Source organism: Coloeus monedula (assembly GCF_965178545.1).
Source record: "Coloeus monedula genome assembly, chromosome: Z".
Lineage (NCBI taxonomy): Eukaryota > Metazoa > Chordata > Aves > Passeriformes > Corvidae > Coloeus > Coloeus monedula.
The window spans coordinates 66947152-67008099 of NC_138822.1; the positions used below are offsets into that span (position 1 = coordinate 66947152).

The 60948-nt window shown below is 40.3% G+C and overlaps 1 protein-coding gene across 7 annotated transcripts; it reads right to left on the reverse strand.

Annotated features, from left to right (window-relative positions):
• Positions 1 to 22702: 22702 nt before the first annotated feature.
• Positions 22703 to 60273, reverse strand: GPBP1 (GC-rich promoter binding protein 1). 7 transcript variants are annotated; one of them, XM_082301960.1, is made up of 14 exons: positions 59621 to 60273; positions 58426 to 59473; positions 57426 to 57493; positions 46249 to 46340; positions 42657 to 42776; positions 37302 to 37425; positions 36596 to 36819; positions 35900 to 35966; positions 33634 to 33818; positions 32530 to 32670; positions 31890 to 32054; positions 28069 to 28253; positions 24671 to 24773; positions 22703 to 23601 (listed from the first exon to the last, which is right to left on the reverse strand). In XM_082301960.1, exons 5-14 carry the CDS (start codon positions 42717 to 42719, stop codon positions 23443 to 23445), a joined length of 1416 nt encoding a protein of 471 aa, XP_082158086.1. In that variant the 5' UTR covers positions 42720 to 42776; positions 46249 to 46340; positions 57426 to 57493; positions 58426 to 59473; positions 59621 to 60273; the 3' UTR covers positions 22703 to 23442. The 7 variants fall into 7 exon arrangements, with proteins under 7 accessions (XP_082158086.1, XP_082158083.1, XP_082158085.1 ...); XM_082301957.1 differs by having other exon boundaries at positions 37302 to 37450; XM_082301959.1 differs by lacking the exon at positions 46249 to 46340.
• Positions 60274 to 60948: the final 675 nt, after the last annotated feature.

Here is a 60948-nt window from a genome sequence, read left to right on the forward strand (position 1 = left end):
TCCAGCTCAGCATTTCCTTGACCTCACAGCCTTAAGGATGCCTTCCTCTTTTGTGAAGCATGAATATATCTGGAATCATGGAGGATGGGTGTACACTAACCAAACATGGGAAGAGAGGAGATGATTTGGAAGACATCAGCACTGTTTTGCAAAGGCATAGCCTCCTCTACAAACCTCTCTGAGTTGTCTGGAGAGATCTCCACAAGTGTGTGGAGGTCTGTGTATGATTGTCAGATAATCTTTCTGCATTTCTAACACTATCAGCAAGGTCATCCACCAAGGATTTCTAGATAGGTGACAGGCAGCCTTCCCCAAGGGTCTACTCTGGGATTTGTGGCATACAACTAGTTTAAATCACCAATGTGGTGATATCGCTGATGTTTATTTTTCAGGGTAGTTGAAAAGGGCATTCTTCAACAATTTCAAGAGAACCTCATGAGACTGAATGACTAGATAATAGCTGAAATTCAGGACACATAATAATAAAGTCAGTCTTAAGGGAGAAAAACAAAATATCTTAATTTCAAATCTAAGATGATGTTTTCCAAGCTGGCCACTACCACTCGGGCAAAATTTTGAGATTATGATAAATAGGTATTTAAATACATCAATTTAGTTCTCAGTAGAAAAGAGCAAACTGAATAACAAGAATTCTTGGAAAAGGAACAGAGACCAAAATCAAGACCATTATGTCCCTGTATAAATCCAGGTTTATCCATAAACTGACTACTGTGTGTAATTCCATTACTATCATCTTCAGCAGCACATAATAGAAGAGAAGGGACACCAAGATGTTCAAAGGCATGGGTTGTTTCCCACTAAGAAACAAAAATTTTGGTTTTTATTGTTTCAGGGTCCTAAGTCTGAAAAAGAAACAACAACAGAGGAAGACCATGATAGAGGTCCACAAAAAGATGACACCCCACAGGGACAGAGGCACTGCATCTGGCAGGCACCTCAGAAAAGGCATTTGGGGCCGGCTGTCCAGGAAGGGCATTGTAGCATCAATCATAAAAGAAGCAATTTGGCCAACCAAGGTCTGCAGAGAGAGATAATGCCTCATTAAATCAAACACTATACTCGGGGAAGAGATGACAAATTTCTGGCTATGCCCATCCTTCAGGTTATTTGGCATCTACCAGACTATACCTCTGGCGAGAAAATGTCTATTTCAAGGCCAGTATTGAAACGTCTTAAACCTTTCTCTTTTTCTAATGATTTGGCTGCTATTTTGTTCACAGAGCACAGCAAACATCAGTTGTTTTACTGTCCTCACGGTGTCCGTGTGCTGGCTGAAGCCCACACAATTTAACTGAGGTGGGAATGGGAGCACACAGGAAGCATCCCCCCACACACCCTTCTCCAGCTCATTGCGTAGGGAGGGAACTGGAGCCTGTGGCTCAACATTACATACCCCTGCAGCACTTACATTAGCATGAACACTAGCCAGTGCAGGAAACCTTAGTCACTTCTGAGTCTTGGTTCCTCACTCAGAGAATGTTTTAATGAAGAATAAAACAATCCAAACAGAAAGACTGCTTCGCACCGTAACAGGAGTGTTTAACAGGGTGAAGATAGCAGGGCAGCTGTACATTCTCTTTTCTTCTTGTTGGCAAGACATACATGTAAGTGATACTATTCAGCAGTGTCTGTGCATCTGCTCATGCCACTGTGTCACAGGCTGATAAGGAAAGAATGCAGGAATCTAGGAAACTACTGTAGCTGAGCTCTCATCTGAGCTGCATGCTATGATGGTATCTTCTCTGATTTAAGGTCCAGAGCATTCAATTCTTATTATACACAATCAGGAAGCAGTCTGCATTTTCCCTCCTCTGTAGTGATTCAGTGGAACAAGAGCTTTTTATCTTACAATGTCTCCTCCTGGACACCTGGAAGAGAAATCTTTAACATAACAGAATGATAGAGTATCTGTTAAATGCAAGGCTACTGAGTACAAGTTATTTGTCCTTGTGCTTATTATTCTATTATTGGAAGTTAAATATGTTTGCCATGCACTGTTACCTCAGTGACCTAAAAAGCACGTCAGTAGAGCTCTACCCACGTTGCTATCACCTGTGATCTCTCTGGAAGTCTCTTTCTGAAACAGCAGCAGCAAGACAAAGAAACAGGAACAACTCAATAGAATTAGTGGAACTGCCAGAATGCACACTGGGGGCAGAGTCATTAAAATGCTGGAGAATTAGTTTCAGTCTGGAAATTATCCGTGACCTAAATGCCTTTTATAGATTACCAATCCTAATGACGTTTTGCCTAATGGCACATCAAAAGCAGTTTTCCATCATTTGTAATTAATTGTTGAAAGCAAACAAACACCCAAATGTCTGATAGCATAGCCTCAATTCTGTAAACCAAGGTAAGTGTTTAATTTTATTCACACAAGTAGCTCTTTTAACTTCATACATACAAAATTCCAGGAAAACAACTACATTCATCTGCACTCGCAAAATCAGAGCCAAGGATCATTGCCAACCTTCTCTCCTCACAAACCAAAACAGGTACTTTCTTTTTGTTCCAGAGCACATCTGGTAGAGATTGGTTAATCTCCTTGTTGTGAGGTCACACGGGGGGAGTGGGAGTTGGGAGGGAATGTGTGGAAAGAAGGAGAGAAACAATAAAGTAAACATTTCACAACAATCTCCAATGAAAGCCAGATGGATTGGGTAAATATGAATTTCAACAGATTTTCCTCAGAGATGCTCTCCTAGGTTGAAAAGAGACACTGTGAGCTGATTGTTTATGGTTTGGATTTGTTGCATCTCAGCAGCTTCATCCTAGATATGTTCCATTTAACAGAAAGAAACAAAACAAAATCCGTTTCTTAACAAAAAGTTACTTCCCAGAGGAATTAGAATGACAGAAGATACAAATTTGTCATATTCTGCCTTAGAACTATTCCTGAAGTTTTATTACTTTTCTTCCTTTCACATGCTCATTTGAAATTTAGTGTTGCTCTGTGAGGTTAAGCAGCTGCTGTACACAATTACAAGGATGACTACCTATCAGTAAGGTGCAGTGGTTTCTGCGCATTTTATACACAAGCAGCTATACGGCATTGGCCCAAGAGATATGAAACTTTAGGCAAGTAAAGAGTGCATGGAAATTAAATATCACATATATATCTGGGATTTAGCAGCTGCATGCCTGGTCAGGGCTTCCCAGAACCACAGCCCAGCAGATGAAAGCATACACACACTGAAGTATTACCTGAACCAGAATCAACCACAGTAAGTTTCTGAGAGCAGATATTTAGTAGCTGCTTGTGAAGAGCTGAGGTATTCTTCAGACCTGCAAGCTTTTAGTCTGGGCTCTTACCACTAATTATGTCAAAACTAGGTCCTTTCAGTAGAACAAATATAAACACAGGCTTATAAAAGAAGCCACAGGCCTATTGCTTTAAATGTTATTAGCGGAGGGGCATAGTTTGGCAGCCTGGGAAAGCATTTCATTAAAATACCCAGTACAACTTGAATGCTGGGCTGCATACAGTTATTGGCCTCTGCTCAGTCGAAACTGCTTTGCTACCAATTCTTATGGCAAAGGAACATTGGCAATAACAAAGTCCTCAGATAGCTCTGAAAGTAGTCTCCTGCCTCTTCAGCTCCAGCTGCAAGTGCACCATGGGATTCTCATGAGTCCTTCTGCCCCTTTCAGGATGAGTTTGTTAGCCAAGCATCAGGGCCAAGTCTTTATCATCTGCCATCTGCCCTGGACCAGAGGCTCCCACATAGTGTTTTCCACCTCCACTCTTTGTTTCCATTCTGTTTCTGTCTTTCACAGACAAAAGAGATAAGGAGATCTTTGCTGTGAAAAGCTGAAGGCAGCCAAGCCCCACAATTTCAGCACAACGAGAATTATAACCCCCAGACCACCACCTGCACAGTGTCCTTCCAGACCACACTCAACTGCAGAAGAAAACTATTATTAAGACTGAAAAGCCGGTATGTGAAATGTACAGAACACCAGAATTTGAGTTACATTCACAGTGTAGTTGGGACACAAATGTTTTTACCTAGCCAAGACAAGTCTGCTGCTTTCATTCTCAGCGTTTTGGTTCTCAGCTTGATTTCAGGCTAAAAGCTGCTGTTCTGAAAATTACTATTGCCTTATTATTTGTTTTGTTTAAATATTTTCAGAACATTTTGTTCTAACTCTCCCCTTTTCATTTTATGAATTTTTTCATAAAAATTAGGGTAGCAGATTGATTTTCACTTTAAAAAGTGAAAACAAAATCAAAAACCCAGATATAAGTTTTGCCTCTAAATGAAAAGAAAAAAGAAAAGGCACAATTGTGGGCAATTTTTGAAGTTTTTACCCAGAACTCTCTGATTGGAAGATGCTGTAAACCACCCCTTTCCCTATGAACACTTTTGCTCAATCAGTATTTCTGGTTCTCCCTGTGGATGACATTATTTACTGCCCACTATTCAAGCCACACTCAGACAACATAATTATGTTGTAACTCTGCCGCTGAACTTTGTCGTTGTGTTCCTCATCCACACTGCCCCTTCCCAGGCTCCACAGGAGTATCCTGGACCTTTCTGCATGACCTTGCCCAGCTGTGACCTCCCCTTTTCTACCACAGTCAACATATTCTTGCCCCAATTACATCTTTAACACTATTTCATAGCCACTGCTTCACTTCTTTCTGCTCAAATACACAAAGGTATTTTTATTTCCCAAGCCAAGCTAACCATCACTCACTGGAAGTCTGCAGAGACAGAGACTGGGATAGAAAAACAGAAACCTGGAGAAGTGCAGCTGTCTCCAGCCACTCAAACCTCTTCCCATCCAACATTCCCTGCCTGTAGCATTCAGGTAGTCATGGGCAAAGCCTTCTGCACACCCTTCAAAACCCCCTTCAAAAACACATATGCCTGTCAGCCTGAGACAGACTCACGACACCCATTATTTCAGCCCATGCAGTTAAAGTCTGTCAAAGTAATAGGAAACTTAGTTGAAGAGAAATAAAAAGTCTTCTAATGGAAAGCGTTAAACAGCCTTAATAAATAATGTGAATTTTTGCTGCTGAAGGAGGGGACAGGCTTTCTACAACATAAGCCTGACTCCCCTTCTTAGAGGGCATTTTCCCATATTTTGCCTCTCTTCCTACATGTGTTTATTGTACTTCTTCCCACTCCTTTAGTCTCTCATGTTCCTTCCCAGGTTTTCAACAAAATCTCATTGAAACAAAGGTCTGACTCACTCTCCTTTTCTGTGGGTGAGAACTCATTGTGCCATCTCAAGAGCAATGGAAGTCATGGTAACTGATGTCAGCTCTTCTATTTATAATTAGTTAATGGTTTTTTGGAATATAAACTAGCATATTTTACCTAAGAAGAATAAAAATTTCCTTCTCGTTTAAAGAGAGGATTAGAAGGAAGCTCTGCCATCTCTGGAGTATAGCAGCACACACAGCACAGCATGACTGGTGACCTGCTGCTAGCTAGGAGACAAGGCTGCTCCAGCATCTTCAAATCTCACTATTATGTTCATTAAAAAGCCTCCTTGGGGGTGATAGATAAGAAAAATACCTACTCTGGGCAATTAGTTATTATCTGATTTAATTAAAGGGCTGTGTGCTGATAACTGCATGGACAATGGAAAACATCCACAGAAGTTGCTCATTCCCACACCTTTTTTCCCACCTTAGAAAGGTATTAGAAGCACAGGTGAACCAAACAGTTCATCATCTCTAAAATGGAAAAGAGGTACTTTGTTCCATGAATTCAGTTAGCAATTGCAAAATAAAAGTGTCCAAAGAAATTTTGAGACCCTGATATATCTACCAAAAATCTGAAACTCAGAAATTAGGCTTGAAAATAATTTGCAGTGTACAGGTGTGAACTAAGGGACATCTAATAGTGACAGAAGTTATTGTGAATTTAAGGGCTCAGATACAGTACATTAAGATGAAAAAGCTAAATCAGCATAAATAGTGTATTACAAGAAAAAATCCTTTAAGTGTAGAGACCCAGCGGGGTGCAAGCTTTAAAGCAATATTAACACTCCACCTTGAGCCCAATATGTACCAGAACCAGGCAAAACAAGAGATGAGTGCAAGTGGCATTTGCAAAACAAGATAACCTTTTAGAAAACAACATTTCCAGTATTTCATTTTCACTACGAAGCCTGAGACCCTGGGGATCAGTGTTTCCTCCATGGAGGGCCAGCCTCCAGGAAAGCAGGACTTCAATCCTGTGTTCAGAAAAGAGGGCGTCACTAGCACTGAGCCCTGCACGTCCCCCACCATCTGCTGCCTGTCCTGCCGAGGTCAGCACGAGGGTCAGGCAGAGGCACTGAGAGGCTTGAGCCAGGCCAGAGCAGGTCATATCATCACCTGGAACCCCGCAACAGACTGTGTCAGGCAACTGACACGAAAGTTGTGGAAAATCAAGGGGTGAATATGAAGTAGTCCTGATCCGTTCCACTGGCTGAGAGCAAGCTCTCACCTGAGCTCTTCACAAACAATTATTACATATAAGAAATCACCATATGCTGTCCTTTTGTTCTCTGCCTTCCCACCACATACTTTTCCTAATGACCCCGACTACACAAATTGCAAAGAGCTCTGGAAAATGAAGCATAAAAAATAGTTAAACTGTCTTTGCTTTGTTTGATTTTAACTACTTTATTGCAAAATATTAAAAAGCCTGACTTTGAGTCCATTAGCTTAAAACAGCAGAAAACAAACAAGTGATGAGTTTTGTCAGGATGAGATGCACACGAAAGACCATTTCCATCAACCATGCAATTTCCAAACAACATGCTATTTGTGTGCATTTGGTATGCTTCCTTCCGGCTCAGTTGGTTTCAGATGCACTGGTGATTTATAAGATGCTACACTGACGGGTCATGCTAACATGAAGGCATCTGGAACAGCTGCAGAGCCATACCAACAGCCTCTTTTCTGAAGAAAAAGAGAAAGTTCACCAGGAAGTGCATGTAAACAGGCTGTCTGAAAGCCAGGGAGACATTTTAAAAGATGGGTCAAGCAACATCTCACACTCACCAGAAGGCAGAATTTCATTTTTCTCAGAAAAAAAATCAAATAGGCTTGGCGTTTTTTTCCCCAAATTAATGAGCTGAATCAGCTCACCAAGGGATCTAGGACACCTGAGCCAATTCAAGGGGCACTAGAGCATGGAGAACCATATAACCAGCAGGCAACTGCTCCAGAAGTAAAATCCTTTCCTGATAGCAGTGATCTGGTAGATGTTCTCTGCCAGTGCCATGAAATTACACCCCCATTTGTATCTTAGACTAGCAGAGATAATTTTGGCCAGTGAATGGATGAAATATAAGGGGCTGTCTTCCAAACAGCAATATCTGGATGATCCAGGAGGATGGTTAATCATGCAGCACCAGAAGTTCCCAGGCAGGAGGATCAGCACAAAGCCAGGATTTTCCTGGGCAGTATTTAATACAGCTAGCTTCACAACAACCTCTACCACAAAGCAGAGCAGCGATAGGCAAAGGGTTTGCTGCTTCTCAGCAAATTGTCATTTCTGTGAAAAAATGGTGAAAAGGCAAAACTAAATAGACAGTAAGTTTTGAAGGTGTCTGCAATCTGCATGACTAGCAGCATCAGATTACAAAACCTTATGGTCCTTTGTAACACACTACTTAAATCAGTGCTGTTTTCTGGTATAAAAGACCTGGACCACAGACAACAGGAATCACAGGGCACACACAACCATAGAATATGCACAACAGGACCTGTCTGGAAAAAATTACACTATGAATTCTCAAATTAACATAACAGAAATAAGGCCCTTTCCCAACCCCAGTGAAATTGTCTTTGTACTTGCACAAAGTGTACTTTCCCTTCCCTAGCTCCACTTTTGCAGAAATTAGGACTCAATGATCAGTCTTTGAGAAGCATCCCATGACAAATCATTAAAATTTTCAAATCCAAAATTATCCTTTTATAGGCATGTGACACTTGACCTTAGCTCTTCATAGTCCAGGTGTTCCTTGCAACTGAACATTTTAAGTCACATAAAAAGCTTTTTGGAACATTATTTTCCTCTTCACAAATGACAAGAGCATCTCTTGCTAGGGGGAGCTTACAGCATACACCTGTTCACTTGAACATGCAAACTTCGAAAAACAATGTGGAAAAAAAGACCTAATTTGAGTGCAAACTCTTTGGATTCATTCTTGTAATCCTGCAGACAGTAAACAAACCTCAGCACAGATCAGGTTTTACAAATAATTCAGTGTGATTCCTAGAATTCAATGTGATTCCTAGAATTCACCTCCATAAATAAGAAAACCCAAATATAGAGAGTTCTTGTGCTCCCACCATTCCAGGAAGGATGACAGAGTTTAAAAAAAAGTTTAAAAAAAACCAAAGTTTTTTGTGGAGATTTGATCATTTTTATAAATGCAGTGGAGAAATGATCCATTTCTGTGCCTCTATTCCCAAGTTTTCCATCAACTGAGCAAGGGACAACTCTACAAGCAGGATTTTCAGCTGTTTACATCCACCCTGTGATACCTTTAGACACCATAGAGCTTTCACTGCGTCTGCTCAAACTGAAGTCCGTAACTAAACAAATAGACGTGCAACCAGGCAGGACTAGGGAAGGACTCACCATCATGTGTCCCTATCTCACATGAGTTGGCCTACTGTGGCCTTCAGTTTTATTTCAGACTCCTGTGTCCAGTTCCTGCTATCCCTTTCAATTCTATGCTTGATTTGGAAATCAGAGTATCTATCTTTTGTAGCTAAGTTTCCTTCAAGGAGGAAAGTAGCAGGGCAAGAAACCAACTCAAATGCAAGCATCCTAAAGGCATTATCTCCGGGATTATCTGATTTCAATTTTAAGAAAACCAAAACAAACATGAGCTATTTTGACTCACAAAGATCATTAATAATCTTTAAACTCTTTGGTTGTCCTGCGGGTTGGGACCCACAACCATATTTCAAACGCCTTTCAATCATCTTGCCCTATATAAACAGAAGTCATACATTACAAGACTGTCCAAAGGGGAGTAAACCAGGAGCAAAAGGCACAGAGACTGCCAGGAGAATTCAGAATACAGAATTCAGTTTCACAGACACTGACATATACTGACATGTCCTTGCACCCTTTTTTATTCCTTAAAGCATCTCCAAATAATTTTATTCCATAGACATCACTGGTCTCTCTCCTCTTTACTTGCCTTCATACGGTGCTACCATTTTGCCATGTATTCATGCTGGCTTTCATACCAAGCAAACTATTTTAAGAACCTCAGACCTTGATATAGTTGCAGGATGCCCAGAGCATAAAATTTAGTGCCCCTTTCTAAATCCCAGTAATGCTAGACCCAAACGTGATGTATTTCAAAAATACCATAAAGTCAACAAAGCACAAAAAACTGAAGTTATTTTTATGAACTTAAAATTCACCAAATCTACCCATTAGAAAAAATATCATGTTTGGACTAGGTCCAGGTGGGCACCCTGCCTCCCCAGCAGCCAGGAACAGAAGCACAAATGCAAGCAGAATGGCACCATATTGATAATTTCTGTGGACATCGTACCTACAGGCTTTCCTGAATCAGAGTTTGTGTATTCAATCTACTTCCATTAATTTGCTCAAGGCCTTCTTGAACCATCTTGGCTCAGCAGTTACTTGTTTTGCTCCAATTCAGCATCAGGTTGCTTTCCTAGTGCTGTTACAGAGAACAGAGGGCAAAGCTGGATTTCCATGGCTTCACCTATACTGAGCAGGAAAAAAAAAAAAACCAGCATGGGGAAAAATATAGGAATAAACAGCCAACCTGGACGTGAACCAAACCAGCAGGGTTATTTTGGCTGCTCTGTTTCATGTTCTTTGAACTTTTAGGACTTACTTTGGCATCTTGCTGCTTCACTTTCATGTGGGCAAGAAACCTGGCAGGAGAAAAGAGAAGGAATGACTCTCATTTCACTCTGAGATTTGGTTGAGTTTTGTGGCTTCAGGTGAAACCTGAACAAAAGAAAGAGAGTCCCAAATCATGCCCTCCATGCACTTCAGACATCACCAGTAACTCTTACCCTAATCAGTCTCAAAACAGGACTATTCAGACCTGGCAGCAGAGGATGAGAACTCCACTGCTTTGCTCTGTGCTTGCAGTCAGTGGGTGGGGAAGGGGAGCAATACCCATTCCCACTGTTCTGACCTTATATTCCTGTGTTGCTACAAACTGCTCTTGTCACCTAATTTGATACCATTGCAGTTCGATGAGCACATGTTGGTAAACAAAGCAGCAATGGAAGGGCAGCATCCTGTTTATATTTCACTGCAGGATGATTCATTTACAGTTCTTCAGAAAGGCAGAGTCTGTAATCATGCAAAAGGTCAGCAGTTTCTGCTAGGGCTTTTGCATTTAGTCAGATACTCCTTAGGTTAAAAAAAAATCTGGTGTTGATATAATCCTGTTGAACAATCTTCATCTTTCCTGGAAATCAAGAGTTTGACGTAGATGGAACTTCTTTAATTTAAGGTATGGAAAACTACTCCTAATGTTTCAAAGGAAGTTGATTGTTTCTGAGTACATCTAATGTAATCTGCCTGCAAACTGTACCTTCTGGTGGGCATTGGCAATGTGCCACCTCCCACAGATCTCCAAAACCAGCACTGCCAGACTTGCAAGGTGAAGGAACAAGAAGTCACCCTAAGCATTAATGTCCTCTATTAAATGGGGCTGGGGAAACTCTGTCATTGGTTGGATAAATAATTACAACAGGAAAATAATCTAAAGCACTTACACTTCTATTATAAAGCACATGGCCTTCGGGATCAGCCATTGAACTTCGGCATCAAGATATTGAACACAACATCCAGCACAGTAGGAGCTCAACTGTTTCTGATGAGCTATGATTTCTTCACACTTAGCATTTGCCTGAAATCTTATCTTCCACCCCAGTCACTGAGCTGTAGCTTTCACATGCATTATGTAACATCTTGTCATGGTGAGGCCTCACTGCGAGAGCAACACGTGTAGGCAGTGCTTGTCCCCCGTCTCTGCAGGAATATGCTTCACAAAATCCGTGCACGAGTTTCCAGATAAGTTATTGATTTAGAACTTGACACCAACTCCTAAATATAGCAAACCCTTCAAAGGTGTGTCCTCTTCAAACACTAATCTTAGCTCACCTTTACCAGAATACACACAAGGAACAACCTTCCCCAGAGTCTGACCTTAAAATGCTGCATTATTTATATTACAATCAAACAAACATGGCCTCTGAGAAGGTTAGAGCTACTTACTGCTTTCCAAATACTCCCTCACAGACGTACTTTCAAGTCAAAGATGTCCTTAAATCAGTAACTACTTCAACAAGCCCTCAAGGAACTAGGATTTAATTATTACAGCACTAGCTCCTGATTAAGGACTTGTTTGAAAAATAGTTCATTAGTTTTCATTCACATCTGATTGACTGTGATGGAAGGGAGTAGACAGAGAGCGAGGCACTGCTTTCCCTGCACAATGCTTAAAGCATCAAATACATGTCTATTAGAAGAATTGTCACCGGCTTGTTTTCCACCTCTGCTATACCTTAACCCCTAAAACCTCAGATCTCTCCTTTTCTTGCTGGCTGAATTACTAGTAGTAGTTCTGTACAAGTCTGTCCAGATTGTAAAGATATTCACAAAAAGTAGTGTTTCAGGAGCTGCTTCCAAAGAGTGCACAACATGAGAGAGGGACACCAGCACGGCTGTGGAAATAACCTGCTGCCTGTTATCCCCTTTGTTCCACTGCTATATAAAATACAGCCATCTTATAGTGACATGAAAAGTAACACTGTACAACTGCTAGTATCATATTAAGGATTGCTCATAAAAATGTGAATATAGCTCCATTTCAGTAAACATTTTAATAAACAGAGTACATTTTAATAAACAGAATTTTACTTGCTCTGTGAAAATGGGTTTAATTCTTTCAAAAGAGTTTATAAGCTTTGTAAGCCAGGTTTATGCAATTGAATTATCACAGCCTAATTCACCAGATTTACACTGGAAACCAAAAGGAAGGCAGCTGAAACTACCTCACTACTTAAGCAAGACAAAGGCCACTGAAACAGGAACTACAGGAATAAAAATTACGCAGGAGTACACCGGTCAATTTACCTGGCAGTGTTCCCCAGCATCAGCTGATGGTACCACAAACCCACAGGAAGGAGGGAGCCCCACATGCAGAGAGCCCAGGTGCCAGAAAAAAGTTTCCCTGTCTGGTTCCACCACCGCACACGTGAGCAGTTACCTTGCCTCCCGTTCCCCTATACCTGCCTATAACCTCACTTTGAAGATGATACATACCCTGGAGCTGGCTCTATTTTGATGGACAATTCCATGAGAAAATGAGAAGGAATTCTGTAGAAACGTCAGGAAGACTAATTTTCTTCATGCCCTAGCACAGCAGAAATGCAGAGCTAACGTTTGTCCTCCCAGTTACTTCTGTACTTCTTCAATTTGTATAATATTCACTACTTTAGGTCAGACACTAGTGCTGCTTTCAAGCGAGTGGCACATCTTGCAGACAAAATTCTTCATGTTATTAATTCCAGGGAATTATGCCTTGAATAAATGGTAGCAAGCTGTCTGGGAGCAATACCTCTCCCTTGCCCTTGTTGAACAGTGCTTGACATTACCAGGTCTTTAGCTTGTTTTAACACACAAGCTTTTCACCTGCTGCTGATTCCAACCATTCATAAGTTTTTTCTGCCAAACTCTAGATGTTGTTTTGTTTTCCTAAATATCCACTTGCTTGTTTGTCCTGGCAAAAACATTCCTGTGTTCACAGTTAAACTTTCAAGAATCTGGAGGAATCTAAGAGACAACCACCTTTTTCTCCATGATCTCAAAGAGATCACATCAGCAGCTGCTACCACTCTGCTGGACGTAGGTTACACAGTTCTTCCCAAGGGCTGCTTCTCCCCCTCTCCTCCTCCCTAAGGATCAATCCCCACACTCCTGACAACACAGAACTATTGGATATCTTGACTCAGGAGAGCAGCTTCATCTGCAAAAGGACGACCTCTGAGGTGGTCAAATGCCAGGCCTGCTAAAACTTTCCCTACAAATACTATACAAAGAAAAGGCTGTTCCTCTGCCTTCCTATCCACTGTTCTTCCAGGCTGCTTCCCTTGGTTTGTGTGCTTTTCTTGCCAGTGGTAAACACAGGGGATGGACTGATAGCAGTGAACACAGGCAGCTCTCCACTGTCAGTAGTTGTTTAGCACTTAGCAATCACCAAAGGCTTGGCAGGGTGGCCACATTCATACAACACTGTACTGGCACTGAACCCTTTCCCAGCGTTGCTGGGGCTCTGGAAGGGCAGCAGCCAGAACCAACACACTGCAAAGTCCAGGGTGGCTTGCAGATTTCTGTGGGCAATCACATTTGAGGTACACAGAGGCTTTCACACTGTCCCTATAGCAGCAATAACAGGGAAAATCTCAGAGCAGCAGGGTGGGCTGGCAGCTCTGAACCTCCCCTGGGCAGGTCTGTTTAGCAGAACTCGATGCCAGGGCACACAGCATTTTGGCAGAGGTCACACGGGTTGTGGCATGTGGGGCCATGCAGAGCCCCACTGCTGCCCCTGAGTCACAGTGACACACAGCCCCAGCAGTGGCACCACAGAGCCTGGAGCCCAGGGGCACTGCCTTGGGGGTGACCCCCAGCAGAATGTGGGAACTGCAAGCCCAGGGCCACATTACTCCCACAGGCAAGAGCAATCTTGAAGAATTTTAACCCATTGCCCATCCTTGGGGATATTCAAAAGCCATGTGGACATGATCCTGGGTAACCATCTCCAGGCAGTAAGGAAGCTGGGAAAGATGACCTCCAGCAGTCCCTGAAAGCATCCACCATTCTATGATTCTGAAATTTGAAGTTCTGTTGGTTCCTACTGAAGAAAGCTGTGTAAATCCTGTTCAGCTATATATAATATTCATAAAAATTATGTGACCAACTCCACCCAGAGCTTTTGTTGAGCATTGTAGAACCAGAATAAAAAAAGATATTAAAACTCATAAAACACAAATCAGTATACTTATATGAACATTGCCAGCTGGCCTTAGAGCCACGAAAACCTTGATTTTCAGTAGAAAAGAAATATGGTTTAATCAAGCTGTCCCTGCATGGCTGAAAATTAAATATTATTCTGATGCATGAGAACTTTGCAATTTATAAAACCTGTGTGTAGGAATACTGCAGAGATCCAGAAAGAAAAGTGAAAATTGTTTAAATCAATTTGAAAATGCTCAAAATCAATAAGATATGAAGTGAATTACTTGCATTGCTCAATAAACAGAAGAAAATGAAGATTTAAGACCTGCAGGTAACAAGTTATAGAAACATTGGTTAAAAAAAAATTGCTTTGCCCCTACCCTTTTATTTTGTTCATGTAATGTTTGGAAAGAATATAATAAATAAAGTCAACACAAAGCTAATTACTACAAAAGTGTACTTACATTCCATTTAGGAAAGATCTGATACACGAAAGCCAAGAGCTGCTGATTGCTACTTTTGTTTCCCAAATGTAAACACAAGCATGCTGTAAGGTCTTTAAAAACCAACAAACAAACATGGATGAGTTCATTGGACTGAGTGTTCACTTCAACCACAGAATATATTAATCTGCATGTACAAACACTGTGTGAGAAGAGTTCTCTGTTTCTCAATTACAAACTGTGTTTTTTAGACATACAGTAAATAACCTTTGGAAGGGTTGCCTCTGATTTCCTTGCATAGTAAGCCAATTCACTGCTCAAACATAAATATAAATCACATATTTCAGGAAAAGAAAATTGGTTTTCTTGAAAAGTCCTGAAAAGCTGAACCATTTGTCCCGTCCTTGGTGGGTGCACTGGCATCAGTGGGCCCCAGCAGTGACCCCAGCAACAGCCTCGTGCCCTGCAGTGCTCCTCATACATGGGAAAGGCATGGCAGAGGGACAGACCAGCCTCCCTGCTCTGAGGGGAACTGCTTGATATACTTAAAAGTCAGTGTGGGGTTTAGTAATACTGAAAAATGAGTGGCCAACACAAGAACTAGCCACTGAAGAGATGCTTTTAGAGAGACCTGCAGGTATTACGCCTGCACAGGTGCCATCGGCAGGTGACTGAACAGGTAAGTCAGGGAGGAGACAACAGAGTTCCACCCAATCAGCTCTTCCAGATTGTCATTTAGATTTATTCATTCCATACCTACCACACTTGAAAACAACCTGTGAGCACTCAGGCCTTAGAAGAGAGCTTGTATTTTGCTTCATCAAGGCAGGATTTTAATCAGTAACAAACATAGACAGTAACTTGTTATTACTGTCAGGAGGTAGTCCAAGCCTGGAGGGAGGATAAGGGCATAGTCTGCTTACACAAAGCAGCACAAGCTGCAGTGAGGCACTCACTCAAGTTGTGTCAAACCAGGCACCTTCAGCAACAGCTGCAGGTCTGCCCACTTCAGCAACCTATGTACCTTACTCTCACCTCCAGAACCTGCTGCAGGCTTACATCACATCATATAGTGACATTTATGAGACAGTTAGTTACCTCTCCTGTATTTCAGCTTGCTCAATTGTCCATCCACTGTACACCCAAGTGTCTTCCTTCAAGCACCTCCTGTCTCAGCAGCCTGATCCCTCATATTTTGATGTGCTTTATGTATTCTGCCTTTACCAGTAGAGCAACATAGACTACAAAATGTTCTTTCCTATAAAAAGGAATGATTTGGGCCCGTCTTACAGGCAATGAAAATGATTTAGTGGGTCTGGAGCTGTTAGAATTTCCTCTGCCGTACAACTCTGCATCAAGCACTGCAGCAGCGATGCCATCTGCTTACAGCAGCGTGATGCACCCACTGCGCACGCCCCAGCCTGTGCACCATCGCTGTCACCACCAACCTGTGAAAGATGTGATCTGCTCTGCCTCTGGCATGATTGAGAGAAATCCTCAGATTTGAAACACTCAGGGTATTGCTGCTGAGTGAAGGGAGAACTGGAACCCCCAAGTTCTTCTTACAGGGCAAAAAAAGCAATTGAAGAACTGGAAGAAGATGAGGGCAGAAGATTTCTTTCCAATTACCCTTTGCAAGTGTGTTTTGGTTTGGTTTTTTTTTTTGAAGGCGTGAAAGTCTGGGCCCTGATTTGAATGGTGAACAAAGTGGAGGCTTGCATGAGAGATAGAGCAAAAACTCCTGTGTGGGCAGGTGGGGGATTAACTCCTCCAGTACAGAAGTAACAGGAGAAAGGCCTACGGATTTATTTTCCCATTCTTGGATGAATACCTGATGTTTTCCAAGGAGATGGAGACAACAGTGGGCACCTTTATTTCACTTGTACCTGCGTGAATCCCCAAAGCCCTACCAAAGAAGAGCTTTGTGCTGTGTAAACACTTGACTTCCATTACACATGTAGCCATTGATTTTAATTTATAAAAATGCTTAAGCAGCTCTCTCACCCCACAGAGCAGGACAATGTGCCCGCAACTACAAATGTGACTGAGGAACTGAAGGGCATTTAACCAAGGACACAAACACCTGCAGCATCTCCTTCTCCAGCAGTGTGATTAAAGAAGAAACTAGGGAGGAGTGTTGCCTGTCTCCCCGAGCAAGAGAGGCAGTATCACCTCATATCCACAGGGGCAGGCTGGCACATTAATACATGTTATTGCCTAACTCCCTTAGGTCTGGATAGCTAAAGGAAATTTTCTTCTAATTAGAAGTCTAAAATCAAGTTGTGAAGTCTTGTTTTCATTCATTGTATTTGTTACTCCCACTGGTGAACAGCAAGAGATTTGCTCTCCATCTCTGAAAAATGAGGCAATTACATGTCCAAATAAAGGTGCTTAATGCTAGCCCCTCAAAATTGAAGGTTTTTGTCCAAAAGCCACAAAAATTGTTAGAAGTGCTCATGGCTCATTTCCAATAAGCATGCATCGGCACCAGAACTGCAGGGCAAGACAGAGATTAAATCTTCTTACAAAAATCCACTGGGAAACTCCTAGAAGTGAGCTGCAAGTTGCAGACTAAAAAACCATGTCATCCCAGCTCTGAAGAGAGGCAATCTAGCTGCAAATAAAAAAATGACAGCACGTCTCAACTATCTCTCTTCTGTCCTCTAGTGTCAGCTTTTAGTGATTAACAGAATCAGAATAAGCCTTTTTCTGTTGTCCATTTTAACTCGTTTTTTTAAAGCAAAGAAGTACCTGTCCTACTGCGAACTGGCAAGGACATGTCTCAAAAGAGGCCAAGTTTTAACTGAGAAACATCACCTTTACCCAAACCTAACTGCTAACTTTCAGACAGCATCACTGCAGCACATAAGGCAACCTGCAAACCTCAAATAGGGGATTTACTTCAGGGGAGAATCACAGCAGAATAGAGAAAGCAACCGATTTTAGTTCCGTCTTTTCTTTAAACTAATTTTCTTGCACACACAGAGTTTGTGTAGCTAAAAATATGTCAGAACAGTCCTTCCCTCCTTGATTTACAACAGACCTATCCATGCAGGCTGTTCTGCTTAAAAACATTTCCAGCCAAATTCCAATTTAAAACAGACTGCCATTTCACACATTTCATGAGTACAGGCATGTATTGTACCAAAGTCGGGCAGTTCCATGAACAGTGTAATTGTCTCTACATTTAGGTGCTGGCACAGTAAAATATTAAAAACTCCTAGAATACTTAGTTACACTAGTTGAGAAAAACAACACCATATTAATAGTAGTTGCACAAAAGCTGTGGGCAGAGCAGGAGCAGAGCAAGCAGAAGATCTCCAGCACCATCTTCTGGCTCCTAGAGCCTGCAGGCACCACTGCAAAAACCTCCCTTCTGCTTGAATGACATCGATAGACCCAGGCAATTAATAAACACATAGAGGGGAGTGACAGGGTGCTAGTGCCCTCTGCAGCACTGACTTATATATGTTATCCTATTGTTTTGAAAATTTCAGGAAGAAATTTCAACGGTAGAAGGATCATTCCTCACACTCGACATACATTGACACATGATGAAAAAGCAGCCAGAATGTTGCTGCGGCTGGACACCCCTAACCTTAGCACTGCTATGAAATATCGTTCCCTGGTTCACAGAGCTCCCTGCATCCTTCCATGGAGCACGGGGTCAACCCACTGACCACCCAGCTTCCCCACACCAGGTCCCTCAGCTCACCTCCCAGGAAAGCCAACAACACCATGTCCCCTTGTCACACCACAGCTCTGCCAAGATTGCCACCGTTTCAGAGATCATCAAAAAGGTACTAGCTTTGCTGAGGCTTGCTACATATTAGCTAATAAAGTCTGTGTCTACCCTGGTTTGGTAAATCCTAATAGTTATATCATATAGCAGAGAGAGGGGTTCTATCATCCTTTTAAAACAAAATTAACAGTGAAATAGTGGCAGTACCAGTCTCCTTTGCTCAGCTTCCCTGCCTCCCTTAAGCACAAAACCAAGCAAAACTCACTGCTCAGCCAGAACTATTTCACCTACATTTCCTCCACTTGCTTCCACGTTTACTGTTTAACAGGGCTTAAACGCCATTAAAGTACTCAGACATCTGCTCATCTACTTACTGGTATTTGCAGCCTGTGCCAGGTACAGGCTGCCCTATGAAACAGTAAGCACCCACTTTCCATCAGTCACAGAACCACTGAATAAAGATGAGTTGAAAAGGACGCACAAGTATCTCAAAGTCCGACTCCAGGCCCTGCACAGGACACCCCAAGAGTCACACCATGTGCCCAAGAGCATTGTCCAAACACTTCTTGAATTCTGTCAGGCTTGGTGCTGTGACCACTGCCCTGGGGAGCCTGTCCCTGTGCCCAGCCACCCTCTGGGTGAAGAATGCTTTTCTAATATCCAACCCAAACCTCGCTTGACACAACTCCAGGCTATTCCCTCAGTCCTGTCACTGGTCACCACAGGGAAGAGATCAGTGCCTGCCCCTCCTCTTCCCCTCACAAGGAAGTTGTAACTGCAATGAGGTCTCCCCTCAGTCTCCTTCAGGCTGAACAGACCAAGTGAACAGACCTGCTGGTCCTCATACGACCTCCCCTCAAGGCTCTTCACCATCTTTGTTGCCATCATTTGGGCTCCTTCTAGTAGTTAAAATACCTTTCTTATATTGTGGCACCCAAAGCTGCCCCAGCACTGGAGGTGAGGCTGCCCCAGTGCAGAGCAGAGGGGACAATCCCCTCCCTTGCCCGGCTGGCGATGCTGTGCCTGATGCTCCCCAGGACACGCTTGGCCCTCCTGGCTGCCAGGGCACTGCTGGCTCATGTTCAACTTGCCACTGACCAGGACCCCCAGGGCCCTTTCCATGGCACTGCTCTCCAGCCTCTCACTGCCCAGTCTGTCCATACATCCAGGGCTGCCCCATGCCAGGTGCCCAGAATCCACCAGTTTCCCTTGCTGAACTTCATATGGTTGGTCCTTCTCCTTGCAGCTTCTCTTCCCCCAGGCAGGTTTCTGAGCTGGAGTGTCACCAGCTGCCCTCATGGCTCTCTCCCTATGTGCTCCCACAGCCCCACCAGGCAGATCAGGCCCAGCTCCTCATCCACAGCTGCAGCACTGCCAAAGCCCCTCTACTCAGCACAGCCAAGCTGACCATCCTTCATTCTGCCCAGCTGTTTCTACCACCCAGCCATGAGAGCTATGCCTCTGCAGAGTCCTCTTCATCCTTGGTTATCACTATTTCTTTAGAATCTGCTTTCCACTACTCGTAAGAGAAGATTCTACTCCAGCCTTATCTCTCTGCCCTCACTCCTTGAAGCCAGCTCTACCTGTAGTTGCTACCTGCCTTTGGGCATTTGGGAAAGAAGCCAATGAGTCCTAGTGCATGAAGGTGTCCTGGCTGTGTCCTGCTCCCTTGGTCCAAACAGAGCAGCTTCTGAGCAGGTTCTTTTGCTACCAATTGGCTGTCTCTGCACCACAACATCTAACAAAAATTCAAAGGTGAATCCATCTGCCTTTCAGAAGTTTTAGTAGCAGCCAAAAATTCAAATACAAAACGAAACAATAACAAACCAGGAAAAAACTAAACAAAACCAAACCCCCAAACAAACAAAAAAAACCCCAAAAACCAATCAACCAACCAACTACAAAAAGTGAAGGAAAATGAAGGTTTAACCTGCATTGTAGCTGCCCAGTGTTGACCTAGGCCAGACTGTGCATAATTTTTTGTATTCCATTTCAGTCAAGTACCCCCTACCTCCTCAGAGCACTCTGGCCTCTCTCCCCACTCCTACCCTACTCTAGCAGTGATGCATCTTTTAGGAAAGGGCACTTTTACACCCCAGGTTACTTGGAGGAATCAGTGGACAACTTTAATGTAGTTTTTTTTCAGCAAAGATAACTGGCTTCTTATGCCTTAAGAGAGAGAAAGGCCCTGTACAAGTCAGTGAGGGAGGCCTCTGGTCATTCTGGAAGAGGTGAAGGATCCCAAGCTCCCCACCATACACTGAGGCACCCTCCATGCCAGCAGCAGGCAGAGAACATACTCTCCTCTCCATCAACAGTGGATCAGAAAAATCAGTGAGTGACTGATCATTCCTGTTTGCTTTTGAAGAGGGCTGGAACAGGGAACCAGAAACACATGGTTGTCTGGCAATAAAGCCAGGAAGATGAAGAGAAATGGTAGTGACTTCGAATCATGCATGCATGCAGCCATCTGTGATTACCATCACTGAAGTCAAGCTCTGTCAGCACACTACTGACAAATTACCTCCAAAGCTTACCAGTATCCACTAAGGAAATGGGCAAGCTTAGCCACCAGCTTCTCAATCCTTTAAGGCAGACACCTGCTCAAGTAGAAAAACTAGAGAACTTCTTCTGGGAATAGATCATGGTTTACATATGAGAGAAGAAACAGGCCAAGGCACTACTTAAATTGCTCTGGGAAAGGAACAGAGCCAAAGACAGATGAAGTTTCATTTTTAAATACTAGAGAATCAGATTTCATTCTTCTCTACCATCATCAAGCACTGAACAAAAGGGAGGGGAGCTGTGCAATAAAGTGCTTTCATACATTTTATGGAAGTACACTACAAAAACCAAAAATTGCTTCGAGTGACATTTCCCAAGAAAATAAAAAACTGAGAGTTCCACAGTAAGTGACTAAGAGTTTCTTAAGGTGACACAAAAGATGACAGATACTCTACTCAGCTTTATCATAAGTAAATACAAGGGAATCCAATTCCTCAGTGGAAATACCAAATCTCACCCATTCCCACACTGCTGTGAGGGCAAACAGAAGTGACAGAGCAGGCAGATAACAATTTAAGCCAGGGGCCAGCCAGACCTCTGAGGAATCTCTGAACTGGCAGAACGGACCACTGAACGGGACCAGAAATTATTCCACATGTATCAGCAGACACAAGAGAAGAAACTACACAGAGAAAAGTTACAAAGACTGCAAAAGCGTTTCACTCTACAAAGCAAAACCACTGCCCAGTTCCTGTTAACTTCTTTGATCACAGCTCATTATAATCAGTGCTTCCATTACCAGTTTCAGCATATAAACTTGCAAAAAAGTAGTACCAAGTATGACTAGTATTTCTACTTTCCCTAAAGAGAATTTTCTCAATTGCAACTTGTAAATTTCCAAAGTCCACACAATTTTAACACAATTCTTCTGTAATTATATTATCTTCCCAAAGAGTTAATTGCTGAGGTGACACTTACTACTAAACTGAATAAAGAAGGGAGGGAAAGGCTACAACGCTCTCTGAGAAATGCCAAGGCATAAACCATTTTCACTTAGTACTAAAATAGCGCATCCACATTTCACTACATAATTAGGACAGGCAGAACATCCTATTGATACTATGTGAAAACCAGAGAGCGAACACAGGACACTAACGTGTCAAAGTCAGTTAAAAGAAAACTACAGTAGAGGGGAAGGAGAAAGGTGTGTAAGGCATGCAGGTAGGGAAAACATCATTACAAATACGGCTGTTTACTTTTTAAAAAAGAATCATTTTCATCCTCTTGAGATTAGAAAATGGAGTATTTCAATACACCATGCTAAAATTAACTACATCAACATTTGCAAGCCTCTTCTAATACAAAAACTGGCCTCTTGAAAAGAAATATCTATTTAAATTAATAATAAATAAAAAAGGGAAACATACCAACTTTGGCCCAAAATTATGCCACCTTATAAAAAAAGTATTTTCCTAAAGAAATATGGACAAAATCTCAACTTTACAAATATTTTTTGCTTTCAAGTTCTAAACTGGAAATAATTTACTATATGAAGTGGTAGAATTCAAAAACATCTTGAAAGGGAAGAGTCTATATATATATATATATATATATCTGCTATGTTATAAACATATGTGACATCCCCAAGAGCAGTTGTGCTTATGAATTAACGTTACACAGCTTATACAACTGTGGAAAATATTTAAAAACTAAAATAAACCAAATAAAACTATAAATAATACAATATTGTTTTTTAAATGTGAGATCATAAAGAAAAAGTCTGACACAGAATAAGCAAAACAGGTGGTTATTGCACACATATACTTCTGCTGCTATAAAAGCAAGATCTGGTGATGCAAGTATTTTTACCTTGTTCTGAAATGCAGAACTGCATTGATGCCAGAGTACATGTAATATAAATGCAAACAAAACTTAGCAGATTTAAAAACAATACCCATGATGCTATGCACTGAGACAATACTCCGTAAACCAGTTTATTTCCCATGTAGTGGACAAATCCAGTCAGTGTAACGATTTTTCTGCATGTTGAATCGTAAAATCAAACTGCTTATTTTCCCACAAGTCACTGTGAGAAATAAGGGTCTTGCAATACCCCCTTAAAGCTTTCAATTTAAAAGTTAATTCTAGAAATTTGGAACTGTAACATCAGAGTCTTTTGCCATTAATAACGACAACACTACAAATGGCTAGAGAGCAGTTATTTGTAGAACAGTTCAACAGCTCAATTAAGGAAAAGAGTTTTAGTGCACTTTGCTCATTTTAGCCAACATGCTACATTGCCCATTTTGTGTACAAAGTAGACTCACTGATCTCCACTGTAGGAAAGAAATTATTTGGCAAGCAAAACACTGTGTCAAGTTGCGCTTCTTCTCCTTAGACATTTTAAGACAGAAGCTTTCCAAGACATTACACAATTCTTTGCTTTTATTATTAAGTGAGAAAGTCTGATTTGTAACACTGTCACACTGCTAGTCAGAAATGCTTCAGTGATGAAAGTCAATGCTGGATGAACCCAAGGCCTCATTCTACAACATTCATTTACAGAGAAATTATAGTGATTTTCAACACACCCAACAAAACATTCTTTGCTTCCTTCACAGAAAAATCCAATCATTGTCCCTGTAGTGGGCATGTAACTACAGAAATTATAGTTCTTGTTTTTTGGACAACACATCCCCAAATCTTCACGAGAACAAATGGGCTTCTACAGGTGTTACAGAAGTCTTCACACATCATCATCATCTGATGTATCACTGCTGCTCGTCTCAGAATCCTCGTTCTCCAGAGCAAGTCTGAAAGTGCTGTTTTTCCAGGGGCTAAATTTAAAATTACAGATGAGGCCATTTTTCAAAATGCCGTTTTTCCGAAGGCCATTTTTTTGTAACTGAAATGTGAAAACATGATACATTTAGAGAAAGAAAATGCCAAACATAACCATCTGTTGCAATTCAACACTTTGCATCTTCACCTCTGGGCTACATTGGATCCACAGCTTTTCAGATACACACACAAAGGATAACTCCCCTGCAAGCCTTCACTCCTGGCCAGCCACCTGTATCCATGTGTCTCCAGTTGTGCTGAACTCCTGCAGTCAACGAGAGTTCACCCTGTTCTCACCCATGTCCCCACACATCTTGGCCCACAGATCCCTCCTCCCAAATGGCCTCTCCCTGCAAGGCAGTCCCCTTTCCCACAGTGCTGCAAAGATCTGCGCTCAGAAGGGCAAGGGGCAATAGGGAAGGGGCCCAGAAGAGATGCAGCAGAAAGGAATGGATTTCTCAGCAACTGGAAAGTCAAAGACACGGATTCTATAAAAAGAAAGGAATTACTGCATTTTCACATTTAATGCAGGTGTGCGCTAAGACAAGCATTTGAGAGTTCAATATTCCAAATGCTCTACTTAACATGTATGTTGCTAGACACAGAAATACTGAATGTTCAGATTTAGCATCACACACAATTCTCCTTTCTGACTCGTTCTCACTGACCCCACCAAGTATATTCAACACTCCTAACAAAAAAAAAAAATTAAGGAAAAATCAAGTCTAGATTGCCTTTTCATACTTTGTTACTAGTAAATTAAATGTCTCTCAATTCCCAAAAATGAAAATGCACCTTGCGGAGTAGCAAGGAAACTACATAAAATTTACCTTGGAAGAAGACTCTCTTTCCTTAGGCTAAGCTGAGGAGCTTTAAAGTCTGTGCACTTCTACCAACAGCAATACTGAGACTACTCAGAAGCACCCCCTACCCTTCCCTTGATACTCTGTGAATAGGCTGAGCTACAGTCAGCATTGGTTTTTTGAAGCAACTGTACTTCTAAAAGCACAGTCCTGAAATGGTAGTAGAACAGCAATGTCCCTAACAATCAAAATTACTGCACATCCTCCTCAAAAATAGGCATCTAGGGTAACCAACTAGAGGTTTAAAAAGGAAAATTAACTTAATGTTACCTGTTCACTAATGACTTGGAACTCCCTCATCTCATCCTCAGTTAGTGGAGCACATGTTTCATCATTTTCACTGTCTTCTTGCCAGCCCATCTCCTTTAACAACCTTTAAGTTATGAAGGACAACATTAAGGAATTTGCTACACGCACTCAGATATTTCAAGCTCTGCCAACTTACATGTCTAAAGATCTGCAACAAATGCATTGATTAATCAGCCTGTATTTTTTTTTAAACATACTCTTACATAAGTGTGAATTCAAAGTCTTATAAAAGATATGTAAAGCACAGAAGCTAAGTTCCCAGATCCCTCAAAGATGACCCTATTCTACCACTATATGTGGTAAAAACAGTAATTTCATTCTAATATCTGTGTCAGGTGGAACAGTAAGAATGTATTTTCTTAACATAACTTATAACTGTTAGTGAAGTAGCAATGTACTCCCCTGAGAACAGTATGAAGAGACAAAGACACACTGAGGGACTCTGCAAGTTCTCCTGAATAACAAAGCGAAGAGTGAGGAATATTGGTGGTGTCCCTCAATGGAAGCCAATTCAGGATGCAATGGCCTCATGTAATTTCTTTTTTATAAAAATGTTCATGTCAAGAGCTGTGTCAGGCTTCTTCACAACTGAGTCTCACCCAACAGCACGTGCTGGTATTTCAGCTTGAACACCTAGCAGTGAATTTTGGGGTAAGGGGAAAAATGAGAAGAAGAAAGATTCCTCCTGTAACTAAGCTTGAGATATACAAAGATGTATATCTCAACATGTTTTGGCTAGTTCCAAAAGAGGGATGGAAGTATCTGAGCAAGAAGAAAGTGGTTTTACATTGAAGATGCTGTGAAAACAGGGGTCATCTGAGGGATGAAAACACTGTGACATAATAACTGTGAAGTTATTAAGTTTGCTGCTGCAAAGTTTTTGCCAAAAGGATTAGCACCTTCTTCAGGCAAACTAGGCATCTTTTGACCTTAAACATTAAAGCAGACTAAAGCTATTCCACAGAAAATAAAGAGGTTTCTAAAATATATGCCAGAGCTGACATTAAAAGCTAAAAAACAGTGAACATATTAAAATAGGGAAGCAAGACAAACTCACAGCTGATATCATATGCCAGGCACTTCATTTAGGCAGACATCAGCAAAAAATGCCCTTCAACACAAACCTCCCCACAAAGAACTCTATATCCCAATACAGTGGATGTGCACTGGGGAAACTTGAAGATAACCAAAGCCACCAATGACTGTTTTTAGAACCATAACAAAAGCCTGGAACTGTAGAAGGAGGAGAAAACTGTAGAAGGAGGAAAAAAAACGTCAGAGAGTAACAGAAATGGAAATTGAATCCCCTGTAGCATTTGGACCAAACTGGACAGTGTAACAGGCAGGAACAATCAAATAATCACGAAGCAGTAAAAATATATGCAAGTCATCCAAAACGCTAAGAGAATACATACATTTGTATAGCCATACAGAAAAACATAAGGCCAAATGGAGTTCAATGATAGTTGAGTTAGGAAGTTTTACTGCAAGCAAAAAGTTAGCAGCACCAATGTCCCTTAAATCAACACCATTCTAGAATGGTTGAAAGTGTGAACTACGTAAAAAAATCACTTTGGATTAGCAAACTTGGTAACAACAGGATTGCTGCAGATTGGAAACTTCCCCAGTAGGAAGGAAGCCCTTTTCTACAAAATGTGCCAATACTCTTACTAGGTATGCAAAAGTAACCTGGGAGCTAAGCTGGTGACCCCAAGTGAAATTTACCACAAAAAGGCTAACCATAAAATCTGTCCCATGTGCATGCTGAACTCACAGCCAAAGGGCTGAGGCAGTATGGACACAGCCCCTCTGAGATATAACAAAAGAAATACATTTTCCCAGAAATCCTATTAAGGCCATTTAAAGTAATTTGAATTGAAAAACTAAGAGTTAGATTTGACTGCCATCTTCCAGTTAAAAAATCATCAGCCTCTAGCGGCCAAAGATTTTACAGAATCCTAGGGACCCACAAGGAACATTGCATCCAACCCCTGGCCCTGCACAGAACAACTCCAAGAATCACACCCTGTGACTGAGAACACTGTCCGAACACTTCTTGAACTCTCTCAGGCTTGGTGCTGTGACCACTTCCCTGGGAAGTCTGTTCCAGTGCCCAGCCACACTCTGAATGAAGAACACTGTCTCTTTCTGAAAGTCACGGATTTTCTCCCTGCAATGACAAGCAGCATTTTTGTAGCCTTCACATGTCCACGGTATTCCAAGTTAACATCTGGCAAGTTGAAGTCCCCCATTAGGACAGCAGCAGTTGATTTAGAGGCATTCCTTAGCTCCTTAAAGGACAGTCAGTGTCATCATCCTGACTGAGTGGCCTACAGTGGACTCCAGCAATGACATCTGCTTTCTTTGTTTGCTCCTTAATCCTTATTCAGAGACCCTTAACCATGCCATTGCCAGCTGCAAGCTCCATATATTCCAGCCCCTCCATTAGATACAATGCCACTCCCGCACCTCTCCTGCCTGTCTGTGCGTCCTGAGGAGCCTGCCACCATCCACAACACTCCAGTGTTGCTACTCCAATACTAGGCCAAGGCTTTCTGTTTCCATAGCCAATGGTGGAAAAAAAGGAACAGAGCAGGGTGCATTGTACTCTTCATACTCATGAGGAGTAAGAGGAAATGAAAGTTTCTTCTACAGTGCTACAAAACAGAGAGTCCTCTAGTCCAATGTATAGACTCTATCACAGAAAAAAATCTGTCTAATCTGTCACTGCAATTCTGTAGTTGCCAGAAACTATAAGAATCTGACAGAGCTCATGACTAGCTCATTTCCAGACTTGGTTGTGATTTTCCAAGCAGCATCATTGTTATATCTACCAATTGCTACTGGAGTTGCTTTACTGGGATAATAAAATTGTTTCAATCCTTTCCATGAAATTACTTTCTTACCTTCCAGTGGACTATCCTGTGATATCACTAACAGTGTCAACAAATCAGCTACAAAAGTGATTAATTACTTTAATAATGATGAAAAACTTGCTGGAGTTTTATATAAGATGCAGCATTTTAAATATTATTCATACAAACAGAAATTACACGCATTGTTCCTCCCAAATACCTAAACCAAAATCAGAGGGATGACGTCACTATGCAGTTGGCCATATTCTTTACTAGGAAATAAACTTTCTTCTCTAAAAATTTGATGTAGGTCAGTACACAGGTCTAAGAAACAAAGTATATCTCATGTTAAATTAGTACATGTCTAAAAGACAAATTTGACATTACTCAAGAAACATTTTATGTGTTCTCAGTTTTCAGATTCTGACTTCTGAACTAGTAAGTATTTATGAACATGCTCAGCTACCATGAAGGAACACTATTTATGTTATATAAAGTACATACCTATGCTCTGCCTCAAGTGAGCTTGAAAGAACATTTGCCTGAGGGAAAGCTGAAGACTGAATGATCTGCTGAGGTGTAATCGAAGCATTGCCGTTCTCCTGTGGAATCTCATTTTCAAAGTTTCGGTTTATATCTCTCTCACGATGAGGACTGTTGCCGATACGCAAGCTGAAGGACTCCTCGTCCTAAATATAAAAACAATTTTACATTACAAAATTTAAAGTGAATTCCATCCACAAGTAAATGTCCAGAAGTGCTGGAATTCAGTGGTTCTGTTTAGTTTAAATTAAGTGCAGAGACTGTGTACTTCGGGGTAATTCTGTTCACCCTTCTGGCGTTTGCAATATCTGCATACTATAGAATTCTTAAGGTATGCTACTGATCAAGTAATGCAGAAAGCAACTCGCATGCTTTTCTCCACATTTTTTTTTTGCAAAGTTTACACACCTTAAAATTCAAACTTACTTCCGCTGCCCTTCATACTCATGAAAGTAACAGGCTGTTGAATTTATAATTTTCCTAATAAATATCAGAGCTATGTGTGTCAGGAGAAGTCTGAAAATATATGAGTTCTCAAATTTACTTAGTTTAAGGGGCAAGTCACAACACCCGTATCTCAAATAGCAAATTCTCTGCCATGAATTCAGAAAGACTGCATACTGCTCTTTAAATTCAGACAAGTTCACTTACACACATGCACTCAACTCCACCTTCTCAGGCTACTGCGAACAGCAACTGTAAATTACTAGCCATGAAATACAAACCAGGAAGAAAATTTATTTAGAAAGCAAACTGTTCCGGTTCACTCAAAGATTAAAAGGTCTTTATCTTATAAACGTAAGGTATTTCTTTCTACTCTACTCATTCAGCAACCCGTAATTCTTATTTATGAATGAGCCAAATAGCCTCTGAAGTATTACCAACTGTAAAAACAAAGAAGAGTACAATCATTACCTAGTTAACACCGTTTCAACAACAAAATCCCTAAACTGGGCACATAAAAGCATTACCCATAGCAGGAGGAAATCATGCAATCTTCTACAGCTCTAAGAAACCGTACCTCAGAGCACAGGATCAAGACCATCAGCATTTCCCTCCCACTCACATGTTGTCTGCTTTCAGAAATTTTAGAATCGTCAGGAAGATATTGTTAAGAACACATATCCCAGTAAACATAAATTCAGCCTGAAGAATGTCACATAATATCAAGAAAAACTTAGAAATTTATTAAGCAATTGTAATATATAGGGAAAAACATCTTCCAAGTGGGATTCAGCTGCTGAGTAAAATTTGCCTAATTAATTCAGAATTCTGAACCTCAAGATCTTCTTAATCTTAAATCAAAATCTTTGTGTATTTTCTGAACACATGAACAAAACTACCTCCAATATCCATCTCAGGGCACTCAGTCACAGAATGCCTAATGAAAAGATAGCTCACATATATAGCTAAGTTGTACAGTCCCATTACAGTAAATTCTATCTTGACTGAAATAGCATCAGGATCAGAAAAGTCAATCTCACTTTTATGAGCAATGTACACTGGCACAGTTTCCTTTTTAATATCTCAGAAACCTAATATCTCTTTCTCAAAATCACTTGTTTATCTGGCTGATTTGTAATTTATGGAATTTCTTGCTTTAATAAGACATTTTAAACCACTCATTTACAGCAAAAAGGCTTGTAATCATCTCATTCTGAATAATAAAAAACTTATCTTCACTTGGTCTATGTATGATAACTTGTTGGTGGCTGGTAGCATTGGCACAAATATTCTCGTGTATGAGTCAAGCACTGCATAAATCAATTCAGACTGAAAGAAACCTGATGCATATAATACACAGACATTACAGGCCTTCAAGTTCCAAATTAGTAAAAACCGATGGTTTTTGCATATATTGAGCTCTTGCTCCTATGATTAGACCAAAATAGAGAACTTCTGGTTACCTAAATACTAGTTGGAAAGGAAATGGTTTGGGAAGCAGAACCAAGGTTGTTTTGTAGGATAACTAGCAGCCCAGGTATGAAACACGGCCCTCTACAAGTCTGTTGGGGCCAGGTGGGATTCACACAAGAGTACGGAGGGAGCCAGCAGTTCACTGAGCCACTTTCCATCATTTACCAGCAGTCCTGGATTACCGGAGAGGTCCCAAGCAACCAGATATTGGCAAATGTGACACCCATTTATAAAAAGGGTTGGAAAGAAATTCCAGGGAACTACAGGCCTCTCAGACTGGCCTTGGTGCCAAGGAAGGTCACGGGCAAGATCACTGTGAGTGCCATCACACGGCACATGCAGGACAACCAGGGGATTGGGCCCAGTCAGCACAGGTAGAGGTCTGACCAGCCTGATCGCCTTCTATGACAAGGTGACCTGGTTAGTGGATGAAGAAAAGGTTGTTGATGTTTTCTGCTTGGACTTTAATAAAGCCCTTCTTTGACAAAGTTTCCCACAGAATTCTGCAGAAGCTGGCAGTCCATGACTTGAACAGGTGCACTCTTCACTGGATAAAAACTGCCTGGATGGCCAGGCCCAGAGAGTGTTGTGAGTGCAGTCATATTCAGCTGGTGGCCGGTCATGGGTGAGGTTCCCCTGGGCTCAGTAGTGGGAGCACTTCTGTTTAATATCTTTATCAATGATCTGACAAGTGCACACTCAGTCGGTTCACCGGTGACATCAAGCTGAGTGTAAATGTTGATCTGCTGGAGGGCAGGAAGGCTCTGCAGGGGGATCTGGACAGGCTGGATCCATGGGCTGAGGCCAGTGGTGTGAGGTTTAACAAGGCCAAGTGCTGGGCCCTGCCCTTGGGTCACAACAACCCCAGGCAGCACCACAGGCTGGGACAGAGTTAATTGGAAAGCTGCACAGTGAAAAAGAACCTGGTTGTGTCGGTGATAGCAGCTGAACATGAGCCAGGGTGTGCCCAGGTGGCCAAGAAGGCCAATGGCATCCTGACCTGGATCAGCAATAGTGTGGCCAGCAGGATCAGGGCAGGGATTGTCCCCCTGTACTGGGCACTGGTGAGGCCACACCTCGAGTGCTGTGTCCAGTTCTGGGCCCCTCACTGCAAGAAAGACATTGAGGTGCTGGAGGGAGTCCAGAGAAGGGCAATGGAGCAGGGGAAGGGTCTGGAGCACAAGTCCTGTGAGGAGCAGCTGAGGGAGCTGGGGGTGTTTAGTCTGGAGAAAAGGAGGCTCAGGGGAGACCTTATCACTCTCTACAACTGCCTGGAAGGAGGCTGTGCCCAGGTGGGGGTCGGCCAACCCTGTGATAGAACACGAGAAATGGCCTCAAGTTGTGTCAGGGAAGACTCAGATTAGGCACCAGGAAGACTTTCTTCACAGGAAGGGTAGTCAAGCACTGGAATGGGCTGCCCAAGGAAGTGACTGAGTTACCATCCCTGGAGGTATTTTAAAGACATGTAGATGTGACACTGAATACATGGTTTACTGGCAGACTTGACAGTATGGGGTTAATGGTTGGACTCAATGATCTTAATGGTATTGCCCAACATAAATTCATCTATGATTAGGTTAGTTTACTAAGCTTAATTTATCCTTTTTATTGTTGTTAAAGACACACAAGTACCTAAGTCATTAACATGACTAACAGATACTGCAGAAAGACAAAAAGAAACTACAAAGCAGCACTGGAGGAAGAGTAGTACTTGGAACAATGTTTTTAAATTCATCAAAGTATAATTCTTTTCCATCATTTAGAGATTCAAAACCATTATTTAACAGCTGTTTACAGCAAAATAAAAAGTAGTTTATGGTTTGCCTGAAACCTACTGGATCTACAATAGGTATGAACAAAATTACCTTCTCTTGTCCATCATGATTCTCATCTTCATGTTCCTCTTTCACTCTATCTCGTTTCAATGCTTTTAGAAATTCACTCTTCTTATCAGTCCGCATTCTTGTCAATTTTGTTAAACGAGGCTGACCAGATTTGTCAACAGGGGATGAAGAACTTGACCGATTATACTAGTGTAGGAAGTCAGAAAAAGAAAGAATGGTAGAAGTGTTCTCATTTAGAAAATTTTTATTTTAGACAAGGGTATCTGTTGTTTTAGGTTTCACATATATTCACAGTCAAAAGCAGAAGGAAGATTTGTATTTTGGTATACACAGTTTGTAGATGTAAACCCAGAGATGCAAGCTTATGGAGCACTGCTCATGAACAGTGGGCCTTCTGAAACATGTAATACCTTTAGCAGTCTTGAAGTCTAAACATATCAGGCTTTATTTCCTAATGCAGGTTTTTATTCCAAATCAAACCCACAAAGCGAACTGCAGTACTTCAAGGCCGGTGATGTGCCTTCCATCTTTCTCACACACTAACTTCCAAAAAAACATATTTAATACAATTCTGCATAAAATTTACTGATCACCCTCACTTAAAACATTATTATATATAACATTAAATGTTACAAAGATTTGACTACAGCCACTGCTTTACCTCTTTAACTGAATTTTGTGTTACAGCAAATGCCTTGACAGTTGATTTGAAAGAACTGAAATTGCCAACAGCATATGCAGGCTCATGAGGAAATGCATGCCCAAGTTTGTTTTCTTTTGCTTGGCTTTTCCACTGTGTCGGCTAGACAGAAATATAAACAGAAATGTAAAGAATCATTAACTACAAAAGGATTCTTTTCAAGAATCTTCAGAAAAATGATTAAGCAAAAGCAAATCGTAACTGCAACCTTAATGCAGTGCAAACATCTGTTTTCTTGTGGAAAAGAGGCTGTTTATGAGCAATTTATCTGCTCGTAAATACTATTCACACTGTTTTTATAAAGACTAAAATTTCAAAACCATTAAGATCCTCGTATTTCAGGTATTGAAAATGAAATATGGGACTTCAACAGCTGGAAGTATTATCTAAGATTCAGAATGTTACAGAGTTAAGAACTAATCCATCACATGCTCTCCAGAGCACAAAAAAAATCCTGAAACAAAAAAGTAGACATGAAGCCACTGAAAATAGCTCAGTTGGTTAGAGCCTGGTGCTAATAATGCCTAGGTCATGGGTTTGAAGTCCATATGGACCATTCACTTAAGAGCTGGACTTGATGATCCTTGTGGGTCCCTTCCAACTCAAAATATTCTGTGATTCCGCACACGGAAAGCTGCATTTGGAAAGAGACCAGAATGACACTAATAGGTTATAATATCATCTTTGCCTACAACTGGGATAAATTCTGATGGTATTATCATGCTGACTATACCTCTCCACTACACATCTAACTTTGTTCTGTTAAAATCATATATACAAAATGCACTGCTATTCTGTAAGTTAGAAATATCATTTTTACTCTCACTTGTGCAGCTCCTACACTTCTCCAAACTGGTAGTTGAGAAGCAAAGAGAGACTAGATTAATAATTTAGAAAGAAAAATGCAAAGTTGTTTCTACTCATTTTTGGGTTGTGTTGCACTTTGCAAGTGTTGAATACATGATAATCCAGGAACTGTACTCTAAGGGATGGAATAAGCACATTCAGAATTACAGTATGAGTTTTCTCAGCATGTTTTTCATGACACTGGTATCCAATACTCACCTTTGCTGGTGGAGTGACAGGTTTGGGGACTAATCCTTTATAAACACTAGTGCCAGTTCCATTCCTTACTGGCTGTGAATGAAGACTTCCCACTACTGGGAATCCAGATATTCGCAGTTCTTTTGTACTGCCTTTTTTAATGACCAGCATCCTCTGAGATCTAGATTTAGGATTTAAAGGGTACTCTGGAATAAAAAAAAAAAAAAGAAGTGTGTGTATATAGATATATATATATGTGTGTGTGTGTGTGTGTGTGTGTGTATGTGCATGTGTACACAATCTTGCCAGTTTTTAGTTCCTAAGGTACGGGACAGCCATATGGTCTAGAGTAAACAGGCATAAATCAGGAACTTAGTTCAGTATTAGTTCCACAAATAACACAGTGTGCGAGTCTGGTAAAACACAGGTTCTGTTCCATTCCCCACTGTCATAATTTTAAAAATATTTCACTTGGCAATGCAGGAATTGCATTTTTTGAAAGAAAAGATACTCTTCAAAGAAGTCTGCTACACAGTTCTAGAGAATGCTGCATAGCAATTCTAAAATCAAAATACTGTTATTGATAGCTCCCCAAACTTCAAAAGAAATTATGGCTTTCGTATTCCCCTTAAGATTTCCTAAAGAATAATTAGTTATATATTTATTAACAGCTCAGTTTAGAGCTCCACCCTGAGGTTCCATAAACATGAGACAAGATGTGCACTACACTTTAGACCATGGCAATGACCAGTTTCTCTAGCTCCATTCCTCAGATAGACACAACAGGACAAAATTTCCATGTTCACTGGAGCACAAATTAGGAGACATACAGTCAGCTGTCTAACTAGAGAAACTGTCATTTAGCAGTATTAAGGCACATTTACTAAAAACAGTTCTAAAATTGCCAAAAAGTGAAAAAAATGTATTTTTTGTACATGCATTCCACTGCTAAGAGCCTTTTCAAGTACTACCTCCTCTCCCTGCAAGCAATTCTACTTCAGAGTCACTATATCCTCAGTTTAAAAAAAAAAAACAAAACCCTATCTTAAAAGCATACATGATTTTAGCTTTGTTTAGTAGGTAGATGCTACAAAACATTTGTCTTAACTTCATTCTCATTAAACCTCATGACAAGACTTTCCACAATACTCACAGGCTCCCATCACATATACGCAGGGTAAAATGCAATCTAAAAGATGCACATATTTTTAACAGGTATTAGAAGGGACTGTAACACTCCTCTGTCCTGAATACTGTTCCCTTTTAAAGGCAATAATAGCAGCCTTAATTTCACTTTTTCAATTACAAAACAAGACTCTTTTATTGAAAGATAGATTATCACGTGCAAAGCTGCTAACACCACAAAACCAGAAAGCTGTCCAATTATTTATGATGCTGCAAAGGTTTATAGCAATTACATATTTATACTGAGGTGTTGGCCTATATCTAATGTCACTTTAGAGTGCAAAAAATACTGGTTAAGTATGAGAACCAGAATCAGCAAATTAAAATACCTTTAAAATCTCAGTACTAGCAGTAGTTTAAGTATACAAGTAAAAGCTTTTATGTTTAATTTTTTTTTTTAAATAAAGAGAAATGTTCTTTTTTTGAGTACATTTATTATTTTAAAACCCCTGCCATCTAAAGCTACCACGTTCTTAGGGGTAAACAACTGACTACACAAAGCCAATTAGAATTGTAAATGATAGCCAAACGTAATCAGATGAAGATGAGAAAACAGTCCCAGACTACAGGCCTGCTCAATGCCCATGCTCAGGATTGTATTTGTTATACAAATAATTCACAAACACAACCAACAGCATATGACATTTGCTTCCAGGAAGAGACCTTAAATCTCTGCAAGCTAACCTACTCTTCCAGCTCTCCCATGTTTCTCTCCGAACTCTTCCAACATATGTGATCAATCAGAAGCATTCTTTTACAAACCCTTCAGCTAGCAATCAACACCACTAATTTAGGTGACCAACCTTCATTGCACTTCCTCTTGAAAATAAAGACGAAGATAAATTCTTGACATCTTTACAAAAAAGATGGATACTTCTTCTGGGAAAGAATACTAGTTGTGGCTGCATCTGTAGATGCAGACGAGCTGACTGATATTCAAATAGCAGTGCTAGCCCTTTAACAAAAAGTTACCTACATTGTAACAATATTGAAGTTTTCTCTATCTATACCTTTATAATTCTAAAAGGAGGCTTGTGTTTCAAATAAAATAACTTCAGATCTCTGCTACATTTTTGCATTTAAAAACATCAAAAATACTCACCCCACACACCTGCAGTTAGAGATTTATTCTGGTTTGGTTCCCTCTCATATTCAGGGTTTAAAGATGGCTGAAAGAAAGGTTTATCATTATTAAAAAATTAACTCTTGAATTGTGGGATGAATGAAATAAACAACCACAGTAACACCAGCAGCACAACCTCTGCTGACAGACTAAACACTTCCCCCATGAACCAAACAGGTCAATGCTCACTTGTTTCTCTTCTCCAACAAAATATCTCAGGCAGCAGCCAATGTCATTACATGAAGTGCACAGAGAAAGCAAAAAACAGCAATGCATGTTTCTTCAAAGAGCAAGATCACCCTTCCCCTTACATCTTAATTGTAGGTGGAAGCATGGGATCTCAAAAGGCCATAGGCATGAAGATTACTTTGTTACTATTTCAGATTTCCAATAAGGTAACTGTGTAGAATCTAATACATACACATACCCCACCAAACTGGAATCCAACTGTAGTTTCACTTAAACACACAAGTAACAGTAATAAACATACAGTGACAAAATCTGGATATAAAATGAGAAACAAGTTAATGGACAAACTACTAACATTCCCTTACCTATGCAAAAGATGATTCCTTATATCACGATCTGAAACTGGTAAAATCTCATGATGTAACTTGTAATGGACAAAATGCACACAAAAATAAACCTTTTTTATGGTAATTATAATTTACTTACAAAATCCTCAGCCTCAAACTGGTTGGGTACTTCTCTGTCTTCCTTTTTGCAGGTTTCATTATCAGGTACACTGTTTTCATGCAGGCCTGGGCCTTTTCCACAATGGAAGGTGCTGCTACGAGTACGGGAACCTCCACCATGGTATCCCCCACGATGGTTTATATTTTCTGGACCATTTCTGCCTTGTGAACGCCAACCATTCCTCTCTTTTCTCCCAAAATGACCTTGGATTTTTAAATTTTAAAGAAATACAATTACAAACAATTTTAAAAGCATATTTTACTTTGCAGAATTGTTGAAGTAGTTAAGTCAGCAGCTCCATATACTGGGATACGATAGCACAGTACACAAGTTTTATTTCACATAAGCAGCAGGGAAGGATCTTACAAAACAGTGCCAGAGAAAGAAGATACCCAGCCAACACTATGCCAAGTCAACCTCTTTTTCTGGCTTCTCATTTATATGCTGTTGGCTAGAGTATTAACTCAACACTTTTATTCTACTCAAGAGAGAAATACACCTGGAATCACATTACTTTGATCGACCCACAGTGCTCACATCCTCTCCAAGATGTGTCTTTCCATTATCAATCCTTCACTGCAGAAAAAGGATTTAGCATACATGAGCTATCATCATCAGACTTCTTTTCTAGCTAGTGTTACAAATAAATGATGAAAACATATTCACAGTGTTCCATAAATTATACCTCCATTTGGCCTTCCAATGTTAGGATCAAATCCCTCTGAAGAGTTGTGTCTTCTGCGATTTGCTTCATAACGATTCTCTGCCCATGAAAAATTTTCAGAATGTTTCTCAAAATTCAGTGATGACTGTAAAGGAGCACAAGTGGTAGACCTGAGATCTGGTTAATAACAAAACTTAATCATCAGAACTGTAACATGCACATTGTTTATGGTAATACACAATTTATTCTTTCAAGAACTTTGAATGACAGACCATGCAGCAGTCCCCACATTCTGAGGTCAGGGTTGTGTCAAGTTCAGAGCTGTGTTGCCATCTCTCAGGCTAACAAAGTGGAAGCTGCATCTTCTGCTCCAGGACACTGAAACAGCCCTTAAGTCACATGTTTGTGACACAAGATAAAAAGCATCTACTTTGTTTTGGCAGCAGAACAGAGCACAAGTGGCATGCGCCGCAGCAGAAGAAAAAAAATTTTTAATAGGTAAGAAAGGACAGAAGATCACAATTTGGAAGGCAGAAAAGAAGTCTGGGATCTTAATTTGGATTTTCAGAGACTATATACATGCATTCCACAGAAAGCAAGGAACCACTTCCACCCAAGGCAGCTATACCCAAATAAAGTGTGATTCATTAACCTTGTCATTTTAACTTAAGAAGGCAAACACAAGTAGTTACGAAATACTAATAAAATGTAGAATCAAAAGTGTCCAGATTCATAAAGATACTTCAAATTTTCAGCTTATAAGTGCACATTAGAGAAATTTTAAAGAAACAAATATTTAATGTATCAGTAGGAAGTAGTTTATAAAATAAAATCTTATCTTGAGCATAGCGCTAAGAAATCAACCACATCCTGACTAGAATTCATATCTAAAGGGATTAAACCAAAAAAATATCTTGCCTTACACAACCCATGTCTTCCTTATGTCTGGGTGCGCCTTTAAAATTACTTCCTTCTTCCCACCTACCCTACACACAAAAAAAGATACCCAAAGCTCTATAGAAAATGCCCTTGTAGAGCTCAAGATGCTGTTCAATATTCACTTCTCAAAATTCAAACGCAAATAAGTATATATTTAAAAATCAAAGCATGTATTTCCAAATTGTACAGAAGTCAAATATAGAGGGACTACCCTCTCAATTTGAGACCTAGGAAGTGAATTACTTGACAAACTCCCCTTGGACAGAGAAAAAACCAGAAAACTTCAAAAAACTATTAAAAGTACTTCAAAAATTACTAAATTGATCTAAATATTTAAGTATAAGAAAATCCTTAAACAGATTTTGACTAAGCTACCAAAAGCTTCAGAAAGTGCTAGATCTGCCAATCTTGGGTGAAATTTTAGAAGATGCTTCATTTGTTCATTTACACACAACAAGCTCTTAATATTGCTTTTGGAATTTAACTTTTTTTGTATTAACTTCAAAACTATCAACATTTTTTTGCAAAGTATAACTGACAGCATTTTATATATAGTATTTGAGCAGTACATGCTATAACGAATCTGAAGCTTCTAAATAGTGTGCAAAGATCATGCAGTTTCCATTTTCCCCACATGATGGAGGTACCAGTCTACAAAGCCTCTCAAGGCAGAGATGACAGTAAGCTTTGTAATTAATAGGAAATTTATTGGCAATTTCTGGAAGTTGAGAAATTATCCGATTTGGTTCAGCCAATCAAGAAAAAGGGATAGAAATGAATCAGATTTTAAGAAATACAGGAAGTCTAACGGCTTAAAAAGAAGTAAAAGTGAACTTGTAAAAACTGACTTTATCTGCCATGTCCCCCTATCCTTTTTACAGCAATACTTTCTTAGAAGTTTTGTTCATATCCCAAGATGGTTTCACTATTCACAACACCTTCTCATTCCACCTGCCCATCTGCAAGACTGCACTGACACAAACACCTTAGTTCCAGACCGGAACAAAACTCACTGAGTGACAGATACACACCCACTTAGGTGGATTTTGCTGTAATTGACAGAGGGACGAGAAAAGCTTGCTGTTAAAAGGAAATCAGCAGCAATAGATGAGATGGATTTCAATCAAGCTGTAATCTCTAGGTCACATTAAACAGCTCATTCACAATCACAGCTTCCTGGCAGCAGGTTTCTATAATGCCAGCCTTGAGCTATGTAAGGAAACACATCTCAGCTAGTAAGTGCTCAAAGGGAAAACCAGGCTCCTGTAGGTGTAACCCCTGAAAGTGATTACAGTTCAGGAAAATAAAAATTGACGAAGTAGAGCTCAATTTCTCCTTCTCAAGACTAAATGTTGTTGATACCATAGCCTCACTCCAGCTCCATTCTGAACAAAACAGACACCTTTGCTTTCTCACCCCAACCTTCCTCTTCATCCCTCTTATCTCCTCTTCTCTACGTCTTTTTTGATATGCATGAAGCAGAAAATAAATCTATTTTAGGAAATAGAGGGACAGGGGGCCGCAACATTTGAGACCTGTCTTGTAGAGGATCTACAAGTCTTATTCTGTGAACTAAGAACTACCAAACAGACTTTTCAAGAACTTAATATGCAAATGTGCTGTGTATCACAGAATGCTCGTCATTGAAGGAGCAGGTAATCCAGGGAAATAAGGTGCATTCTGACAATGACACACAAATATTAAAAGAGAGTAAGCATACAGCATGGAGCTTTTGAAAGAGAAGAAAATCTAACTAAACTCCATGAAGCAAAGAATCATGGAAGAGAACAGAAGCCACAAAATACACTTGCAATGAAATTTAACTCAATTCAGAAATGAGGTGACAAGTACAACCCAGATGTATTCTAGTGGTAGTGAAGTAGTTCTGGAACTTACTTTTATCCTGCTATATTGACACAAAGCATACAGGTAAAGCTCTTGCAGCAGACTCTTCAAATATGTGGAGAAGATTGTTTTGCAGTTGTGACACCATACTAAATTGAGCTCCAAATACTTTCCCAATTTGAAACATATTCAATTGAAAAAATCAGACTAAAACAACTGAATGCATCAGAAATCACAGAGAAAGAAAACAAAGAGTCTGCATCCTAATTTGGATTTTCAGAGACTACGTATCCCAGAACGGACAGGCCTGATGTTCCCAGAAGCAGATTATACTAAACAATCAATCTAGCTAGGTCAAGGTAGAAGAAACATAAACAGAGTGATATAAATAAGGACATTTAATGACCTGACTAAAAAAATGCCTTCAGGTTTGTGTAGACATACATAATCAAAGCACTAGGAACACAACTAACGCTGCCAGCTATCTGTGCATTTGACAATACCACAAGCCTACTGCCGTTAAGTTTCTCAAGGCTAAGCATTTTACATGGACATGGAAGACTGCATGAAGCTTATATAAATACCCTGAAGAAAAGCAAAGCAATCCTCAGAGCAGCAGATACAAATATTGAATTCAAACTATTACAATTAAGATAGGTCTACGAATAGGGAAGCAGAGAGGAGTTTTAATATCCAGTGCTGACTCTGCTTATGCATTCCACAAATTAATGAAGAGTAGAAAGATAGGCCAGGAAAAAACATTTCTGAGAAAGACATACTCAAGACTTCCAGGAATATTTACAAATTCTAACAATTAAGAGATTATTATTTCCCATTTCCAAGCTGTCCCATTATATAAAGTAACAGTAGTCTAGATGAAACAACCAGAGTAAAGATGTGTAACAGAGTGAAAGCATCACACTCCATCAGCAGCAACAAGCATTCCACCATCAACTGCAGAGCCATTTCAGAAAGTTTAAAAAAGCGTAGTTTTAATCACTTGGATGACAGGATGTAGTGGTTTGGTCTAAAATACTCATTACTGTTTATCTTCTGTGAGATAAGAATTAGGAGAAAGCAAAGCAGGCACCAAACTTGAAAGAATATAAAGAAATTTATTAACAGACCTAAAAGAAGGGAAAAAAAAATTATACCACCTTCAGAACTCTCCTCCTCCCCCCACCTTCCTCCCTTCTCCCACTGACAATGTAAAAAGACAACCCTTAAGATGTTCAGTCTGTTTACCACTTCCATAATAACCTTGTTCAGTCCATTTAGAAAGAGAAGTCTCTTCTTGCTCGTGCTATGAAAACATTATCACAACGAGACAGCCGCCCACTTCCAAATACTGTTCAGTCCATTTAGGAAGAGGAGTCTCTCTGCTCGTATGTGAGTCCCTTCCCCCGACTTGCAGCTTTTCCCGCAACTGCTTTCGAGGGTCCACTCTTGAAGTTTTTTGGGGTACAATTTTAAGGTTGAGCCGTTCAGAAACAAAAAACAGAGGCCCTTCTCCTTCCCTGGGAGCAAAGGGTCTTCATCATCTTCATCATTAGGACTATCTCTGGGAGCATCTCTAGGAACTGAGGTTTCTCCTTTCCCGTTTGGAGCAAAAGTCCTCATCTGGTCCATCTCTCCCTGTCCAAACTTCTCATCAAATTACAGCTGTGTCAGCATCTGCCTATCTCAGTGCAGGTGCTTTTGCTTATGAGTTGAACACTCCACCCCCCATATCTTCATGAAATTACAACGGGATACTCTGATATATCATAGCTTCACAACAGAATTTCAGCTTCAAGCATCTCCTCTCTCTCTTCCCTCAGGTTTTCAGCTCTTCACAGCAATAAAAGGATTACTCTCACCTCAGCCTTGCAGCTGGAATGGGGCTTATCACAGTGGAGAGGGGGGAGAGCCGCTCCGGCTGCCCACGGCAAGGCAGTGGGGGGGGTTCCACGGCTGGAACAGGTCCATTGGCTCCAGGATGGCCGTGGCCCGAGCAGGGCCTGGCCCAAGCAGGGCCTGGCCGGGCCCGCTGGCCCCCACTCGGGCCCCGCAGCCACCTGTCCCAGTGCCGGAAACAAGAGAGAGCTGGGGGGAGTTTGTCTATTCTTAAGTGTGGATCACAGAGGCGGTCACAACTTTAAGTGGCTCAAAGAATTGTCCATATTCAAACTGGCCAGCTGATAGGTTCTATCAGGTCCCAGAGGAAACTGTAAGCACCCCTTAGCAAGGGCATCCCTTCCGGGACTATGCTTGCTAACCTATGACACAGGATAATACTTCTGTAAAATTTACAGGACACAGAGAAAAATCAGAAGCAAGAACATCAAGTACATGCCCCATCTTGGTACTCATAGCATAGAACACAATAGTTCATTTTAAACTCCTGATGAAGGTAAGCTTAACCCAACCACAGCTAAAGCCAGGCATGTGCTTCTTTACATGAACTAAGCTGCTCAAGCAAAAACTCTACTGGAGTCATCTGTCATCACAGTATTCATGAAGAGATTTGCATTTTTATTGTGAATAAGGTTATGACACTTAGACTTCCCTAATAAAGAGAGTGCCTTTTCAAAAGAACAGTACAAAACATACCTTTGTTGATGATGGCGGAGTAGGAAAATTAAGCCAGGCTGGAGCAAAGTCATGCTGCGCCATTTAGGTCCAGTCTCCCCGAATCAAAGAAAAAAAGGCTTAGCACCTCATGGCAAGTCCCTGTAATCAGAAGAAAAGGAATTAGTCCTTTCAGATGCTTATGTTACAAGGGCATTACACTTGTCTTTTGTTCAGTATCTCCCTCCTGTTTTTCCGTATTATTTTCCTCACATCTGGTTTAGAATCTAACTATCCTCATCTCATTTACGGCATCAAATGTGTGCTTTTATAACTAAATAAAATGTCACTAAATCAAATATATCACAGGAATAATGAAAATACTGTAACATTTCTTCCTTTATTTCCTCTTATAAACAGGATGAAGCATCTTGTGTAAGGTCTGATCCAGAACACTATGGCAGAATTAGCTTGCTAAAATACTTTCTGGTAATATCTAGAACAGATTTCAGTAGCTATCTTATTAGCTTCCTAGAAGCTGATTTTTTAAAATTAATCCCTAACAGTTAGTCTCAGTGGCCATATGAAAGTTCCTTATGAAAAACCTAGATATTTGGGATCATCACAAACCTCACAATGTCTCTAGATTCAATGGAAACAGAGTCTGCATGTCCAGAGTGTCAAAATCCAGTAAAATTCTCCAGTTTGAAAAAGGGCCAAAGAATGTAATGGTTTACAGTTAAAACATACTTTTTCTATCCTGCACTCTTCCACAGGTAAGAAAATATTTCTCAATAAGCAAGAGAATGCAAGGTAATGTGAACTACATTACCTGAAGCTGAACTATAGCACAGACAGGAAAGACATGGATGAAACACTGCCTGAATTATACAAGTGTAAGTGAATCATGCTCTGCAGCTGATCACTGCAAAACAGCCAATGACTCAAAAATATTTTAAGCATGATACACATGCTATTAGAAATTCAGCTAGTGAAAACATAATAAATAGCCACACACATTTCATAGGGAGACCCAGATAAATGTATATTCCACATCTCTGCACAGCAGAGTGCATATCTTTTAGTCAGTGAGCACAGAGGTAGTTCACTTTAATCTATGGCTACTGTAACGTTAGTATTAGTAAGAGATGTAGAATCTGAACTTGGTAACTATAATTATTGCTGTTCTCTGGCCTGAACCAGAATATTGCAAGCTATAGCAGATTTCCATTGACAGACAAGACTATTCCAGCTTCTAAAAGAAAGTCTAACAGATTTGTTAGATTTAACTTAGTATAGAACTGTACTTAAATGAGCTGTTGGTTCTTTTTAATGATGTGAGCTCGTACTTAACTTTTTAAGTACCTCCAATACCATAGTTAAAACTGTAAGGTAGGATGTACAATTATTACAGTTAAATAAAGACAAGGTTAAAGTACCTATGAGTAACTATAAATTACTCTGCTGAAATCATTCAACACTTATTCCTGAACTAATTTCAACAAAAACTCCAGAGAAATTTTCCAAGTATTCGAGTTATATCAAAGCAGTAAAATAAAAATGAAAAAAGTTCTAGAGTCAATGAACCATCACAGAAATGGATTCTCCTTCTAAAGGAACCATGTTCACTTTTACTGATACATCCCATTCAGCAATAATATACAAAAAGGCGTATGTTTACAAATGAACCAAGAGATGTCAAATTAAGAAACAACAAATCTGAGCAGATTCCAGCAACAAAAAATTTCATTCTCCTTCACTTAGACACAGTTCTCATCTCCAAGCAGAAGAATCATGAAATCTTCAGAAATTATCAACACAGATTTTCAGTACTGAACGATCAACACAACAACAACAAAGTCTTCAGACTGAGGCACTTACAGTCTGAGAAACAATGAGTAAGATTAGGTTTATACTGAGTAAGACCATAAAGATTCCACAAAGTATTATCAAGTTACTGGTGCATCAACTATTAGGTACAGGACAACAAATACATTAACATTCTAACTTTATTAACAGATTTATCTTACTGTTTTTAGAAAACTAGTCAAGCTTTCCAACATTATTTATGCATCTGCTATGAGAAAAGTTTGTTATTAACTCACTAACATCCTTACCTTTAATCCTCTGCACAAAAGACTGGGTGATCACCAAGTATCCCAAGGACTGGAAAGGTATTTTGTAAAAATACCTTTTCCCACAGCTCACTGACACTGGCTGTCTATTTCTTCACACAAAAATTATTCTAGAAGCAGATTCAAGTCTTCCTCATGTTCTCAGCTAAAAAAGCTCTAAAAAGTTTCATCAGTGCTGCTCTGTCAGATGAGTCAGTCCCCTTCTTAGAAAGCAATAAACTAACGGTAAAGACAGAGACCAAAACTACACAAAACTCAGAGTACAAAGTGCAACAGAATATATATGTAAGTTTCAATAAGCCCATAGAAGACAAACTTCTGGGCTAATTCTTCCAAATAGGTTTGATAAAAAACTAGCAAGAAAAAAAGCACAGATGTATTTCTAAAACACTACCTAACCAAATTCAGAGGTTTGCAGTTAAGGACTAACATGAAAAACAACTCCTGTGGATACTGGATACTCCACACCGAAGTCAAGAAAACATTTTCCTTCACCTTGTTGTACATGACTGGTCTAGCAATTAGACATGGGAACTGAGAGTACTTTCATTATTAAACCTATCTAACTCTGAATAGGCACAAACATCCCAGCCGTAATTAAAGTGGGAAACAAAGGGCAGGTCAGGAAAAGATATTTTAGAACTGCTTTAAAGGACATAGCCTACCCAGCTTAAAGTTGCTGGTTCCATATTTTACCAGGTTTCATAAACATTCCTACAGCTTCTAGCTTTCTGATGTTGTCAACAAGTTTGCCCTATATATAAAAACATTTTTATTACAACCATGATCTCTGTTCAAATGATCTGACACATATTTGATAGCTCTATGATAGTTCTAGGATACTCTTTATCCTCAGGAAGGTATTTTTGATAAATTGAAAACAGATCACAAAACATAAGAATGGGATGTCAGCAAGGCAACTCTGCTGCCACAGGCAGGATTTACTATGCTTAAACCCTTTGTGATCAGCTTGGTTGCCAACACTAGTGTGTTTCTTGCTTGTTTTCCAGCTTTAAGCTAGACCAACAACTAGCAAATTATTCTGCAACACATTCTAACATTAAAAAGGTTCTTTTTTCCTTCCTTTCCTGCTATTCAGGTCCCCTACCTAAGCTATCCCAAAAAGTCAAGAGTGTCTGCATTCTCTATCCACCAAAGTACTTCCAATCTTTACACAGATACATACTATCTACTACTTTTAAATTAAACAAAAACAATATTTAAAGTATTTGAATAGAATGTAAGTCAGTAGCATGACACTACTTTAATTACACTGACACAAAACCATGTGTCTGCTAGCAAATTTTCTCTTGCATACACACCACATAAATGCTGTTCAGTAACACTAACAAAGCACCTGATGTACTCCCAGCCTTAATACAGTTATCAGAAGTAAACTCAGTGAGGTAAACACCACACAATTCCAGTGCTTTCAGAAACTCTCTCCATAACAAAAGAGCAGGCCCAAAATTTATCATTAATATTTAAGCCACCATTACCTATTAGCACAAAATCTGCCATTCTTCAACCAAACTGTGGCAAAAGCTAACTTGGCTCAGGTTCTCTGCTGCTGAAGCAGAGCTGCACAATTCTAGAAAGGTAAGAAAAAGATACTGAAATACTGCTATCTTCATACTATTAACACTCAAATACATTTAAACATCTTTAATCAGACTGGTCAAACTATTGTCTCATCTCAGCAATAGCCTCTTGTGACCAATTCAAGTAGTATGTAGCAACCTTAGTGACCTCAATAAACAAAGTCTTCCATAGCCCATAAATTTAGATAAAAGTCATGTATTGCTGTGTTGTGGGTAATAGAATAGTTTACAGCAAAGAAAGAAATCCTGTTCTTAAGTTTTAGATCTTGAGGGAGGGATCTGAAAGAAGTCTGTAAAGCACTTTTCTTCAAGTAACATGCAACAATTAATCCAATATTCAATTAAATAAAATTTAATTCTATAGTTTTGTGACATACGATCTTCAGTAATAAGTCAGTGACTGCCAAGGAGCAATGAATAGCTGGTTCCAGATGATGTACAGTGAAGAGGTTTGTCATAAGTATTACTCAGTCATCTACTTTGAGCCACTTTAGCAGCTGAAAGAGGAACACTGCACCAAATACACTCAACCAATACACAGAAGAGGTTGAGCTAGGCTTCTTTCATGGTTGAGTCAATCGGTTCTTTTGTGACAGACACTATTTCTCACCATTTGTAAACCAGCAGGAAACACTATATTCTAAGCAGATTTGTGTTATCTGCATAGCATCTGGGAAAAATTGTTGCATTGCCTTTGTTTTACAAAAAAAAGTAACATGCTATGAAAAGGGAATCAGAAAGCAATTGCATGATTCAGGACTTCTGGGAAAAGGCTAAGAAACAACACCTAGAGTCAACACCCAAACCTGCAAAACAAAAATGAAGCTAAAGCAAGCATCATCAGTTTATCTTGTGCTTACCAAATTAAATGAAGAAATCAAACATTAAAGACAGCAGTCCATTTTCTCCGCACTGCTACATTTTTCTTTTTTAAATCCCCACAGAACAAGATACAAGTAAAATCACATTTAAGAAAAACAGCACAGGAATTCAAGATTTTACTTGGTGCAGTAACAAGCTATTACAGTGATCACAGACAAGAAAAGTCTACTGGCTTACTTTGCCTCACAAAATAATGACATAAGGTGTATTTAGAAAGTGGTTATGAACATCCAAAGGAGTAAATTTCAGCAAGAAAGGAGGTATCTTAATCCAAAACACCACCAGAATCACAAGGTATCAGTCACAGTAGATTGAAGGTGGGTGGACAGACACGCAGTCCTGAAGATCAGAAGAACAATATTCTGAAACAGCTTTAAGACTTAGACAAATACTCGATCCTGACAATGTCTATTACACTTCTAAATCAGACCCTAATAATTGTAATTAAAGAGTTTAACGTCCAGGATGATGCATTACACAAAGGTAACGCTGTAAAAGCTAATCCACTTGTTCCCCATTTTCAGTGCTAACCACACAAGACTGATGTCTCTCCAGCAACTCTCTTTCTCTCCCCTGTTAATTGAAATCAATATACAGTTTAAAAAACTAACTTTTTAAGCATGAAGAACACCCACTACAACCAACATGCAAGTAAAATTCTGGTTTTTTCCTGCAATAACACATACAGAATTCAATACGGTACAAAAGCAGAAATACTCTTCTATTCACAACTTTCAGATTAGCTTGCCTTCAGATCACTTTAGTAAAGTGCTTCCTCAAACTTCATCTTAATATTAAAATTTTTACTTTGTCTGCAACATTTACTTCACTCTTACTAGGACAAGCAAACTTATTAACATTTAAGTTTCATTTGCAAAGCTATTTTATAAACTAAAACCTCCACCATGCAATTCTCACATGAAACAGGGGCATGAAATACACAGATCAAGGAGATGCAGATAAACAAACTAGCTGAAACAGTGTTATGGAGTACATCTTGGCTTTAACAAACACAGTTTGTCACATTTTAATAAAGTTATGTAATTTCTTGCAGCAAAAATTAATTTCTTTAATTCTTGGGGGTTTTTCTCCTCTATTTACTATGGGGACATGGGGAAAAAAATGCTTGCTCATTCTCACACCATTTGTGCTAAATTTGGGACTGCTGCCACCACAGTCATGTTAGTCAGGGATTTCACACCCTTCACCCTGGGGCAATTCCACCAAGTAGGCAGGCTGGCGGTACGTGGCAGTATTTCCAACCACTAGTACAGCCTGAGAGCACCACAGGCTAAGCACAGTGCAGAACCCCAGCAAGCATCTGTTACTCCAGATTGTATCTCTGCGTAGCACATCAAAAATGGGAATACACTGCAGTCACACACCAGACCCAGTACAGGGCAACTGCAGAGCCAGTACAGACAAAATTGTGTGTATTTACTACCTCACTTAGCTGCAGCACTACACCAGGAAACAGTTGTGCTGCAAAACATTACCAAGAAAAAGGATAAGACGTGAAGACAGACACAGACTATTCTTTTTCCCCCATGCCAGGCATCTATAAAATGCTGGAAACAGTTAGTACAGACAAAGCTTTAAAATAATTAAAACTAAAATGAAAAATAAAATAAACTACAAAATAAGCTACACTAAAAATAAGCTACAAATAAACTAAAAATAAAATTCAAAATAAAAGAAAATAAAATTTAAAAAAAATAAAATAAGGAAGTCTCCAGTTCAAACTCTGGAAAATTTACAGTGTAAGCAGACTACTTTCATATAGTAGAAAGTCACATCATGTCTTCTGCACTGCTTCTGACAACACAGTAGAATAGCAAATTCCTCTACAAAAGTACTTAATCTGGCCTTAAATGTATCATGAAAACAAAGGCTACTGAGGTCTGGAATAAACTGGTTACACAAAAAACGTAATTCACCTAGTCACTCCTGGTTCCTTTTAAAGACAATCCTTTACCCAGAATTTCTTCTTGTTTCTACTGTATTCATCAAACCTTAACAGCATTAAAAAAAATATCTCTATTTACACAACACTAAAAATAGCCACAGAGCATCTCTGGAAGGGCATAATACAGGAATTGGAAAACTGACTGTTCTGAGAATTCAGCTGGAGGCAATCTCTGCACTGTCTGAATAAGTGGACAAGAGAGCACACAGATGGCATGGTAAAAGAAATCACCTTCTGAAATACTGCAAGATGGCAGGGCAGAGAAAGAAGATGTAATAAAAGCATTTGGGATTTCAGTTCCATGTTATGTTTTTCTACAAACAAGTTCAAATAAGATAAAATAAGAAAATTTTCAAATAAGAAAAAGAATAGACCTGATTATTAAAATACAGAATCCGGAAAGGACCATGGAATATAAAATAATATGCATTCAATTCAAGTGCTGTGATTTGAGATTTTCATTATTCAGTTTAAGTAGCTCTAGAGGAAATACATTTAGCAGTACTTTTCTAATATACTTACCTATAAACACTAACAATTTCACAACTCCTATGGATCAAGAGTAAAAACATGTAATCCTACCTTTTTTTTCCCAGGTCCACACCCTTCACAGATTATAGCAGGAAAATCTCAACAATGCAACTCTTTAGGACAAAGAGGCCCATGAACTTTAGGCACCACCCTATAACAAAGCTACCTTGCAACATCTTCTGATGGAAACCTGTCTTACTCTTGTACCAAGAGTCTCTAGTCCCATCAATAATATTAACAAAACTAAAGTCTCCCTCATAATTTTCACCTTTACACAATTCTACATGAGAAGTGAGTTTAATGGCTTACTAATTTTAAATGTGGAAAGAACCTTCTGAAAAATTAAAATATAACACCCAGAGATAACTCTGAAAGACTAATGGCCAACTTGTACTTCCCTAGAACTTCAAACCAAGACTAATGGCCAATTTTACCTCCCTAGAACGTCAAACCAAGTATCAGCCTCTGCCCATTGGAAAGATATTGTGGTCCCTTTATCGTATTTGTGGTCCTTTACTGAACTCTCTCCACCAAGTCCCACCCTTTCTCATATCAGGGACCCTGTAACCATGTTACACGGCCTGCAAGGGTGACACAGTCCTCCACATGTCACCTCACCAGGGCTGCATACAGGACAAAGCTGAGCTCTCCTCAACCTGCTGGCAGCACTCTTCCCACTGTCACCCAGAGAGATTTTGGCTTTACTCATTACGAGGATGAAGTGCTGGCTCATGGTTGGCTTGCTGGTCAACAGGACTCCCAGGTCCTTCTCTGTAGCTGGCATATGCAGCTGCTATTCCAGAAAATTCACATTTTCCCTTTGCTTCATGAGGATCCTCTATTCACATTCTTCTGCACAGCAGCACAAACACCAAGTGTCTGTATCGGCCAGTTCTCCCTATCTTATATTGCCTGCAAACTTGCTGAGGGTAAACTATGCCCCACTGTCCAGCACTTTAATGAAGATGTTCTACAGCAGGACCTCCAGTCCTGAACCTTGGGGTACATTGTTCAGCTTCTTCCAAATGGCCTTTGTGCCACTGATTACGTTCCGGCCAAGCTGTGCCTGACCACTCGGATAGTTCTGGATACACCTCACTACTCACTTCTCCATACATACTTGTCAGCTTTTCCATGATGATGTCATGGAAGACAATATCAAAAGCCTTACTAAGGTCAATAGGAACACCATACATCACTCTCTGTTCGTCTAGCAAGCTAGTCACCTCATTGTATAGGGTTACTAGCTTGTTCAAGTGTGATTTTCCCCTTCTTAAAGCCATTTGACTGCTCTCACTCACCTTCCTGTTGTTCATGTGTTTGGAAACACCTTTCCAGGATCAGCTGGTGTACAACCTTCCCACGGACCGAAGTGTCCCTGACTGGCCTGTAGTTCCTTGGATTCTCCTTCTCATCCTTCCTGATGACAAGATTAATACTTGCTCTCTTCTCTTACTTGAGAACCCCTCCCAAAGACCATTAGACCTCTCAAAGATAATAAGGAATGGCCTTGCAATAGCATCAGCACTCATGGAAGAATGGAACACCCATCATGGAACCCTCAGCATCCTGTCAAGCCCCTTGGACTTACAAGTTTTTTAACTGCTCCCTAACCTGATTCTTTCTTCACTGAGGGTGGAGAAAAAAGCACAGCACAGCTTGAAGATGACAAGGACATGAGACTAGAGATGGTCCCCACCCAATTTGAAGGGCGTTGTTTAACTTGTCTAACCAGTATTCAGCTGGCAGAGACAGTCTCACTGGAACTGAATAGATCCAACCTCATGGAAGTCTCTTTCACTGAACAAAATAAAGGTATTTCTCTAGCTCAGAAAGCTATCTTCAATACTTTGAACAATTACTACAGGTAAGATACATTTGGTAACACTATTTGTCTGAACTGTGAGAATAAATAAAAACAGCTTTGCTTTTTCATAATGTTCTAACATGAAGAAACAGATAAAACAGTGCCATTACTATAACAAGAAAAAAACAGGTCAATAACATAGTAAAATAGCCAAAACTCCTACATTTTAAAAATTTAATCTATTGAAAGTTGTGTGCTTTTGGAATGGATTTACCATAGTATAACTACATCCTATTTAAATGAAGCTCACCGAAGTTTTGTAGGAAAAACAATTTTAAAATAAATCTAGAATTGGAAAAAAAACCAAACCAAATCCTGACAGGTGAACCCATCACCAGAAGACAAGCAAAACCAAGGGAAAACAGTTCTGTATTTTCATGTTCTATACTTATGCTCTGTCTCTGTGTAGTCTATATCATCTTACAGGAAATAGTTTCTGTGACACTTGGGAACTTGAGAGATTGTCAGAAGACCATTAAAATAAACGGCAATATAAACTCAAACAGGTAGGAATACTTGAAGCTTATGAATGGAATTTCAAATCTTGTAATGGAGGCGGGGGGGGAAAGTTCAAGCCATGAATTCAGTGAATTAGCAGAGAGATACAAATTTCTTCATGCTCCCTGAAGACCAGTTTAGACGTTCAGTCAACTGATTAGCACAGAGAAAACTGCGAACAGAATAAATGTTAAAAGCACTGAGATGATATCTGCATTCGTATTTTCCAAGGAAGTCTAAAATTAGCATGTATGCAGATCTAAGTGGCACATTCCTATGAGCTTTTATCTAATGCCTCACAGATTATCATTATAGTAAGTACAACACACCACAAATTACATAGGGGACCCTTCACTCCACTTCTACTCTACACACCTGACAACCCACCCTCACTTTCTCAATGTAATTTTTAGCATAATATAATAAATGGGGTAAAAGAAGGTTGTAAGCCATGAGAATTAAAGTACACTATAATGTTGTTGAGAGCGGGGGGGAAAAAAAGTTATATTCAGTGTCTCAAATTTGTTGCTACTGCTGCTGCTTTGCTTCCTTTATAATGAGCGCCAGCATACATATCAAATTCTTATTTCATCAGAAGACAAACAAGAGCATATGTATGAATTTCAGAGGGTTCAACCAGGTAGTCAGAATACTGTCCCTTCAGTCCTCCCATCACGGGCCAGCTTCAAATTTTGGCTTCAGCTCTTTATCATGAGCCATAGGCAAACTACCAAGTGTTGGTCTGAATTAAGCAAAGAAACTATGTGCACAAGACCCAGCCATCAGACTATACACTCTCTCTTTATATAAAGAATCATTCGGGACTTTTTTCAAACTAAGCAGGCCTTCAAAATAACCCATGCCACCAAAAGTTTCTTCTTCTGGCATAAAACACATCTTCTCTCAAAAGAAAAATTTCCAGGGATACCAGATCCTTCCCTGTTACACCTCTCTGCTATCTCTAGTCAAGAGTAGCACTAATTTGAAGTCAAGTTGCTAAATGTAAGCTCTAAGCAATACTTCTATTTAAAACCTATACATCCAAATTTTCATTTCTCTTTTGAAGACACAGTTTACTAGGCATCTTCCTTACTACTCTGTGATTCATGTAGTTTCAACAAATCAAAATAAGCTAATTTCAAGTTATTTTGCTATCCAAAATTTGCATGTTAATAAATCAGAATATAATACTAAACCCTTACACAAGCTTTTTAAGTTTTTTGAAATTGGAAGCATTTCTACTGATCATAAATTGCTGCAAAAGCATGACAAATAGAATCTTCAGTTGAAGTTTCTTCCTTTCTTTTCTCTCTTTGTAACTGAACAGCCTCAACAACAGAGTAAATTTACACCTTTACAGTCAAACTTTTAACACTCTGAAGGGAAAGTGGTAACGTCACCCCTTGTGACATTTCAATGTAAAACTGTTTTTAAAAAAAGGTTAGGTTTGGGTATGGTAATTCTCTCACATTCTTTTGTTTTCTAAAATTTATTGCCAAAAACTCGTAACTTCAATAGCAAGGAAAGGGAGCTAAATTTTTGAGCGTCTCTCCCACTGGTTAAACAAAAAATTCTGAAGCAGTTCAACTGCAGCCTCTTATTTCTCAATCACGCTACTGCAGAGTGAGCACAATCTCTAGTTTTAGTTTTGCTGTCCCCACTATCTAATACAGAACTGTCCTCATACATATTCTACCACTGGACAATAGAGAAGTACAAAAGAAGATATCCATTGAATTTATAATTTACCTTCTTGCCTCATGTTTTAAAAACAAGCATAAAAACTAAGATTTCCTGCAGAGCACTGAGGAAGGAGCAAGGTCCTCTGTTAGATCTGAACACTTACGCTTAGGCATGAGAAGTGTACAGAGTCAAAATGTAATGGTCAATTTTTTAACCAATTAAAGCCAACACATTCTTTAGTAAGGCCACAGCCTTAACACCTAGCTGTACATAGACTTAGCCAAAAAACAGAAAACCTAATCCAAAAAAAATCCACCTTCATTTCTACTTAGGGCGCAAGTTCTTTATGGGAGAATGAACTAACTAAAGCACACTTTGTTTTGCATAAGGATCTAGAATGTGAGCATTGGTCTTCATCATATGGTCCCCTTTTCTACGTATAATTACGGTTCACAAGCAACAGGTTTTAAACTTCATCTTTGTGAATCAAATACAGATATTACAACAATCAAAACATCTTTTAAGAAGTGTTTTAGATGCAGATGAAGCTGCTAAGTGCTTCAAATAACATAATGATGACTTTTTAGCCACAAGTTTTCATTTTGGCACTGTACCAAAATGTTGATGTAAAAACCCAAAATGCAAACTATTTTATAACACGAAATAACTTCACAATTGAAGGTAAATCACAGCCACACAGGTTCTCCCACTTGAGAGTCTACACACTTTGATGTGTAATGATTCAACTAAATGGTACTGATCATTTAGCCTAAAGCCTGATAGATGTTCATTTTTTGCCCTTTAGCAAGGTTCAAACTCAAAAGCTGAAGTGTGAGTTCAATTACATCACTGCCTTAGTTAGCATACATTATGTAGGAAATCACCAGGAATTCTTTAGCACTTTGGAGTCATCACAAGGAATAAGTAGCAGTTGGAAAAGGTAGAAGTTTTGCCCTGTGCTGAGCATATAAAGCAGATAAACAATTCACTATTTCAGCTGTTTCCCTACATTTACCCAAGATACAAAAGGAGGAAGACTGTGGAAGAGTTGATAGCACCACAAAGGGCATTATCATCAGTTGCCATGTTCAGCTACTCAAATACACAGAGTAAGAAAAAACAAAACAAAAAGCATGCCAAGTTTCATTCACATTTGTTTATGAGGTCTGCAAATAGTTGTCGCTGCAGGACAGAATTTACAACTACTACTAAAAAAAATGAAATAAAAGCAACTTCCTCAGACGTTATTAATGAACTGTCATGGTAACAGCTTCATCCACATATGTTAAATGGAATAATCTCATTAGAATGGAGGACAAAATAAAAGGAGCACAAAGTACATTAACTTGTACAACACTACGTATCGGCACAATTTGCCTCTACCATTTTACTGATGTAATTCCATTTCAGCTTTGCTGCAAGATTAAAGGGTACTTATTTTCCCAAGTTTCCACCAACAGTTTTTTCAAACAGTAGAGCAGCCTACATCATTCTAAAGAATTAGCCAGTACAACTGTACCCATTTTATGAATCTACCAGAATAAACACATCAGTAAAAGATACCTGATGGCATTTATTCCACTACAAAAGCTATGTTTACATCAAGGTTTAAAGTGTAAGACTTTGGGTGCAAGGACATTACCCTCACAGTTGTCTGCAAAGCACTTAACAGACTATAAGCACTTGAAAAACAAAAATCTAGGGAAGAAATTAAAGTGGACCAGCATGCTTGGCATTCTCTCCTTAATAGGTACGAATTTTGCTCAGGTACAAGGGCACAGCTGTAAAATATTCCTGAATCCTAGTCAAACACATATGCACACAAATAAGAAAAAAATACCCTTCTATATAATCCCTGAGGGTAAGGGACTAACTTGTATATCTCGAACATCAATAGCTGGATGACTGCAGAGCCAACCAATGATTGCTGGTAAACAGGATGTGGCTGGAGAAGGGGCCATGCAGAGGTAGGGCAGCACTCTTCTGGGACAAACATCCTTATTCTAATCCATGGACAAAACAACAAAAAGATAGCACCAGCACAGAAGCGGGCATGAACTGTTAACCAAAGACCAATGCAGTAGGGGGATAATGAGACCACCAAGGTCCCCCCAAACCCCTCCAACCCATTTCCAGGAAGGCCTCAAAGAATGGACCATGCAAGATAACTGATCTGCATAGAAACCGAAAACCTTAGCTTCAGGGGAAGAAAACCTATCTATAAAAAGGTACCCTGTCAAGCCCTGGCTGCACACCCCAGGACATCACATCAGCTAGACCAACACTAGGAACCAGGACTAGCGATTTCTTTTTCTCTCTTTCTTTCTTTTTCTCTCTCTCCCTTCTCCTCAACTCATCTCCTCCCTTCTACCCTATCCCTACTATGTAAGCTGTGTGCTTATACGGTAGGCCAGGGACAGACATACCCATTTCAATGCCAAGTGTGCAATTCACAGACAAAACCGTAATTTTGGTGATTTTTTTTGTGGCTCCACTAACTTTTGTTGTCCCTTTCAACCACAAGCATTTATGAATCTCAGGCTCTCCTTTCCCCCTTAAGTGTGGGACACTACAACTTCCCAAGCGTATGTACTGTGAAAGGAATAAAAGAATTATCCTACCAGCAAACAGAGAGGTGGAAATACAGAATTAATTTAATGAAGCTAAAAAGCAAACTCTTCAAAACTTGCAGGAGAAGAGTCTAGATAAATATGTCACCCAAAATAGTAAGTGGGGGCTGTAGCTCCTTGATTTCAGTGAGAGCCTCTTGAAAAGAAATAAAAGTATCTCACAGCATTGAAAACTAATATATTGGAAAAAAAAACAACACATCATGTTTCTATGAGTTAAGAAGTGAATACTCTCATGAGCATACAATAGACAACAATCAAATGAAATGGCTACTCACACTTGAACTCTCAATTTACCAAATGCTTTCAAACAAAACGTATTGATACAAGTAAAGGAATGTACAAGATCATTCTTTCCTATTAGTTTGGTTCCTTAACAAGTGGCTCAGCTCACCAGTCAATCCCAGCCACACCAAGACTCAACACAGAAGAGCCACAAGTCATAGCCAGAAATTACAGAAACAGCCCCCTACTCATGTTCCATAGTTTCCATATTTTCAAAACAACAAAACTGAAACAGAAGTTAAAATAACAAAACAGCAAGAACATCCAAAGCAGAAAACCTAAGCCAGTTCAACTTTTAGATACTGACAACACACAGGTAAGAACTTTAGTGAGACCGAGAATTTACAAAATTTATGTAGATGCAAGTCCTTCATTTGTGGTCAAAATAACAAGCTACAGGACTTAACACACACTACAGTAATTTTTAAATACTTAGGCTTAAGTTTCACATGCTTAACTACACTTCTTCTACAAAGTTTTAACACAAGCAATCTTCCCAAATATCTTTGCACTGCCCTTAGAGAAAACCTTTTTTTTTTCATTCACTACTAATAATACTTCAGTATCGGAGAAGCTCTCAAAAATATTTTAAAAGGTGACAACTGAGGTAAATGTGTAACCTCTACCAGACGCTCAGTTTAAAGTCTACCCAATAATGCTTTAATTATTTAAAGCCTTATGAATCATCAAGGTGGGGTAGGGGATAGAGAACTTCAGTAAAATTACCACTGACTTCTGAATTAAGTTGCTCTGTCCATCTTAATTTTCTTTGAGGCAGTAGCGGTTCAGCTGAATGCAAACCTACAAAAAATATTATAAACACATTAATTCTAAAATTAAAAAATATTTAATCACTGTGGGAGGAAGGAAACTACAATACATCTAAAAATAACAAGGAAGACTAGCCAGCTCACCACGAGATTTCATTTTAAATCCTTCAAAGGAAACAAGGTTTTTTTATGGTGCTATACTTGCACACCAGTCAGACTAACTCATTCGCATTACAGAATAAAAAATACACTGAAGCCAATCTTAAAGTATCAACACAGAAAAAAGCTAGCCTGCATAAGCAGCAAAATAACTTTTGGTAAAAAAACCTCTGGCTTTCATAAGTGACAAAGAATAGTGGAAAGCAAAAAAAAAAAAAAAAAAAAAAAAAAGAGAAAAAAACCTCTATAGTGTTACTACTCTGATGCTGCAAACACACCTAACACAAATGGAAGGACAGAAACATGCAAGCTTTATCCGGAAGACTTGGTCAAAAGGATATAACAATAACTGCTGAGACTAGAACATCAACATGAAGGCTAAATTTCTTATAGATTTAGTCTAGATGTATCTACTTTTTTCTTATGGATTTAGTCTAGGTGTATCTACTTCTTTATCGCCCATAAAAATCACACTCTCACCTACACGTTTCTTCTTGTACCTGTATTCTTCAAATTCTTAAGGAATTATTTCATTAATTATAAAGACCAGCAAGTAAAAATTAACAAGCTTCAATATTCAACATTCTCAAAAAAAGAAAACAAAAAAAACAAAACAACAAACCAAACAACCCCCCCAAAACAAAACAAAACAAAAAAAAAACCAAAAAAACCCAAAAACCAACAACAACGAAAAAAACACAACAACAAAAGAACATCTAATCAGTAAAAATTACTGGTTTAACTGTCCTACTGATAAAATGTTTTTTCAAGTGTAAATTGATTTATGAACACTACAACGCTTACCTAATCCAAGAGGACTGCACAAGGTGTTAGGTACTGCGTGATTTATATTTTTCCAGTTTGTTTTCCTTGAGATAATATCCCGAGTTCCCCTTGATACTACATTCGTAGCAGTTTGACATAGATTTGACCTCACAGAAATCAGCTACCCATCCTTCTTGCTTACAGATCCTGCAAGGCTATTTACAAAGTCTGCCAAACGTCCGTCCTAAAAACCTTTTCTTTTCTCTGACAGCTTCTTCTCTTGTCTATTCCATGTAGATATCACTATACGCAACATCAGTTCCAGGTGAAATAAATACAGGTTTTAGACCACAGACTGTGAAGAAAAAACCCCAAATTTCACATATGAACTGTAGAACATTTCCTACCTTCTGGCAGCACAGGCAACTGTAAACAACAGTTATCTGGATACTGCCATACTGCCTATAGGCAACAACATTTTTAAACAAAAATATTAAATAAAATATAAAAGGATAAACAAACATCTATTAAATTCTTCACTTAGAAAATAGGTCTTATTGCAAAATGAGAGAAGACTATGCCAGAAAATCTAAAAAATAAAATAAGGGAGGAAAAACAATCTGCCATGAAACTTTCCAGCAATGCCTCCAGAGTGACTCAGGCCACATTTAACCTGTAGCCAGTTAACAAAACTGGTTACGCCTCTGACTCAGACAAAATGTTGCTGAGAAGAAAAAGGATATCTAAAAAGAGGAAAGCACTTCATTGTGGCAGCTGAAGTATTCAGAACTTAATAAATTTAGCCATGTATCCATGCCATGTGGACAAAAGAATCCAAGGGTGATGTGCTCGACACTGCTAGAAGAAAAAACCTCAAGACTTTTTCAATTCTCTTCTCAGATGTCTACTGATTGTTTCAGAGGCCTTTCCAGGACGAAGCACGCACAAATAATCCCAGAGTAGTGTCTGATATTTCTTCTCCTTCAGAGGAAGCAGCTGCTGCAGGTCAGTTTTCACCTTGTTTCTTCTCTGCGAGCTTAAGCAAAAGGCTGCAAACATCCAGGACTGACTCTGTCGTTCAAGCCACCTACAGTAAAAAAAAAAAAAAAAAAACCAAAAAAAAAACCACACAGAAAAATCAGTTTTCCCTTATGAAATCTGGACTGGCGTTAGACAAACACAAAACAAACAAAACCGAAAAACCTGAATCTTAAAACCAGAAACAAGCAGAAACCTGGATCCTAAAGAGCAAACACGGATGCAGACAGGGAGCCGAGCCCGAGAACGGAAGCCGCGGTTACACCTCCACTCACATCCCGGAGAGGGCGGCAGGAACGCTTGACGGAGGACGCAGCCTATCAGCGAAAACCTTCCCCTGCCTCTCAATCCCGAGAGAAAAAGAGGGCGGGAGCGAGGGGAGACGGGGAGTGGGGGCTGGGGGGAAAGAGAAGCAGAAAAAACAGGGAAAGAAAGGGTCATTTCTCGTTTTATTGGTAAAGGTGAACAGATCTGCAGAAGGCACCCGGGCGGGAAGCGCTGAGCTGGGCCAGGGAGCCGCCGGTGAAGCTCCAGCGCGACCTTTCCCGGCGTGTGCGGACAGACAAACCGCCCGCTCCGCGGTGTGCAGGCACACAAAACCCCGGCTCTCGGCTCGCACGGCCTCCGCCGGGCGCTCGTCCTCTGCCCTCCCGGGAGCCGCCCCGCTCCCGCCGCCGGGAGCACCTCCCCCTGCCGTCCTCGAGGGCGGTCCGGGCAGCACGGCTGCTCCGTGTCTGCTCCGTGCTCGTTCCCGTGAGTGTCCTGGGGGTATCCCGAGTGTCCCCCCCAGGGACGCCCCGGCGGCCGCCACCTCACGCGCGTGCACACACACACACACGCGCGCGCCGCGCGCTCGCCCCGCTCTATCAAAATGGCGCTGCTCCGCGCCGCAGTGCTCCCCGCGCGCGCGCGCACGCGCAAGCTTCGCGAGAGCCCCCGCGCGGGAGCCCGGGAGGGGCTCCCCGGCACCGCCCCCGCCGTGACGTCACGAGAACCATCCCGAACGTTCCGCGCGGGACTGGGAATCCCCAGCGCGCGCCCCGCCCCCACGGCGGGAGACCCCGGCGCCGCCGTAATTAACCGTGCAGTGGCGCAGCCCCGCCTGCGCCCGCGGAAAGAGCGCCGAGGCGGTGCCGGCACGGGGCACCCACACCGAGACACGGGCTCGGGCCGCGGGTCCGTCGGACCGGCCCGGGTGGGCGCCGCGGGACCCCGGCTGGAAGGTCCGTCCGCCGCGTATGTGGGTGGGAGCGCCCGCCGAGCGCGGCCCGACGTCAGCCTGCTGTGTGCCGGTGAGGTCCCCGCCGGCCGAGGAGGCGGGGTGCGGCGGGCACTGGCAAGCGCAGAGCCCTCGCCGTGCCCGGAGCTGCGGACGGAGCCGGCGCTGGGCCGAGCGCCGCCCGCGCCCGCAGCGCGGTTTAATCGCGGCACCGGCGGAGGCCGAGGCCAGTAAGAACCAATAACCACCAGTTAATCAAACCAAATACCAGTATCTTCGCTAAATCGATGGAAACGGCTTCAGTG

What these genes read in the sequence shown, in the direction of transcription:
- GPBP1 (XM_082301954.1), bottom strand. Translation starts at nt 42,709, where the DNA reads ATGACTTTGCTCCAGCCTGGCTTAATTTTCCTACTCCGCCATCATCAA. An exon ending in CACAAAATTCAGTTAAAGAG is followed by an intron (nt 32,055 to 32,529) that starts GTAAAGCAGTGG and finishes TTCCTACACTAG; the next exon opens with TATAATCGGTCAAGTTCTTC. An exon ending in TCCAAGTCATTAGTGAACAG is followed by an intron (nt 23,602 to 24,670) that starts GTAACATTAAGT and finishes TTCACATTTCAG; the next exon opens with TTACAAAAAAATGGCCTTCG.